General features: G+C 43.0%; 2 protein-coding genes across 4 annotated transcripts; both read left to right on the top strand.

Moving 5' to 3' along the window:
• Window positions 1-14983: 14983 nt before the first annotated feature.
• Window positions 14984-42590, top strand: LOC112070716 (endoplasmic reticulum membrane sensor NFE2L1). 2 transcript variants are annotated; one of them, XM_024138159.2, is made up of 5 exons: window positions 14984-15944; window positions 30447-30545; window positions 30781-30894; window positions 37222-37702; window positions 39920-42590. In XM_024138159.2, exons 1-5 carry the CDS (start codon window positions 15381-15383, stop codon window positions 40699-40701), a joined length of 2040 nt encoding a protein of 679 aa, XP_023993927.1. In that variant the 5' UTR covers window positions 14984-15380; the 3' UTR covers window positions 40702-42590. The 2 variants fall into 2 exon arrangements, with proteins under 2 accessions (XP_023993927.1, XP_070295188.1); XM_070439087.1 differs by lacking the exon at window positions 30447-30545.
• Window positions 42591-45509: 2919 nt separating this feature from the next.
• LOC112070715 (chromobox protein homolog 3) lies at window positions 45510-54061 on the top strand. 2 transcript variants are annotated; one of them, XM_024138158.2, is made up of 5 exons: window positions 45510-45629; window positions 52160-52308; window positions 52591-52759; window positions 53192-53286; window positions 53575-54061. In XM_024138158.2, the coding sequence occupies exons 2-5, from the start codon at window positions 52166-52168 to the stop codon at window positions 53699-53701; spliced, it is 534 nt and encodes a 177-aa protein (XP_023993926.1). In that variant the 5' UTR covers window positions 45510-45629; window positions 52160-52165; the 3' UTR covers window positions 53702-54061. The 2 variants fall into 2 exon arrangements, with proteins under 2 accessions (XP_023993926.1, XP_023993925.1); XM_024138157.2 differs by having other exon boundaries at window positions 52130-52308.
• The last annotated feature ends 14772 nt before the right edge of the window (window positions 54062-68833 follow it).

Below are 68833 nucleotides of genomic sequence, written 5' to 3'. Positions count from 1 at the left end.
CGGCCTTTCTTGAACAAAAGTTGGGCCAGAGAGTGACTGACAGGGGAGGCTAGTGCTTTGGGTGATTTGGGTGTTGGGGCTGCAGAAAAGACGGACGTTGCAGGTCTGTTCCCCATGGCTGACGGGTGGGGGAGGGGGTACATTTTGGAGGGTTATGGAATTACCCCTCACCAGCCACCCCACACCCCACAGCGCAGCCGAACAACCCACACACGATAAACACATAACATCCCACAACATACTTACAGAACCACAACATGTACACAAGACATACACAAACACACACTACACCCCCTATCTCACCTGCTTCCCCCAATCATAGAAGTTGCCGTCATGCCCCTGGTTGAACATCTGTCAGCCCATGGTACAGACTCTTACCCCGTGTCCCTGCCCCTTTCTCGTTATTGCTCTGCCCAATCCGCTCCTCTCTTCCCCTCTCCTATTGACGTCCCAGGTCCAAATTCAGCCTTGCCTTTGACGCTCCAGACAGAGAAAAAATTGCAACCTTCTGGTTTTTTTGAAAGACCTAATTACTGAGTGGCTTATATGATTTCTAACTAAGTAGCTCAAGAACAATAGTTGAATATTCATTGATTCGACCAATATATATATTTATCTGGGAGATAACGGTTGTCATATGTGACACCACACCAGAGACACTGGGCCATCTGGAACTGGACCTTGCCTTCAGATTTGGCACGCTACACACACACACACACAACACACAACACACACACACACACACCACACACACACACACACACACACCACACCACCACACCACACACACACACACACACACACACACACACACACTGCACACACACAACACTATACAACACCACTTCCCATCCACTTGGTTGTTTTGTGCCCCAGCCCTCCCTTCTCACCCATACACCCCCAGCCCTGCCCCTTCTCCCCATTACCCCCAAGCGCTCCCCTTGCTCCCCCTACCCCCCAGGCCTTGCCCTCCATTCACACATCCAATTTACCCCGATCTCCTCCACAGCCCCACCCCCTCCGCTTCCCCGATTGCCACGTCGCCCTCTTCTGACCCCAGGTCGCGTGAGTTTCATGGAGGTCACAGGCGGTCAGAGGTCATTGCCTCCACAGACACCCAGGCATCCCTCAGAAGTGTTCCGCGCTCAGTTGGTTACTTTGGACATCTCTCTCCAGTCGTGCGCTCTCACGTGTGCTAGCTGTAGAAGCCTCGCGTTGGTGCCTGGAGGGAGAGATGCCGTGGTGGGTACTGTGTGCGCCTCGTATCCCCCATGCTCTGTGGTTCAGAACCACCACTTCTGACTGGCTCTTTTCACACTAGACGGATTCCAGGAGTGTTACCTCTGGAGCACTCTCGTAAACCCGCTACAGGCTCAACTCGCGAGGTGTGAGAAAAATGCTGGCCAAATCTCTCCTACTGAATGTCTCTCTTCTGGGTTATTCCCTATATAGTGCACTACTTTTAACCAGGGCCGGCACCCCATTCCCTATATAGTGCACTACCTTTAACCAGGGCTGGCACCCCATTCCCTATATAGTGCACTACCTTTGGGCAGATCCCTTTGGGGCCCTGGTGAAAAGTTCAGCACTATAAAGGGATTAGGGTGTCATCTGGGATGCCATCCACATTTCTAAATGAGCTTCTGTTTGTTTGTGTTTATGATTCACACAGGAATTCAGGGATTAAAAGGTGTGTAAACTGAATCCCTTCTCGCTCCGTGGTTTGACTTCCTGTTAGTCCTGGAGGGGGGGGAACAGATCTATGCGCCAGACTCTTTCTCTCAACCAAGTCTGTTTTCTCTCAGCCGAGCGTGGCAAATCAAGGGTCATCAGCATTAATATGCCTGTTTGCTAAAATCCCGTTCCCCCTCGACGACATGGAAATACCCAGAAGTCTCATGTTGACATTGTGATGATTTCTTAAAAGGTAACAATTTACTTGAAGGGAGTATATGTAATAGATTCATAACACTTTTATGAAACCACTTATCGCACCTTCATGAACGTTGCAGTATCATTTATAACAACATTCATAACACGTTTTTTTCAACATGCATTAGGGGTTTATGTAAAACGGCAATACTTCAATGTTTTATTTGGAAATGGAGGTTATAATTCCAGTACGTCATTATGTCAATCCACTGCCTGATTTGGGTAAATAGGAAAGAGAGGCAGTGATGATTGGGAATTTCAAAAAGACTACAAAGGGAAACCATTGAGGTGAGTAGGAATGTATTATTTTCAGTTTGACAGATGGAAAAAAAAGAAAGTTTAACACTCTATATATGTTCCCAATGTTAATGGGTAATAAAGCACCAACATTCAGGCACAGAGTGCCTCTGTGCCTTTTTCGGGGTTGATTGATGGACCAACTGAGACCCATAAGCCTATTCCTATAGCACGGTTGATGTAGAGGGGAATCAGATGAGAAAGTTCTTCATTCACAAGCCAAGTATTGTAACTGTGACATCGTTTCTAAAGAATGTTGCTGTAAAAACTCTGACAACCTGGTTAAAATATATTTATTTATTCACTTTTCCTGTTCGAGGTATATCTTTTAAAATATTCACATCGGGAAGCTTTGCATTATGGATAGAATCATCCACTTCTCTGAACAGTGAATCGCTATTCTTATTTGGGCAGGGCATGTACATGTGCCATGCGTGTGGACAGGGACAGAAGCCTCTATTGTGGTTATTCAGAACCTTGTGGATTACTGTGATGTGTGGACAGACAAGGACTGAGAGGCACTGAGTGATGGTCAATTCACAACACACACCAACTCTTCCAGGTACAACTCTCTAAGAATAACAGCTTAGGCACAATCCACCACTGGGCCGGGTTTACGGAGCTCAGAGGAATCCTGGAATCCTGTCTGTGTGAAAGAGCCCAGGTCAGAGTGGTGGTTCTGACCAGAGCCTGGGGATACGAGGGCCCACCACAGTACCACGGGCCCTGGGCCCCCGAGCTAGCTAGACCTGCGCCTTCTGAACAAAGTTGGGCCAGAGAGACTGACAGGGGAGGCTAGTGTTGGGTGATTTGGGTGTTTGGGCTGCAGAAAAGAGGGGACGTGCACAGGTCTGTCCCCATGGCTGACGGGTGGGGAAGGGGGTACTTTTGTGGAGGGTTATGATTACCCTCACAAGCCACCCACACACCCACACCACACCCCACAACATAAAAAAACACATAAACATCCACACACATACAAAACCACACATTACACAAGACATACACAAACACAACAACCACACACTATCTCAACCTTCTACCCCAATCATAGAAGTGGCCGGTCATTGCCCCTGTAGAACATCTGTCAGCCGCATACAGACTCTCCCCGTGTCCCCTCCCCCTATCTCGGTTTTCTCTACCGCAAGGTAACAATGATGATAACATGGTGTATGTCATATGTGCACACCGACCAGGACTGGGGCCATGGAAACTGGACCTTCCTTCATTTGAGGCACCACACACACACACAACACACACACACACACACACACACCACACCACACACCACAACACACACCACACACACACACACACACACACACACACACACACACACACACACCACACCACACACATCATTATACACACACCACTCCCATCACTGGTGTTTGTGCCCCAGCCCCCTCCCCTCTCACCCATACCCCCAGCCCTCCCCTTCTCCCCAATTACCCCCAAGCCCCCTTCTTCCCCCATACCCCCAGGCCTCCCTCCATCACCCCATCAATTACTCCCTCTCCTCTACTCCCACCCCACCTCCCCCAACACCACACCCTCTCTGACCCCAGGTCAGGAGGTCACAGAGATTAAAGGTCATCCTACAAAGACACCCTAGGCATCCCTCAGAAGTTTCCGGCTCTTGGTCTTGGACCCTTTGGTTCCCGTAGTGTGACACCCCTTGTGTAGGGGAGATGGTGGTAACACCTTCCTACAGGTCAACAATGGAATAATACTGACTGAAGCTAGAATGCAATCGAATGCGCCCTAGCAATGTTTACAACGTTCCCTACTATCTTTACAGTGCACTGCTGTAGACCAGACATTCTCCATCTGTATCTGGAAATTCAAACCATTCTGTCTGTGCTGATATAGATTCACTGTGTAATACTGTAGCCTTGTCTTATAACTTGGCTCTGTCAATGCCAGACACATTAGTCTAGTGTGAGAGAGCAGACCTGGGGGGGGGGGGGCTATCTGTATTGATTAGGAAGAAGAAGGAGAGCACCCATCCCACCCCTGTTACCCTCATCCCTTACATAGGGTGCGTGTATCAAATGGCACCCTATTCCCTATGTACTGCACGATTTTTGAACTGGGCCCATAGGGCTCCGGTCAAGAGTAGTGCACTATATAGGGAATATGATGCCATTTGGGATGCAGCCAGGGGGTAATGAGGACCACTCTCCCACTGTCCCATATCCCCTCCCCTCTTCTCTCTCTGGCTGGAAACCCTTTTAATCAGATCCCATGGGAGTACATGGATATGATAAGAGGGGCTAGGGTGTGTGGTGGGGGGGCTTAGGAGGGTCCATTAGTGGAACAAACACAGTAGCTAAACACATCACAGACATAGACAGTCATTCCATATAGGCACTGTTACATCAATAAACACACATTTTAAACAGACATGCATTAAACATGTACTATTCAGGTCCTGGGGAGGAAAGGCTCCTTGTGCTTCCAGAACACTCTGAGGTGTCTGATGTTCTGTATTCTAATTCACTCTGCAGTGTTATGTTCTGTATTCAAATTCACTCTGAGGTGTTTGATGTTCTGTATTCTAGATCACTCTGAGGTGTCTGATGTTCTGTATCTAATTCACTCTGAGGTGTTTATGTTCTGTATTCAATTCACTCTGAGTGGTTTGATGTTCTGTATTCTAGATCACTCTGAGGTGTCTGATGTTCTGTATTCTAATTCACTCTGAGGTGTTTGATGTTCTGTATTTCTAATTCACTCTGAGGTGTTTGATGTTCTGTATTCTAGATCACTCTGAGGTGGTCTGATGTTCTGTATTCTAATTCACTCTGAGGTGTTTGATGTTCTGTATTCTAATCACTCTAGGTGTTTGATGTTCTATTTCTAGATCACTCTGAGGTGTCTGATGTTCTGTATTCTAATCACTCATGAGTGTTAAGTGTTACTGTATTCAAATTCACTCTGAGGTGTTTGATGTTCTGTATTCTAGATCACTCTGAGGTGTCTGATGTTCTGTATTCTAGAACACTCTGAGGTGTCTGATGTTCTGTATTCTAGAAGCATATGATAGTGATACAGCTGGCATCTGCTTCACTGACCCTTCACCTAAATCTAGCGCGTGCGTGTGTGTAAATGTCTGTGATTTACGTACAGTGCCAGTCAAAAGTTTTTATTTTTAATTRATTGTTACTATTTTCTACATTAATAGTGAATAATAGTGAAGACATGAAAACGATGAAATAACACACATGGAATCATGTAGTAACCAAAAAAGTGTTAAACAAATCAAAATATATTTTAGATTCTTCAAAGTATCTTTTGCCTTGATGACAGCTTGCACACTCTTGGCATTCTCTCAACCAGCTTCACTTGGAATGCTTTTCCAACAGTCTTGAAGGAGTTCCCACATATGCTGAGKACTTGTTGGCTGCTTTTCCTTCACTCTGCTGTCCAACTCACCCCAAACCATCTCAACTGGGTTGAGGTCGGGTGATTGTGGAGGCCAGGTCATCTGATGCAGCACACCATAACTCTTCTTCTTGGTCAAATAGCCCTAACACAGCCTGGAGGTGTGTTGGGTCATTGTTCTGTTAAAAAAGAAATGATGGTGTATCGCTACCGAATGCTGTGGTAGCCATGCTGGTCAAGAGTGCCTTGAATTCTAAATAAATCCCTCACAGTGTCACCAGCAAAGCACCTCCACACCATCACACCTCCTCCTCCATGCTTCACTATGGGAACCACACATCTGGAGATCATCCTTTCACCTACTCTGCGTCTCACAAAGACACTGCAGTTGGAACCAAACATCTCAAATTGGGACTCAGACCAAAGGACATATTTCCACCGGTCTAATGTCCATTGCTCGTGTTTCTTGGCCCAAGCAAGTCTCTTCTTCTTGTTGGTGTCCTTTAGTAGTGGTTTCTTTGCAGCAATTCGATCATGCAGGCCTGATTCAGGCAGTCTCCTCTGAACAGTTGATGTTGAGATGTGTCTTACTTGAACTCTGTGAAGCATTTATTTGGCTGCAATCTGAGGTGCAGTTAACTCTAATGAACTTATCCTCTGCAGCACAGGTTACTCTGGGTCTTCATTTCCTGTGGCGGTCCTCATGAGAGCCAGTTTCATCATAGCGCTCAAAGGTTTTTGAGACTGGACAGTAATGATGGACAGACATTTCTCTTTGCTTATTTGAGCGGTTCTTGCCATAATATGGACTTTGTCTTTTACCAAATAGGGCTATCTTCTGTATGCAACCCCTACCTTGTCACAACACAAAAAAGTGGCTCAAACGCATTGAGAACAAAAGAAATTCTACAAATTAACAAGGCACACCTGTTAATTGAAATGCATTCCAGGTGAATACCTCAAGCAGCTCCCGGGTGGCACAGCGGTCTAAGGAACTGCATCTCAGTGCTAGAGGTGTCACTACAGACACCCTGGTTCGAMTCCAGGCTGTATCACAACCGGCCGTGATTGGGAGTCCAATAGGGCGGCGCACAATTGGCCCAGCGTCGTCTGGGTTTGGCCGATGTAGGCCATCATTGTAAATAAGAATTTGTTCTTAAGTGACTTGCCTAGTTAAATAAATAAAAGTATTAAAACAAGTCTAAGCTGGCTGAGAGAATGCAAAGGTGGCTACTTTGAAAAATATATTTTTATTTATTTAACACTTTTTTGGTTACTACATGACTCCATATGTGTTACTTCATAGTTTTGATGTCTTCACTATTATCCTACAATGTAGAAAATAGTAAAAATAAAGAAAAACCCTAGAATGAGTAGGTGTGTCCAAACTTTTGACTGGTAAAGTATATAGCTGATATAATTCCGCAGCACCACAGGTCACGTCACATAGGGCTGTTTTCCTGCGTGGCTAGGACATTTTCTGCTGTTTGCATAAGAGGTTTTTGTTTTCTTTTCCAGGGAGAAAGCTGCCAATCTCTGTGAGCCAAGCAAGCTTTATCAAGGCAGCCATCTCACGGTCCCACATCTAATCCGCAGCTGCTGCCCAGGCTGAGAAACCTTCTGTTAACGCCTGGCCTTAGTTCTGGCCTCCACAACTTCTAGAGGCCCACAGGGAAGAGGAAGGGGGGAGAGGGGGGGGGGGGGGTTTAATGATGGATTCGACCAGTTTAGCTTTTTCATTCATTGCTGCACCTACAGGCCTATATAGGCCTTATTAATTGTGCAGTATTTCTCATTCTCTCAATTTTAACTCCATAGATACACTACAAGTACATCGATGCATAGTTTATTTGTTGAATGAATTCAAATAGTTGAATGTGGTTGGCAAAAGTGTGGTCATGCTTAGTTTTTGGGTCTATTATATGGGTTAGTAGCGGCCTCTTGTGGTATGATAAAGAATGCAACTGTTTGGAAAAAGGATGGGGCTCCACACAGTAGCTGCCTACAAGCATAATACCGCGTTAGATATTTGAATTAGTCGATATATAGCAAGCGTTAATCAAAAACCATGAGAGATAGGCTAATGAAAATGTAACCTCTATTTGCGTCAATGACTGCATCAAAAGTACCCTGGCATTATAGCAAAAGCACTGTATTTCTCTCCATTTTATCCTATCGAAAGAAACCAAAAACATGTTCAATCAATTTCCTCGAGACCGTGGGGAAATATTAAGTTAAAGAGGGCTGCTTCTTCCATCAACATAAAACAAAAACCCGTATTGAAAGGGAATGAAAAAAAAGAAAGAAAACTGCTGACCATTTAAATTTTTCTTTATTACTCATTCTGCAAAAAAGAACACCCCTTAAAAATGGACTATATCTGTCCACGGCGAGGCGCCAAATAGCTTGTCAGAAATGTGGCCTTGAAACTATGGTAATATACACTCTGTGGTTGGCTTAGTTCACCTCTGACGAATGAAATATTTGTCCAATAGAAAAACTGTATTTAAATCACAGTCATTTTATTGGATTGTGCTTGCTGTCAATCAAGCAGCAGTTGTGGTTCTTGAGGGAGAGAGACGCCAGTTGAATGTTTGAAGCGTTGGGCGACGGAGCTCTGAGTACTGCAGAGCAATGCGAGAACTTCTGTTGTATGGGATACAAATAACGTCAAGAATAGACTAGCTATGAATTTTTGTTTAATTATTGTTCATGAACCATATTTGAAGCTGCATGCATACACTTTAATTAACATTTAATAGGCACGGGTTGCTACTTATTAACATTTTATATTGATCTAAACTTAGTTAATTGATTAGTTAGAAAAAAATAAAATTACGCCAAATGATGACACGAATATTTACCACTGTCTATTTAAACTAAAATTATCACAATACGTAAAATCATGTCCATGAGAGAGAACTAGGCTATAGCCTAAAATCCATTGTTTTTACATATTGGGTTAAAATACAATCTGAAATAGATTTTGGAAACAGATTAAATAAATCACGATACTTATTCATATTTATTGAAATTAATGCAACCTATATGTAATTTAATACAACTATTTTAGTTTATGTTCTCATAAAATCATCACATTGTCATCACAATCAGCATAGGCTACATGATTTATTTAGTATAATAAGTTACTTTATTTGGGAAATGAGCTTAAATAATCAGTAGGCTATTATAAAGTGGTAAAATGTCTAAGTTTTGCTGTTTCACTTTTTATTTCACTTTTATATACTTTCCTAATAGTTTATAGCCTATTCATTATTTATGTTTCTCTCACTGTCATGGGTATTTGAGCATTCATTCTTCCCTCCAACTGAAATAAGCAAAGCAGTATTATAGAGCTAGCTATTGCCCTGTAAGAAAGGATGTATGAGCAAATCAAGACAGCCTCAGTCTATTATTACAGAATTTTACAAAAAGTGTATTTTTACAGCTCAGTGACCAACATTTGGTATAAAAACATTTTGGAAGTTCATTGAATAGCCGAAGAGAAGTGCAAAGGAGCAGCGAATTCTTCCACTCTACAATTTGTTACCCTTGAGATCCCACGATTCCTTGCGGCAATATACAACTTCTGCGCATTCTCTCTGGTATCATGTCACTCTTCAAMACGTCACTTGCTTGCCGACCAATCCCCTTCTCTCCACGAGCAGCTCACGCTGTGATTTAAGAGCTTTCCACAATAAATCTGTCCAGAATGTCTCAAAGTTGATTTAACTGTGTTTCACCTCGTTATGAAAATACTTGCGGATTAATCAAGCCGTGGATGCTGGCGTTAGATCAACGAGCTCGATCATTATTTATGGATATCAAAGCTAAACACCACAACTTGAGGACTTCATCGTTTGGGATTTGTCGCACCGTCACTAACCAGTGGATTTGAAAAGCTGGCATGTTCTCTATTGACAGATCTTAAATGCCACCCTGCTWTGCCAAACTGTTGTAGTTGAGTTATTATACCAGGGCAACTCATTGAAGTTGTTTGAGTCTAAAGAATTCGTTTTCTTCACTATCAAACTTAAAATGCTGAATGCATTCTTGTTTTATTTGTGTTGGTTGTCCAGTGGCCCTGAAGTCAATTCTAACAGATTAATCAAATTAAAGTGTTAATAAAAAAGTTACAAAATTGTTTACTTCGATTTGATTAATAGTCTTAGGACTAAAAGTAATTTAATTCCAGGTAATTCTTATAAAATAAGGTCAATTTAGGCCTATAGTTTGCGCTGCATGCTTTATTAAAATTGTAGGCCAACATTATATTTTAATCACTTTTACACTATGAAAATATTTTTAGTACCAGACATGCCCTAAAAAGGTGTAGTCTGTATTGTGTAGAAATTAATGTGTAATAATATTGCTAACAATGTATTGTACTCCACATTAATGCCAAGTTGAGTTAACGCGTTTTTTTACGCATGCATTTTTGCCTGAACATTTTTGGTATATACTTCTCCTATAAAAAATAGTCCAGTGTAGTATATGCCTAGGCTACAAAAACATCAGAAATAAATTGTAGACATTTTCACTAAAGGAAATTGTATTTGTACCTGCAACTAAATGTATTTAATATTGAGCAAACGAACGGAAATATGCGAATTAATGTGCTTTATGAATTCCTGGACATGATGACGCCAGCGTCGAAGAGGTTAAGTAGGAAACATAGTATTCAACAGCTGGGCGTTCCTAGTACACAGTTAAGCCAATCAGAGGGAGATGTGGGAGTGGTTTTAATAATATTCCCCCAACCCCTGGGCGAGGTCAGAACTAAATTGAACCAATGAAAAATCGAAGAAGCATACTGGGACGTGCTCTCCTTCCCTATTTGGTCACCTCTGCCTCAAATACGACAGTCATGAAAAAGGCATGTAATTTTTCTACATAACGTTAGTGATGTGAAGGAATGTCTTAGAATCTTTATGATCCTATGGTTTTATGCAAGAAACATATACAGATAATTATTGACAAGTTAATAATGTTATTTATATCTTTATATTGACCAATTACTTGAAATGATTAGTGATTATTCTAGAGACCGAAATTCATAATTTCAGATAAATGTTGAGAAGTGTTCTACAACGTGGCTCCAAATCAATAGCCAATCCAATTTCACTATATATGATTGCAAATTGATTACGAAATGCTTGAATAATAAGTTTTTATATGCCCCATAAAATAAGCAAAACGAGTTCAATCAAGTACAGTCTTAACTGAATGACAACAGAGACAGAATAGAACATGGAATTTTATTGAATAGTTTGGAGTAGGCCTCATCTCCAAGGAATGCTCCTCGGGGGCCAAATCAAATTGTATTCGTCATATGCTTAGTAAACAACAGGTGTAGACTAACAGTGAAYTGCTTACTTCTGGGCCCTTCCAAAGAGATAAATATATTATAGAGTAAGAAAAATCTTCCAATTTRGTTTTACAAACAATAAGTCAGGAATTAATAGAAAAATAATAACACAAGGAATAAATATACAATGAGTAACGATAGGTATTCACACCCCTTGACTTTTTCCACATTTTGTTGTGTTACAGCCTGAATTTAAAATGGAATAACAGACATTGAATATCCCTTTGAGCATGGTGAAGTTATTAATTACACTTTGGATGGTGTATCAATACACCCAGGCATTACAAAGATACAGGCGTCTTTCCTAACTTCGTTGCTGGAGAGGAAGGAAACTGCTCAGGGATTTCACCATGAGGCCAATGGTGATTTTAAAACAGTTACAGAGTTTAATGGCCGTGATAAAAATTGAGGATGGATCAACAACATTGTAGTTACTCCACAATACTAACCTAACTGACAGAATTAAAAGAAGGAAGCCTGTACAGAATAACAAATATCCCATAACATACATTCTGTCTGCAACAAGGCACTAAAGTAAAACTGCAAAACAATTGGTAAAGCAATTCACTTTTTGTTCTGAATACAAAGTGTTATGTTTGGGGCAAATTCAACACAACACATTACTGAGTAGCACTCTCCATATTTAGCATAGTGCTGGCTGCATCATGTTATGGGTATGCTTGTAATCGTTAACGACTGGGGACTTTTTCAGGATAAAAAATAAACYGAATGGAGCTAAGCACAGTCAAAATCTTAGAGGAAAACCTGGTTTAGAATGCTTTCCACCAGACACTAGTAGATGAATTCACCTTTCAGCAGGACAATAACCTAAAATACAATGCCAAATCTAAACTGGAGTTGCTTACCAAGAAGGCAGTGAACGTTCCTGAGTGGCCGAGTTACAGTTTTGACTTAAATCTATATGAAAATCTAGGGCAAGATCTGAAAGTGGTTGTTAGCAATGATCCACAACCAATTTGAGATCTTGAAGAATTTTGAAAAGAATAAATGGGAAAATGTTGCAAAATCCAGGTGTAGAAAGCTCTTATAGACTTACCCAGAAAGACTCACAGCTGTAATCGGCGCCAAAGGTTAACTTATGTAAATGAGATATTTCTGTATTTCATTTTTTTTAATTAGGTAAAATGTCAATAAACATGTTTTCACTTTGTCATTATGGGGTACTGTGTGTAGATGGGTGAGAGAAAAAAAGATTTAATCAATTTTGAATTCACGCTGTAACACAACAAATGTCAGAATAAGTCAAGGGGTATAAATACTTTCTGAAGGCACTGTACATGGGGTACCAGTACCAAGTTGATGAGCTGGGGTACAAGGTATATGAGGTAGATATGTACATATAGGTAGGGATAAAGTGACTAGGCAACCGGATAGATAAWAAACAGTAACAGCAGCAAATGTGATGAGTCAAAAGAGATTAGTGCAAAAAAAGGTCAATGCAGATATTCTGGGTAGTTATTGGTCAACTATTTAACTAACTATTTAGCAGTCTTATAGCTGTTCAGGGTCCTGTTGGTTCCAGACTTGGTGCATCGGTACCACTTGCCGTGTGGTAGCAGAGAGTGAGAACAGTCTATGACTTAGGTGGCTGGAGTCTTTGACCATTTTTAGGGCCTTCCTCTGACACCGCCTGGTATTAAGGTCCTGGATGGCAGGGAGCTCGGCTCCAGTAATGTACTGGGCCGTACACACTACCCTCTGTAGTGCCTTGCGGTCAGATGCCAAACAGATGCCATACTAAGCGGTGACGCAACCAGTCAAGATGCTCTCAATGGTGCAGCTGTAGAACTTTTGGAGGATCTGAGGGTCCATGCCGAATCTTTACAGCCTCCTGAGGGGGAAGAGGCATCATGCCCTCTTCACGACTTGTGTTGATGTGTGTGGACCATGATAGTTCCAGACAGATGCTGATGACAGATTGCCCTATGCTACCATATAAATACCTGCTCTGCTAATGAGGTAACATTATAAAAGATACCATATGTACACCTGCTATGCCTGTGAGACAGGAAGTGAATTATATTGTGCTTACTAGATAAATGTAAAAGTGACGAGCAATTCAAAATGTAACTATCGTAAACTACATTAGCAAAGGAAAGCGTATTCTAAGGAGGACCAAACTGAAGAAGCTCATCCTAACGACTAAAGGGCGAAATATACCGTTGGAGCAATTAGTAAACAGCTACATTTCTCAATGGCACAAAATGAAATCAATGGAATCAAAAGAGGTGATAAACAGAGTAGGCCTGTAGACATACTTGCTGCACTGAATGGAAAAGTGGGGTATTTTTGTGAGGAAATAATGCTGTATCATAATGTGCTGCAAATAAGCATGTTGTTCACCTGTATACCTACAGTAGGTCATGGCTGGTCCACACTGAATGTGATGGCAAACCCCCATGCAAGGTCCTTCCAATGTCTGATTTCCATAGAATGTTCCATTAACCACCAGCAGGGGGTGTGTAGGAGCCATATTTGACCAAAAAGRCTACTGCTTTTTTTCTGAATCATTATCATGATCACCAGTACCACCATCCATCACCACCACCACATACCTCACACCCCACCACAGCGGATAGTTGGCTATTGTTTCATTGATAACTTATAACAAGCCTATGTCTAATCATCCAAACAACATTTTGTCCCAAGTCCTATATGGTTACAGAGTAGGTTATAGAGTAGGCCTACATTGCATGTGAAATTAGATAAAAGTGCACATTACAACTCACTGATTCATCATGATTTGAATGATGCTCTCTGGTCCAATACTGTAGTTAAGCTTCCTTTCCTTATTGTGTTCCTTCACAAGCATGAATCTAAAACTATTTGGAAAGTGATACCTAGTGGGAGTAAGTGTTGCCTGACACTGTTCTCTCCATCTGTGGTCATGGAGGAATGGAAAGGAAGTCAGTTATGTGTTCTGTGACACAAACATAGCCTGATAAATACTACATTAATCCCTTACAACATTCAGAATATGGTCATCGTTTTGCTGAAGTGGCATTTGTATACGCGCTTTGTTTCAACTATGCCTCTAGGGGGCGTTATGGTTTCCCAAAAGATCACAGAACATGCATCGCCATTTGATCATCTGTTGTCAGGGTCTGGCTGGCCAAGCAATACAGGATGGCAGTGTTGTACTGTCAAATRAAACATTTGATAATTCTACTTAGTTAGGCCCACTAGCTCTACCTCTACTGAAGAAAGTGTCATGCACTTGTTCAACATTTTATAGAAGTCTAATCATTTTTGTCTTTACATTTTTATTGTTCTAGGCATCAATATTTTTTATTGTATGAGAGAAAATACTAATCAAATGTACCAATATATATCATTATTGAGGGTGGGAGAAGGAGATGAAGGACTGTGTTCTGTCATGGAACACAATCTCCAGACAAGCAATAGATTGGCAACAGTAGCACTCTCTCGTGGAAGCCTTATGTTTCACATAGGTATGAAGAGGATTAAGTAACTATCATTCATAACTAAAGACTTTATTGAAACATGTTTGAATTAATTGCTGAGTTCCCAAGAACAACATGACCTGTTGGTACATGGTTGTGAACACTGTACTGTACATATCGTGTAGTGTTGAAAGCAGGTCAGTAGGCCAAACGTCAAAAAGAAAATGTCCCCGGAAGTACTGTCGAGGTCCCGCCCCTGACACTAAAGGGCAAAGTAACATTCCACAATAACGGTAATGTTCTTGTGATACACATTGTAAACCGTTTCAGATATTGCAAGATTAAATAAAATTACTTTCAAGCACATTGCTAAGTATAAATGTATGTTCATACGGCTGTGTTCGGGCCAGAAATCCAATGAAGGGGGCGTTTTTTTTTTTTTTAACTAAGAGCGGTGGGATGCTACAATTGGCTCACTACATGACAGAATACATTTTCAGCCAATCGGAGCCTGTTGCGATGAGCTATGGGCCCACATTGTGTAAATTATGCAAATCCTTCCCCAAGACTCCTCCACGCGGCCGGTAGGGAGTGAGAGAGCAATAAACATTAAACCCAGGAGAGAACCCATTCGGAATATATATTTTATATTATAATTAGATTAAAACAAGGCAGACAAATAAACAAGGGAGATTACAGTTAATTATAGTTTCATCTATGATTAAATTGTTAATTATATGTGGTCGTGGTACAGTTGTTCGTTTAAGAGCATGTTTCTGTCAGGAAGTTATCAGAAGCCGGTAGTGCAGTAGCTAGCTAACGTTTTCGCCGGGGACGGGCGGACCTCTTTGTCTGACAGGGGAAAGGAACTCGTGCTCTTTTGTTTTGCATTGTCTTTGTTTAGTGGGCTAAAGGGAACTCTAGGATCAGCGTTTCTCTTTATTGACGTTCTTCCCCACAAAAATAAAAAGATGCAAAACGTGAAGAAATACTTCACAGAGGGACTAATCCAGTTTACGATCTTACTCAGTTTGATCGGAGTTCGCGTGGATGTCGACAGTTACTGGAACGGCTACTACTCACCGCTAGAGATTAACGACGGTCCCAGCTCAGCCTTTATCCAGACACCGTTTCACAGTTTGAGGGACAATTGGGACGGGTACAGCGTGCACCCCAAATGTCCGGAGTTGGACTATTTCTTCGCCAGCCGTCGGCTTCTGGACGAGGTGAGGGCTCTTGGGTCGCCCGCCCGGTTCCCTACGCAGTTGAGCGCGTGGCTCGTGCACCAAGTACCTGACAGATCGGAATTCGGAGAGCCACCGAACAGCACGAGTAGCAGTAATGTTAACGCGGGGCTGTCGTCAGAGAGCACCGGGGAAGAGACCAACGACTCTGACCTTCTCGCCGAGGACGAGAACTGTTCTACTGTTAGCGCTAGGTTGAGAGGCCGGCAGGAGGAGTGCCAGACTGCCACCCAACTAAGCACTGAGCCGGGGCCTTATCCCAGCACCGGAGCCTGCGAGATACCCAAAGAGGCGAGTACTGCAGCCAACTAGCCAACTTTATCTGGCTTCAAACTTCATCTACTCTAACTAATGTGTCGCCCATGAAGTTATTGTGATGAAATGCGAACTAGGCCTTTAGCTACACTAAGTGTAGCTGACAATGGGACTGACAAGTGTATTGTGATAGCCAGCTAAACAGCTAACGTTAGGCCAATAACGTTACTAGCTAGCTAACTTGCTGTTATGACACCAACTGATAAGGTTCTATGCACATGGCATGCTGAACTTTTACATTCACTTTCACTTTGAATGTTATTTTTTTTAAAGCTAGATTACCTTTAGATTGGTATCTCCTGACTAAGCACAACGTAATAAATAAACGACAGAGGTCTCCTCCAACAGGTCGATAGCGAGCTATCAGCGCAGTTCACCAAACAATTCTGAAAGTACATGCAATTTAAGTGTTCCACCGCAAACAGCCATGAACAAATTTCACAAGTATCAGACACCGCAAGCTACTATCTAATCAACATTGACATTATCACACCCCTGGTTAGCCACTATTGGCTTACATAGTCAAACCTAACACTATCTGCCAATTCATTTCCAGCATTATTTCGTCTGTCTATTGTGCGTGTTTGTCTATCACTCCCGTGTGTGGCCAGTAATCATCMTACTTTCCCCAAACCCTTGTCAATTAAATGTTAACAGCAAAGTAGTCTAACCTGACAGAAGTATATAATTTGTATGTATTTGTTATTTTCAAACTTTTACATGAAATGAGCAGCAGCAGTGCACAAATTGCTGGACTGGCACATTCATCACGTGCTAGATGCGCCATTAAAGGGACAGGGCCCTGTTGCATAAAACAACCAGTTCATTTCCCCCTTATCTTTTCTTAACTTTAACATCATGACATTTTCGGGAAAAATTGGGTTAAAGACCCAAATGTTTGAGAAAGCCTGTTTCCCATCACTAGTAATGAATCTCCCAGGGTTGCAGTTTTTATGGTTGAGGAGGAGTGAGACAGAACAGCTGCTGGATCAATGGATGTGATTCCCTGAGGCTAGTTAGTTGTTGAATCTGTTATTTCTTCACACTTTACCCTTGTTCACCAGCTGTGGGCCAGGAGAATAGGTGGGGAAGTAAGGGCCTAGTACCTGCCCCCTCTTTGTAAAAGCATTTGTCCTCAAATACAGCAGGCCCAAGGCAACTCTATTTTAAGATGATTTGGATGCCATCAATTTACCTAGATTTTTTTTTGTCAGAGTTTAATTTACTACTAACCTTGTTCTAGGTTTCAGTTTTTCTGTTCAGAAGATCACGCACTACACTTTCCAAAGAAGGTGCAGGAAATTCTACATTCTTACAACAATGACAGTTGGATTTAGGCTACAAAACTTTGTTTCTTATCGTTGAAGAAGTTCCACTTTCACAATTTACAAGTCCAGACCGAGSTAGTCAGAAGAGGACTTGGATTAAGTTCAATTTTAGTCATCCCCTTTGCCTCTGGCATTAACGTATATGCAAACGCTGTACTCTTGCTGTATTCTCATCCGCCCCTGTGGTAAAACATGACGAACCCTGTTGTGTAAGTTGTGGGTTTGAATTACTTATTCTCTCCACCCATAGGGTTACACACTCTTTGGTCCTTGGGTGTGTGTTTTTGTAGGGACAAAGGCCCACACTCACTGTAGTGAAAAACACTGCTGTGGCTTGGGAGTGTCCAATGTCAAAGACCGGGTTATCTTATCCCCCACGACTTCACTTGCAGCTGTTAGGAGATTTGTATTGTGTAACCTAGGGCTGTGGCGGTCATGACATTTTGTCAGCCGGTTATTGTCATGCAAAAGCATGCTGGTGTCACGGTAATTGCCCGCTAATTAACATAAGCACGTTTAGCATTTCCATGCATACAAGCTACTGATGCCCGCCTTCGGAACATTTACATTTAAAAAGTAAAATAAATCAATTTAATATACTGTACATCACAATAAGTCCATTATTTATTTGAGTCGAGTCCTAAGAACAGAATGAGTTGGCCTGGCTATGCTCCATGTCATAGGCTGTAGGCTGGTTCATTTAGAAGACAAGATATGCTTAAGTCCCATGCCATTATTTTATATGATTTTATAGTATGAAGAATATAATTTAACCTTTGAATATAATTGACTAAAATAGAAAGGATATTTTTCCCTTTCCGGAGRGAGTGTGCCTAGTGAAGTGGCCATGTTGAGCGTTTGAAACAGGTCCTATATACTAGATTTAGAGGTGTTTGGCAACTTTAGTTGTGAATGATACAAACCTTAATGTCTTAGAAATTAGAACATATATGTCCTATATGATGTGACTAGAGCCTATTGATTTGAGAAAGTAGTAAAAAAAGCTTGTGCACTGTTCCTTCCCTCGGGATGCACAGCTGTTCTCTCATCAAGTATTTTCACACATCAGACTATTCAAAATGTAATCTTGTCTTTATATGTAAAATTAGTTTCAATTTAAATGGACCATTATCCAATGGGCAGGAATAGCAAATGGAGGCAGCACGCTTTCCTGCCAGTCCATTTTTCAATGATGCCTGGTAGACTACTTCGTTTTTACAGCGGAGCTGTACTTAATATGAGCAGCTGAGAAATAAGCATAAGAACACTTAGTTGGAAGTTTATATACACCTTAGCCAAATACATTTAAACTCAGTTTTTCACAACTCCTGGCATTTAATCTTAGTAAAAATGTCCTGTCTTAGGTCAGTTAAGATCACCACTTTTATTTTAAGAATGTGAAATGTCAGAATAATACACTGCTCAAAAAAATAACGGAACACTTAAAACAACACAACTGTAACTCCACAGTCAATCACACTTCTGTGAAATCAAACTGTCCACTTAGGAAGCAACACTGATTGACAATAAATTTCACTGCTGTTGTGCAAATGGAATAGACAACAGGTGGAAATTATAGGCAATTAGCAAGACACCCCCAATAAAGGAGTGTTCTGCAGGTGGTGACCACAGACCACTTCTCAGTTCCTATGCTTCCTGGCTGATGTTTTTGGTCACTTTTTGAATGCTGGCGTGCTTTCACTCTAGTGGTAGCATGAAGAGGGGTCTACAACCCACACAAGTGGCTCAGGTAGTGCAGCTCATCCAGGATGGCACATCAATGCGAGCTGTGGCAAGGTTTGCTGTGTCTGTCAGCGTAGTGTCCAGAGCATGGAGCGGCTACCAGGAGCGAGGCCAGTACATCAGGAGACGTGGGAGAGCTGTAGGAGGGCAACAACCCAGCAGCAGGACCGCTACCTCCGCCTTTGTGCAAGGAGGATCAGGAGAGCACTGCCAGAGCCCTGCAAAATGACCTCCAGCAGGCCACAAATGTCGATGTGTCTGCTCAAACGGTCAGGAGAACAGACTGCATGAGGGTGGTATGAGGGCCCGACGTCCACAGGTGAGGGTTGGCTTACAGCCCAACACCGTGCAGGATGTTTGGCATTTGCCAGAGAACCCAAGATTGGCAAATTCGCCACTGGCGCCCTGTGCTCTTCACAGATGAAAGCAGGTCACACTGAGCACGTGACAGACGTGACAGAGTCTGGAGACGCCGTGGAGAACGTTCTGCTGCCTGCAACATCCTCCAGCATGACCGGGTTTGGCGGTGGGTCAGTCATGGTGTGGGTGGCATTTCATTGGGGGCCGCACAGCCCCTCATGTGCTCGCCAGAGGTGGCCTGACTGCCATTAGGTACCGAGATGAGATCCTCAGACCCCTTGTGAGACCATATGCTGGTGCGGTTGGCCCTGGGTTCCTCCTAATGCAAGACAATGCTAGACCTCATGTGGCTGGAGTGTGTCAGCAGTTCCTGCAAGAGGAAGGCATTGATGCTATGGACTTGCCCGCCTGTTTCCCAGACCTTGAATCCAATTGAGCACATCTGGGACATCATGTCTCGCTCCATCCACCAACGCCACGTTGCACCCAGACTGTCCAGGAGTTGGCGGATGCTTTAGTCCAGGTCGGGAGGAGATCCCTCAGGAGACCATCCGCCACCTCATCAGGAGCATGCCCAGGCGTTGTAGGGAGGTCATACAGGCACGTGGAGGGCCACACACACTACTGAGCCTCATTTTGTACTTTGGTTTAAGGACAATATACATCAAAGTTGGATCAGCCTGTAGTGTGGTTTTCCACTTTAATTTTGAGTGTGACTCCAAATCCAGACCTCCATGGGTTGATAAATTTGATTTCCATTGATAATTTTTGTGTGATTTTGTTGTCAGCACATTCAACTATGTAAAGAAAAAAGTATTTAATAAGAATATTTCATTCATTCAGATCTAGGATGTGTTATTTTAGTGTTCCCTTTATTTTTTTGAGGAGTGTAGTAGAGAATTATTTATTTCAGCTTTTATTTCTGMGAATGCTCACATTCCCAATGGGACAGAAGTTTACATATACTCAATTAGTATTTGGTAGCATTGCCTTTTAAATTGTTTAATTTGGGTCAAACGTTTTGGGTAGCCTTCCACAAGCTTCCCACAATAAGTTGGGTGAATTTCGGACCATTCCTGCTGACATAGCTGGAGTTACTGAGTCAGGTTTGTAGGCCTCCTTGCTCGCCCACAAATTTTCTATGGGATTGAGGTCAGGGCTTTGTGATGGCCACTCCAATACCTTGACTTTGTTGTCCTTAAGCCTTTTCTACAACATTGGAAGTATGCTTGGGGTCATTGTCCATTTGGAAGACCCATTTGCAACCAATCTGTAACTTCCTGGCTGATGTCTTGATATGTTGCTTCAATATATCCACATAATTTTCCTTCCACATGATGCCATCTATTTTGTGAAGAGCACCAGTCCCCCCTGTAGCAAAGCACCCACACAACATGATGCTTCCACCCTCGTGCTTCAAGGTTGGGATGGTGTTCTTTGGCTTGCAAGCGTCCTCCTTTTTCCTCCAAACATAGCGATGGTCATTATGGCCAAACAGTTCTATTTTTGTTTCATCAGACCAGAGGACATTTCTCCAAAAAGTACGATCTTTGTCCCCATGTGCAGTTGCAAACCGTAGTCTGGCTTTTTATGGTGGTTTTGTAGCAGTGGCTTCTTCCTTGCTGAGCGGCCTTTCAGCTTATGTCAATATAGGACTCGTTTTACTGTGAATATAGATACTTTTGTACCTGTTTCCTCCAGCATCTTCACAAGGTCCTTTGCTGTTGTTCTGGGATTGATTTGCACTTTTCGCACCAAAGTACGTTCATCTCTAGGACACAGAACGAGTCTCCTTCCTGAGCGGTACGACGGCTGCGTGGTCCCATGGTGTTTATACTTGTGTACTATTGTTTGTACAGATTAACGTGGTACCTTCAGGCGTTTGGAAATGGCTCCCAAGGATGAACCAGACATGTGGAGGTCTACAAAAAAAACATTTCTGAGGTCTTGGCTGATTTCTTTTGATTTTCCCATGATGTCACGCAAAGAGGCACTGAGTTTGAAGGTAGGCCATGAAATACATCCACAGGTACACCTCCAATTGACTCAAATGATGTCAATTAGCCTATCAGAAGCTTCTAAAGCCATGACATTTTCTGGATTTTTCCAAGCTGTTTAAAGGCACAGTCAACTTAGTGTATTTAAACTTCTGACCCACTGGAATTGTGATACAGTGAAATAATCGGTCTGTAAACAGCTGTTTGGAAAAGTATTTGTTTCATGCACAAAGTAGATGTCCTAACCGACTTGCCAAAACTATAGTTTGTTAACTAGAAATTTGTGCAGTGGTTGAAAAACGAGTTTTAATGACTCCAACCTAAGTGTATGTAAACTTCCGACTTCAACTGTAGTTCACTACACGCATCAACCACTGTTTGAGGCGCATGCTCTCGCTGCGTGACGGGTGATATTCTCCCCAAACTCTGTATGCCATGGGCTCTCCAATCCTGTTCCTCTGCAGCTACCCAGTGCTTATTTTGGGAAAACAAGTGAAATCTGTTCGGTAACATCGATAATAACATCGCTAATAAATCTTCACGCTTTTTGATGTATTTCAGAACTGCAGTTTCRTCTGCTTGGAGCAACAGTGYAGTGGGCAGGGCAGTACGGATATCTTCTCTTACTTCTGCAAGCAGAGTCTGAACATCAGACAGGATGGCATTGTCTCCTCCAATCCGTGCAATGGCTACTGCTATAGGTTTCAGGCTGCTTACTACTCTCTCCCAAAATACATCATCCAGGAGGATCCTCTTGATGGGGCTGTCCATATCGGCAGACTGTGATATGGCCATTTTCTTGGAGAGACTCCTTCCCCTCCAGGAGACTGTCAAACATAATGACAACACCACCCCAGTGGGTGTTGCTGGGCAGCTTCAATGTGGTGCTTTTATTTTTCTCACTTTGCTTGGTGAAGTAGATTACTGTTATAACTTGATGACCCTTAACATACCTAACCATTTCCTTGACTCTCTTGTAGAGTGTATCCATTGTTTTCAGTGACATGATGTCCTTGAGCAGATTCAATGCATGAGCAGGACAGCCAATGGGGCTCCTCCACTTTAGACCAAGCAGCCTTCATGTTTGCAGCATTGCCACCAGTGAAAATAACTTCTGTGGTCTAAGGTCATTGACTGCCTTCAGCTCATCTGCAATGTAGAGACCAGTGTGTCTGTTGTCCKTTGTGTCTGTGCTCTTGTAGAATACTGGTTGAGGGGTGGAGATGATGTAGTTAATTATTCCTTGCCCACAAACATTCAACCACCCATCAGAGATGATTGCAATACAGTCTGCTTTCTCTATGATTTGCTTGACCTTCACTTGAATTCTGAACTCTGTTGAACTCTGCATCCAGCAAATGAGTAGATAAAGCATGTCTGGTTGGAGGGGTGTATGCTGGGTGTAGAACATTCAGAAATCTCTTCCAATACACATTGCCTGTGAGCATCAGAGTGAACCAGTTGCATACACAGCTCGAGCAAGACATTCATCAGCATTTCTCTGACTACGTTCCTCCATTGAGTCAAAAAAAACTTCTGATTTCAGGAGGACCATGAGCTGTTGCTATCGATAAGGTGTCTGGTTCATCATTTTCACCTCGAATAGAAGTAGAGGGACTTTTGTCAGAGGTTGCTTTTTGTGAGTGCTGAGGGAACTTTATGCACTTGGCCAGATGATTCTGCATCTTTGTTGCACATATGATTTGGCACAGTATTTGCAAATGTACACAGCTTTTCCTTCTACATTAGCTGCAGTGAAATGTCTCCACACATCACATGGTGTACGTGGCATTTTCCTGTAAAGATTAGGGGGGGAAACAAGTACTGTTAAGCAGTTAGATTAAACAACTCCTTTTGTAAGATAAATGTTTAAATGAAACATGTATGGAAACAGGTGCATTAACACTCCTCAGTTAGCAGGCTGAAGCAAGCTAAAACTATCAGAAACTGTTAACAAATTACGAATGATTTAAACACACTTTGCTGTAGGCGACTATTTACTAGTTAACAAAAAATCATGTATGTCATATAAAATACATTCACCCCAACCAGTATTGTAATAAAATCTTACCAGAAAGCATGCAGTCCTTGGCTCAGACAGTGTAGTAGTGTGGGCTCAATAGCATCTCATTAGATGGCAAAATCTTCAGAATCAGCTGTACTGTACATGTGATGGAAGAATGCACTGTGCATGCAGAGGGTTGCAATTCCATTGAATTGGGGTTAGTTTAATCAAAATATGCCACAAGACCTAGAATTGCCTTATGTGTATCCCACAAAAAAAAGGTTCACTGTTATAAGCGAACCTTTTTTGATGAATTTAAGCTAAATTCGCTAAATAACTTCCCATGGAAAATTTCTGGAAATTTCACGGACAGTTTCCGACCCTTTGCGACCCTAGTCGGGATTGAGGAAAAGCTGAATGGAGCAAAGTACAGAGAGATCCTTGGTGAAAACCTGCTCCAGAGTGCTCCGGACCTCAGACTGGGGGCGAAGGTTCACCTTCCAACAGGACAACGACACTAAGCACACAGCCAAGACAACGCAGAAGGGGCTTCGGGACAAGTCTCAATGTCCTTGAGTGGCCCATCCAGAGCCTGGACTTGAACCCGATCAAACATCTCTGGGGAGACCTGGAAATAGCTGTGCAGCGACACCCCCATCCAACCTGACAGAGCTTGAGAGGAACTGCAGAGAAGAATGGGAGAAACTCCCCAAATACTGGTATGCCAAGCTTGTAGCGTCCTACCCAAGAAGACTCAAGGCTGTAATTGCTGCCAAAGGTGCTTCAACAAAGTACTGAGTAAAGGGTCTGAATACTTATGTAAATGTGAAATTTCTATACCAGTTTTTGTTTTGCCATTATGGGGTATTGTGTGTAGATTGAAGGGGGGGGGGGACAATTTCATCCATTTTAGAATAAGGTTGTAACGTAACAAGATGTGGGAGAAGTCAAGGGGCCTGAATAGTTTCCCGAATGCATTGTCGGTAGGAGCTACCGAATGTCATATCCAAGCGAATGTGAACGAGACATTGTGCAAATGAACAACATTTGGACACATGCTTGTCTGAAGGAAGAACGGTACTGGCTCTGAAGCAGAGTATGTGAGTAGAGTTAGAGCGGAGCGTGCCCAATTTGACTGTCGCGTGGAGCGAGTTTCCCACGGGCTGGAGCTCCAGTACCGCTCACTTCACGATCTCGGGGCAGGCCTGGCCCAGCATGCATTATAGTCTACTTCTGTGCTGCCATAGCCACTTGATCTAGCTACTGTCATGGAGTTCAATAAATATTTTCATAAAGACACTGACAAAACACACAGGTGCAAAATCAAGGTGACTTACAAAGATGAGGAGCAAGAGAGGGAGTGCTGTGATGTCGTGTCCACAACTAATGAATCATTGTGGAATCTGAAAAGACACCTATCCTGAAAGTATGATGGTGTACTTACTACATCCTAAAAGAAAGGAATGAGTAGATAACTACGTGTGTCTTTGTAGCAAAGTATTTATAAACCCKAAAAATGTGATCTCTTAAATGTTTAGTTCATTTTTGTTCTATTATCTCTATACAATAGGCCATCATTGATTTTTGGCCAATAGGCCTGGTATATTCCCACATTCAAGAAGCATTCTGTTTTGATTGGGTTATTTTGCCTAAAAACCTTTTAGGCCTACATATATCTATAAAATCTCTGCCCAGCCTGGCAAGAATGGCCAAGTGTGTGTTTAGCATCCCCAGTGGCTCTGCCTGTGTGGAGAGGATATTCTCCGCTGCTGGCCGACTCTCCAGGCCCCGTCCCATGATCCTGAAGCCCCAGACTGGCCAGAAAATTAATTGAAGCACTGTCATTTTTTAAATTTAATTTGTATTTCATTCCAAGTAAGTCACAGCCTATATGCAAAATGTATAGACTAATGATTAATACAACAAAATATGTCCCTACAAGGCTATTGCGTCGCACTCGCAAATGCTTCACAAGGTATTTCTTTGTAGGCTATAGCCTGGAAATAATTGAAATAATATAGCCTAAATAACTCATTTGTTTTCCTTCTTAGGCTCCCTGTCTGGCTCCTGACCTATTCCGAGTGTTTATATGCTGTTTAATATGACATGTAGACTATTTGAAATTGTGCTATTTTTTACATTCACCTTTTTGTTTATTCAAATACTTTTCCTTCAAATCACATGGTTTGGTTTCAATACTTCAAAAGCAAATGGTAGGTCCAGGTAGTCACAGAAATAGATGTGTGTTGGTTAAATTGTGATTTTAATGAATGGAGTGAATTTGGAGCTGCTGTTTTTTTTTTGTCTTGTGAGCTCTGCGCGGTTTTTAGCTGAGCGGTTGGAAAGGAGAAGGCACTGCTCCATGAGCGATGAGGGATTTCCAACTGCTCAATTCCACTCACATACTCTGCTCTGAAGCAGCATATGTCTGGAGTTGCTAGGGCAACAGGCCTCCCTGCTCTGCTCAGAGAATTGGGGGAGAGCGGAAGGGCTGAGAAGCGGAAGGGCTGAGAGCAGAGAAGGGCTGAGAGCGGAGAGCGGAAGGGCTGAGAGCGGAGAGCGGAAGGGCGAGAGCGGAAGGCGAGAGCGGAAGGCGGAGAGCGAAGGGCTGAGAGCGGAAGGGCGGAGACGGAAGGGCGGAGAGCGGAAAGGGCGGAGAGGCGAAGGCGGAGAGCGGAAGGGCTGAGAGCGAGAGAGGGAAAAAAAACGCAAGGAAATCAAAAGATATCTGTACAGCTGCCACTGATAACTCATCCAAAGGGCTTTGACTTCTCAAACACGGCAGAACACTTACACAATATGATGCCCCGTTACCTTATCAATTCACTAACATACTTAGATAACTAGGAAGGTCAACTTCTTCATTTTTCATGCAGGAAAAAAGATCATGCCAAAGAAATATTTTCCTGCATTTTGTAAACGCAGATCCAAAATACTTCTTATTGTAKTTTCTGCTCAGCATTTTTTCGTTGCAGCCAGCCTACTTTTCTGTGGTAAAATGCAAGATTTAAGCAAAACCCTAGGAAATGTAGCTGGCTACATTCTTTCTATGCTAAACATTAGAAATATTATGGCCATGCATCGTTTTTACTTTGCCTTTTCGTTGTAGCTCATTTACTTGTGTGGCTGCCAGCCAAATAGCATTGCACATAAGTTATCATCTGATGAAAATGAAGCCATCTTCTTCTGAATGTGTTGCACTAATGTATTTTTTGTTAAGGAAAACCATATTTGCACGTCACTGATAAAACGCGACCCCTGTCAGTACACAGCTGTACTCACCTGCTCCCGCTTTCTCCCATTGTGCTATTTACAAACAAACTCATGACTGGCTCAAATGTTCTGGGGAACTACTGTAAGCTTCATAATGTGACCGGTGAAATGAAGTACGCAATCTGCTTTTTCTCCAAACATATTGCACAGTTGACTGCAGGCAGTAGCTACAAATAATATTTATTGCAAAATGTCAAAGAAATAGTTTAAACAGTATTGAAAAACRATCCCTGGCTATTTCCAAATACCCCGGTATACAGTGTACCATCGAAGACTAGCATCAACCTTGTAAATGACCGCAGTTGTCAACAGACTGATAAGTTGTGGTTAACAGCACTCTAGTAACAGTTAGGTAGGGCCTGCGTCATTTAACTTTGCTACTGGGGTTCATTGTAGCAGAAAACAGCGCCTCCTGTTATCAGTGGCGATTTGAACATGTCAATCTTGGTGGGGCAAACAACCATTTTTTTTTTTGATGCATGCCAGCGAAGCCACTACACAACTCTAAACAATACATTCAATTAACTATAATGTGGTTTCTGCTGACTCCTTGTGGATTTGTGTAACTGGATAAGAACCGCATTCTCCTTGAGTAAAAATTAAAGCAGAAATAGAGAGAAAATGTATCACTAACCTTTGATGATCTTCATCAGATGACACTCATAGGACTTCATGTTACACAATACATGTATGTTTTGTTCGGTAAAGTTCATATTTATATCAAAAAATCTGAGTTTAGGCGGGACGCTACTGTCTCACTTGGCAAAAAGACAGAGAAAATGCAGAGCGCCAAATTCAAATTAATTACTATAAAAATCAAACTATCATTAAATCACACATGAAAGATACCAAATTAAAGCTACACTGGTTGTGAATCCAGCCAACATGTCAGAATTCAAATAGGCTTTTCGGTGAAAGCAAACAATGCTATTATCTGAGGATAGCACCATTGTAAACAAAGAGAGGAGCATATTTCAACCCTGCAGGCGCAACACAAAACGCAGAAATAAAAATATAATTCATGCCTTACCTTTGACGAGCTTCTGTTGTTGGCACTCCAATATGTCCCATAAACATCACAAATGGTCCTTTTTGTTCGAATAATTCCGTCGATATATATCCAAAATGTCAATTTATTTGGTGCGTTTGATCCAGAAAAACACTGGTTCCAAATTGTGAAACGTGACTACAAAATATCTCAAAGGTTACCTGTAAACTTTGACAAAGAATTTCAAACTACTTTTGTAATACAACTTTAGGTATTTTTTAACGTAAATAATCGATCAAATTGAAGACGAGATGATCTGTTTTCAATACAGGATTAAAACCAACTGTGGCTAGCTTTCTGGTCATTCGCTTCTAACAAACAGGACACTTCGAGTGACCCTCCTTCAAGATGGCCGTACTTCTTCATTACACAAAGGAATAACCTCAACCAATTTCTAAAGACTGACATCCAGTGGAAGCGGTAGGAACTGCAAGATGGTCCCTTAGAAATCTGGTTTCCAATAAACTCATTGAGAAGAGTGACAACAACAAAGAATCTGAATGGTTTGTCCTCGGGGTTTCGCCTGCTAAATAAGTTCTGTTATACTCACAGACATGATTCAAACAGTTTTAGAAACTGAGTGTTTTCTATCCAAATCTACTAATAATATGCATATCTTATCTTCTGGGGATGAGTAGCTGGCAGTTTTAATTTGGGCATGCTTTTCATCCAAAATTCCAAATGCTGCCTCCTACCCAAGAGAAGTTAAGTACTGCAGCGCATCTCCTCCTCATGGACTGCACCAGATTTGCCAGTTCTTGCTGTGAGATGTTACCCCACTCTTCCACCAAGGCACCTGCAAGTTCCCGGACATTTCTGGGGGGAATGGCCCTAGCCCTCACCCTCCGATCCAACAGGTCCCAGACGTGCTCAATGGGATTGAGATCCGGGCTCTTTGCTGGCCATGGCAGAACACTGACATTCCTGTCTTGCAGGAAATCACGCACAGAATGAGCAGTTTGGCTGGTGGCATTGTCATGCTGGAGGGTCATGTCAGGATGAGCCTGCAGGAAGGGTACCACATGCGGGAGGAGGATGTCTTCCCTGTAACGCACAGCGTTGAGATTGCCTGCAATGACAACAAGCTCAGTCCGATGATGCACACCGCCCCAGACCACGACGGTCCCTCCACCTCAATTGATTCCGCTCCAGAGTACAGGCCTCGGTGTAACGCTCATTTCTTTGACGATAAACGCGAATCCGACCATCACCTCTGGTGAGACAAAACCACGACTCATCAGTGAAGAGCACTTTTTGCCAGTCCTGTCTGGTCCAGCGACAGTGGGTTTGTGCCCATAACGATGTTGCCGGTGATGTCTGATGAGGACCTGCCTTACAACAGGCCTACAAGCCCTCAGTCCAGCCTCTCTCAGCCTATTGCGGACAGTCTGAGCACTGGTGGAGGGATTGTGCATTCCTGGTGTAACTCGGGCAGTTGTTGTTGTTGTACCTGTCCCGCAGGTGTGATGTTCGGATGTAACGATCCTGTGCAGGTGTTGTTACACGTGGTCTGCCACTGCGAGGATGATCCGCTGTCCGTCCTGTTTCCCTGTAGTGCTGTCATAGGCGTCTCACAGTACGGACATTGCAATTTATTGCCCCGCAGTCCTCATGCCTCCTTGCAGCATGCCTAAGGCACGTTCACGCAGATGAGCAGGGACCCTGGGAATCTTTCTTTTGGTGTTTTTCAGAGTCAGTAGAAAAGCCTCTTTAGTGTCCTAAGTTTTCATAACTGTGACCTTAATTGCCTACCGTCTGTAAGCTGTTAGTCTTAACAACCGTTCCACAGGTGCATGTTCTTAAATTGTTTATGGTTCATTGCACAAGCATGGGAAACCGTGTTTAAACCCTTTACAATGAAGATCTGTGAAGTTATTTGAAAAGACAGGGTCCTGAAAAAGGGACGTTATTGAATTTTAGCAACCAGGAAATGGCGCAGTGATTCTGCATCTTAGTAGTGCATCTTAACTGTTTTGTATACTCAGTGTATGTTCATGTCAGTTAGTAGAATAACGACAACGTTACAATGGAAATGTCAACAACAAAAATATAAAGTGCCAAATATTTGGACATTTTGTAACTAAACCTCCCTTGCCTGCACTGCTTTGTAACATATTTTGCTTAGTTGTTTCGGTGGGCTGGCCCTCATCTGCTCAGTAATCAAAGTGTTCCCATAGTTTGCTTCCGCGGCCAGTTTTGTCAACAGCTGCGGGCGTGGAGTTATGTTTTCGTTAGAGAAAATGCAGACAGCATGGCTTCTTCTTTCTCGCTTGCTTCTCATAAGTGGCTCGCGCTGTGTCGGCTGCATGCGCAAGTGCAGTCTGCCTAGCTGCTGCCCCCTTGAGGAGATTGTCTAGTAATTTGTCAGACTCGATCCTCTCAATCCGTATGTGACGTAAGACACATTTGACAGAAGTACTGAAAGTAACCAATTCTAGTACCGAACCATTTTTCATGTTCTAACATCGGAATTGTACAGAAGTTTCGGTATATACCGTGCAACACTAATGGCTAACCAATGTCTATCTTTGTCCTGGTCTCCTTCTCCCACCTTCATCTTCTGTCTTTCTTTGTGCTGGTCTCCTTCTCCCACCTTCATCTTCTGTCCTCTTTCTTCCCTTTTTCCTCTGTACTCTCATTATCCACCCCACATCTTTCTCTCTACTTCTCACTTCCTCAATTTATTCTGGTTGTTCCTTTCCATCTTTCTTTTCCTGTTATCAGGAGGTTGAGTTACTGAATGGGCAGATTGATGGTGATGAAGCCAGAGAGGAACCGGTTTCCCTGACTCAGCTGGCTCTCAGTTCAGCACTAGAACAAGAGGTACATACAGCGACTAGACAGAATTCAAATAAATGTGTCTTGGAATGTAGGCTAGCTAGAGAACAGGTAGGCCTGTTTTCATTTATCATACTATTAGCTCAGTCTGTGATGACCCTCATGTTTTGTGTGTGCGATATGTGCTGTGCTTGCCTTGTCCCATGTTTTCGTTGTGTGCATGTAGCATGTTTTTCATCACAGATTTGACTGTGTTTGTTGACTGTGTTGTTGATTCCAGGGTTTGTTCACTAGCGGAGCGTCTCCCGCTTGTCCTGAGGACCCCCGCCCCCCTGCCATCGACATCCACCAGCACTGGAGCCACTTCCTGTCTCTACCCGTCTCTGAATTTGACGTAAGTGGTGTCCCTTGATGATGATGATGATGTCATTGTGATATTTGGAAATAGAGAAGGCGATTGGTAAGTTAGGTAATATGGTTCCCTTAGTCAGTTTTCGGTACATACTATGGGGGAGTCGTATTCTTACGACTTCGTTTTGAAGGATCTAGAATTATGCCTGACAAGGCCAATGAAATTTAAATTCGTGCCTCGCTGGAAGCCCCGCCTTCCACAGATGATAAGCGTGAGGCTTCGGAATAATTTCTTGAATTATTCTGCTCTTCACCTCGTGTGAACAGGAATGATTCACGCTACTAAAACAAACAATTGGAAAACGAGACTGTCTTGTGTTGCGCCAACTTAACTGTCCCGTAGTAGAGTGTGCTCACACCCTGGGAGTTGTGTGCGGAAGGTTGTAGTTATCAAATGTTTTCGAATCACAAACAATGAGTTATTCATTCATTTCCTGGCGCACTGAGTAAGATGGCTAAGAAAACGACTGAGACAACGATGGCTAAGCCGGGTTCTGGGTGGAGATCATCGCCCAGTCAGACGGTTATAGCATTTCTCTGAAAGATACTTACGCTCTATGTGTAGTTTGTCTCGGCTTAGAGCGCGCTTAGGCGGCCCTCGCTCGAAACAGTCCATGTGTGCGTTGTCACACACTGCGTGCAAACTCTCTGGAAACACATGTAGTCTTCTTGAGGAAGCTTGGAATTACTGATGGCGACTTTCCTTTCTTGGATGCCGGTACCTCGGCTGGGACCGAGGAGCAGGAAGCAGAAATGGATGGGGTGGTCAGAGCATATGCGGTGGCTGCCTGGGTATTGCGGTGGCTGCCTGGGTATTGCGGTGGCTGCCTGCGCCCAACCCAGCTCCTGGGCGCTCTGTCACCAGTTACGGGAGGCTACTCAAAGAGAGAGGCTGGCCAGGTTCGGTGATCCGGTCCTCCGTGGACTTTCGAGACCGGGCTAGCTAAACGAGCGCTGCGTAGCGTGCTAGCCAGGCTACGCAGCTGCGTAGCCTGATGAGCGGAGCGTGCCCAACTAGGTGAGCTAGCTACTGTATTACTATCTATTCCTGCCTCCCCACAGTAGAGTTGCACGTAGTGTTAAGTCACTTGGACATTCTAAATGGACCATGCTGCAGGCAGGCTCGTGAGCCTAGCTTATGCTAAAAAGTATCCTGGCAAGTGTCAGCTAGCATGCTTAACTTCTGGCAAGTGTAACTTACTTGCTTTCCCCCAGCGTTATGGCAACCACATTCCTATTTTCAGTTCCTGGAGTGAAGGAAATGGGGTTTGTGTGCACCTCAGATGAAGATGCAGCCCCCCGAGCGCTTAGCTGGGGTAACCCCCGGAGCGAGGGGCTTTGGCACGGGTCTGAGTAACCAGTGTGCCCCTCCATAAAAACATTACTGTGACAACCGTGCCCCCACGATTTACAAACTGGGTACTACGTCAGCAATTATCAGAGCCTCCTGAGCACTTAGAGTGGCCAGGCTTCATGCAGGCTATACAGTCTCACGGAAGCACAACGTATGTTGGAAGCTTGTCCATGTTTAATGCTGTCCCCTCTGTTACCCCGTGTTCCACGGTGTTCACAGGGTTCAAGGTCTATATCAATCTCCCCACTGAGTGACAAGTTGGGTCACCGTCCACAATGGGGCGCCCCTCCCCCATAATTGGCTCATTACTGTGATTCCTTGCTGATTCTTACATATAGCTCACTAGTTTTTATTTAGTAAAAAAAAATGTTAAATTTTATTTAACTAGGTGAGTCAGTAAAGAGCAAATTCTTATTTACAATGACAGCCTACCAGGGAACAGTGGGTTAACTGCCTTGTTCAGGGGCAGAACGACAGATTTTTGCCTTGTCGGCTTGGGGATTCGATCCAGCAACCTTTCGGTTACTGGTCCAGCGCTCTAACAACTAGGATACCTGCCGTCCCTATGAGTTGTCTAGGGATACAGTTTATGGGCTCTATAGTTGATTGGTTGTTTCTAGCGGAGTCGAGGGAATGAGAAGGGTTGGACACGCCCACGCTATTATCCCACGCTCCTAGGAATTAGATACAATTATGAATCACCCCTGTCTGTTACAACAGAAGGGGTCAGTTTTCTGAGCTGTCGGTCCCATTCCCAGCTAGGTTACGGCGCGCTTTGTGGCCAGTACCTATGACTGGTCTGTAGGGTAGCCTCCATGATAAAATACTTTTTCTTTGGGTTTATATTTAATGCGTGTGGTCCAGAGATGGGTGCCAGACAGTTACCAGACCGCATCTTACCGCCTAAACCGAGTGAGGCTCATTGTGACAACAGTACCCCCAGGTGGCAAGGCCAATCGGGGCACATCACTGATCGCCGGAGCCCGTGTACCCAGAGTGGGCCAGGCTTTAGGCAAATCTTGGCACATGTAGAGTTTTTTATTTATTTTTAAACCAAGTTCCACAGTGTTCACGGGTGTTAAGCGTTGTCTCCCGTATGCGAGTTCGATGAAGTGTTCCTTCTCTATGTTCAGATACACAGTTGTCAAGCGTGGTGGAAATGGATGAAGAACCAATCTTTCCCAGTCCACAAGGTCCCGCCCCTTCAGAGGGCACTTCACGGGAGTCTCGCTGTGTGCACCGACCAGAATATGTGAGTGATGAGCGGCGCAAGCCCAATTTGACTGTCGCGTGGAGAGAGTTTCCCAAAGGCTGGAGCTCCAGTACCGCTCACTTCACGATCTCGGGGCAGGCCTGGCCCAGCATGCATTATAGTCTACTTGTGTGCTGCTATAGCTCCTTGATTTTAACTACTGTCATAGATTCACTCAATATTTTTATAATGAAACTGATTTTAAAAAAGGTGCAAAATCAAGGTGACTAACGAAGATGAGGAGAACCAAGAGCAAGAGAGGGAGTGCTGTGATGTAGTGTCCAATCATTGTGGAATCTGAAAAGACACGTATCCCGAAAGCATAATGGTGTACTTACTAGTACCTGCACATGCTAACAGAAAGGAACAAGGAGGGTAGCTAGCTAAGTGTGTCATTGTAGCAACGTATCTATAAACTAAACATCAGATCTCTTAAAAGTTATTATCTATTCAATACGCTATAATTGATTTTGGCCCAATAGGCCTGACATATTACCTCTTTCAATGAGCTTTCCATTTTGATATTAATTTTGGTTAAAATGACCCTATCAAAATAACCCTAATAACATTTAGGCCTACCTATAGAAAAATGTTTAAAAAGCAACTCTGCATCCCTGCCCAGCCTGACGAGTGGCCTGAAGGCTGTTTAGCATCCACAGTGGCTCTGCAAGCGCTGAAAGGATATTCTCTGCTGCTGGCTGGCTCTCCAGGCACCATCGCACGAGCCTGAAGCCAGACTCTAGCCAAACTCCTGTTTCTAAAAATTCATTCAAAGGCACTGAATTTGTAATTTCATTTGTATTTCATATTAAGTAAGTCACAGCCTATATGCGCAATTTATAATGATTTAATACAACGACATGTTTAAATGCTGACCGCTTTATGTCCCTGCCAGCCTAGTGTCGAACTCGCAGATGCTTCACAATGTATTTCTTTGTAGGCTATAACCTTGAAATAATTTAGTTCTTGGAAATGTTCTGGATTGACTGACATTCATGTCTTAAATTAATGATGGACTGTCGTTTCTCTTTGCTTATTTGAGCTCCTCTTGACATAATATGGACGTGGTCATATTATAGCAGATGTTAATGCGAGGGTAGCGAAATGCTTGTGCTTCTAGTTCCGACAATGCAGTAATAACCAACGAGTAATCTAACCTGTCAATTTCACAACAACTACCTTATACACACAAGTGTAAAGGAATGGGGCTATTTTCTTTATACCACCCCTACCTTGTCATAACACAACTGATTGGCTCAAACACATAAGAAAATAAATTCCACAAATTAACTTTTATGTGCAAAGCTGTCATCAAGGCAAAGGGAGGCTACTTTGAAGTATCTCAATATTTTGATTTCTTTAACACTATTTGGTTATTACATAATTCCATGTGTTATTTCATAGTTTTGATGTCTTCACTATTATTGTCAAAAATAAAAAAATAAAGAAAAACCCTTGATTGAGTGGGTGTTCAGTCACAAGTCTGGTACTGTATATAAACTCAGGAAGTATATATATTTCCTGAGTTGTTAGTATCTCCTAGATATAGGACAGATAATTCAACCTTGTTTCTTTTTGCCGTGTGTGTTATTCTATTTGTTTCTATGGGCTTTAGTAGTAATGGTATGAACATCTTAAAACAATTCCATATGTCACATTAGCACCCCCTCTCCCCCAATGTCTTAGATTCTAAGGAATTAAGCACAATCCGTACAGCAAAATATATTTTTTCCCACTCCAACTATAAGAATAAAAATATTGGCAGATATGTTACCACTCTAAAATCAGAATAGGTATCGGATCCAAAAAAATATGGGTCGGACTCTAGACGAGATTGCACGTTGAGGGCCCCTCAGACCCTCCTTTCCACGTTTCCGCCAGTGGTTCTGATTCAGCCCACGTTGGAGAGGGTGCACAGCTAGGGCTTACCATTGAGTCTTGTGGCTCCCCATTGGCCCAGGCAGCTTTGGTTCGCGGAGATCATGCGCCTTTTAGGCGGGGATCTGTGGAAACTCTTGTTGTCCTAGGTGCACAGGCGAGGATCTGTGGAAACTCTTGTTGTCCTAGGTGCACAGGCGGGGATCTGTGGAAACTCTTGTTGTCCTAGGTGCACAGGCGGGGATCTGTGGAAACTCTTGTTGTCCTAGGTGCACAGGCAAGTTTGGCAATCGAGGCCAGAGATTTGGTTCCCATGGGTTTGGCCCCTGAGAGGGCTGATCTGATGGTTAGAGGTTTACCTCTGAAAGTTATTGCTACCATTGTCTGCAAGGGCTGTAGAGGGCTGTATGTGTAGAAGTGGCCAGCTTTGAGCTCTGGTCCCAAGATAATGGACTTTTCAGTGCTCTGTGAGGGACATCCTTATGTTCCTACAGGAGCTTTTCAAGCATTCTTCACTTGGGCTCCCGAGTGGCGCAGCGGTCTAAGGCACTGCATCTCAGTGCAAGAGGCATCACTGCGGCCCCTGGTTCGAACCCGGGCTGCATCACATCCGGCCGTGATTGGGAGTCCCATAGGGCGGCACACAATTGGACCAGCGTTGGCCCGGGTAGGCCGGCATTGTAAATAAGAATTTGTTCTTAACTGACTTGCCTAGTTAAAGGTTCAAATGAAAATAAAAAATGTAATGTAAAAGCGGTCTCAGCGTGTCATGTGGGAATTGACGGAGCCATAGCAGGGGCTCATCCCCTGGTGGTGCATTTTGTGAAAGGTGTACGTCATCTTAGACCGGTCTCTAAACCTTGGCACTGGTTTTGGAGGCACTGTGTGAGGCCCCCTTTTGAGGTTCTGGAGTCAGTGGATCACCATACACTTTTGGGAGGTTTTATTGCTTGGATGTTACTGCTCCCTGTATATAGTCACTGCTCTCAGTATTATGACTATAACTACTGTTCCCTAAAGGAGGGAAACCAGGTACAACACCTATTTGACTCCGTACCGCCTGTTCCTGGGCACGGTGAAGAGCGGTATTAAATCGAAGGAATGATTCCGAACCTCACGCTTATCACCTGTGGAAGGCCGGGCCTCCAGCGAGGTCTGATTTTATTGGCCTTGTCAGGCGGATCTACAATCCCTTCAACTGAAGTCGTGAGACTCACCCATAGTATGTTGTAAATAGTTTCCCTCCTTCAGGGAACTGTAGTTATAGTCATTACTGTTTCATACCCCAAATATGTTAGGTTTTACCTAGGAGTTGCTGTGATTTACCTGGGAGATGCTGTGATTTACCTGGGAGATGCTGTGATTTACCTGGGAGATGCTGTGATTTACCTGGGAGATGCTGGTGATTTACCTGGGGAGATGCTGTGATTTACCTGGGAGTTGCTGTGATTTACCTGGGAGTTGCTGTGATTTACCTGGGAGTTGCTGTGATTTACCTGGGAGTTGCTGTGATTACCTGGGAGTTGCTGTGATTTACCTGGGAGTTGCTGTGATTTACCTGGGAGTTGCTGTGATTTACCTGGTAGTTGCTGTGATTTACCTGGGAGATGCTGTGATTTACCTGGGAGATGCTGTGATTTACCTGGGAGATGCTGTGATTTACCTGGTAGTTGCTGTGATTTACCTGGGAGATGCTGTGACTAACCTGTTCTGGGAGCTACTGTGATTTACTTGTGTAATACTGTGTTCTGCTCTTTGTATTTCAGGCCCGTCAGGGTGTGTGTATGTCTGCGCTTTTTATAATATGTGTGTGTTGTGTTATCCAGGATTTAGACCCACTGGTTCCTCAGCAGCTGTCTGACCTCGACGCCGACATCTCCAGCGCCATCAGCCAGGACGTCAGTCTCCGCGACGCCATGGTAACAGGTTCCACCTACGATATGATCCCACCAAGGGGTGGAGTCAGGACCCTGGTTGCCCGGCAACCAAGAGGGCCCCTTTTCCAACTAGAGTCCACAAACTCCTCTGACTCGTCACCAGGGACGACCACAGGGCTGGCCGCACTACCATTTACCACAGTGGTCAACGGAACGAGTAACGGAACGTTGTCCCATGGTGCACTAGGTGGCTGTCTGGATGAGGCAGTGTTTGACCAGATCAACCTACTGGGGCTGGAGGGCTGCCTGGACAATATGGATGCCCAGCTGCTGGGGAATCTGCAAGGCATCGACCCTCGGGTCCTGGGGGACCTTGACTCAGACTCCGGCCTCTCTCTGGAGAGCAGCTCTCGAGGCCCGACCTCCCCAGGTGAGTTGGAAGACTTCTGGGGCTGCTTTAGAAAGGTGCAATGTTCAGATAGGGGACATGATGATCCTCTGATTTGCATGAGAAGGAATCTCCTCAACCGTAGCCTATAGATTACACACATACATTACCAGTCAAAAGTTTGGACTCATACCAGGGTTTTTCTTTAWTTTCACTATTTTCTACATTGTATAATAATAGTGAAGAAATCGAAACTGTGAAATAACACATATGGAATCATGTAGTAACCAAAAAAATGTTAAACAAATTAAAATATATTTTATATTCTTCAAAGTAGCCACCCTTTGCCTTGATGACAGATTTGCGCACTCTTGGCATTCTCTCAACCAGCTTCATGAGGTAGTCACCTGGAATGCATTTCAATTAACAGGTGTGCCTTGTTCAAAGTTAATTTGTGGGATTTCTTTCCTCAATGCGTTTGAGCCAATCAGTTGTGTTGTGACAAGGTAGAGGTGGTATACAGAAGATGGCCCTGTTTGGTAAAAGACCAAGTTGATATTATGGCAAGAACAGCTCAAATAAGCAAAGAGAAATGACAGTCCATCATTAATTCAAGATATGAAGGTCAGTCAATCTGGAAAATTTCAAGAACTGAGTTTCTTCAAGTGCAGTTGCAAAAACCATTAAGCGTTATGATGAAACTGGCTCTCATGAGGACCGCCACAGGAAATGAAGACCCAGAGTTACCTCTGCTGCAGAGGATAAGTTCATTAGTGTTACCAGCCTCAGAAATTGCAGCCCAAATAAATGCTCAAGTAACAAACATCTCAACATCAACTGTTCAGAGGAGACTGCGTGAATCAAGCCTTCATGGTCAAATTGCTGCAAAGAAACCACTACTAAAGGACACCAATAAGAAGAGACTTGCTTGGGCCAAGAAACACGAGCAATGGACACTTAGACAGGTGGAAATCTGTCCTTTGGTCTGAGTCCAAATTGTAGATTTTTGGTTCCAACCGTGTATTTGTGAGATGCAGAGTAGCTGAACGGATGATAGCTCCCGAGTGGCGCAGCGGTCTAAGGCATCTCAGTACTAGAGGCATCACTACAGACCCTTGTTTGATTCCAATCACTGGCCGTGATTGGGAGTCCCATAGGACGGCACACAATTGGCCCAGCATCATCCGGTTTAGGGTTTGGCCGGGGTAAGCCGTCATTGTAAATAAGAATTTGTTCTTAACTGACTTGCCTAGTTAAAGATTTTAACTAAAATCTTTGCATGTGTGGTTCCCACTGAAGCATGGAGGATGAGGTGTGGGGGTGCTTTGCTGGTCACGCTGTTGCTGATTATTTAGAATTCAAGGCACACTAAACTAGCATGGCTACCACAGCATTCTACAGTGATACGCCATCCCATCTGGTTTGCGCTTAGTGGGACTATCATTTGTTTTTCAACAGGACAATGACCCAAACATGCCTCCTGGCTGTCTATGGGATATTTGACCAATAAGGGGAGAGATGGAGTACTGCATAAGATGACCTGGCCTCCAAAATCACCCTACCTCAACCCAATTGAGATGGTTTGGGATGAGTTGGACCGCAGAGTGAAGGAAAAGCAGCCAACAAGTGTTCAGCATGTGTGTGAACTCCTTTAAGACTGTTGGAAAAGTATTCCAGGTGGAGCTGGATGAGAGAATTCCAAGAGTGTGAAAACTGCTATCAAGGTGAAGGGTGGCTACTTTTTAAGAATCTCAAATATATTTTGATTTGTTTAAAAGGATCCAAACATTTTTTTCTCTCCAATTTTCGTCTAAAATTACATACCCAAATCTAACTGCCTGTAACTCAGGACCTGAAGCAAAGATATGCATATTCTTGATATCATTTGAAAGGAAAAGCAGCCAACAAGTGTTCCGCCACATATGTGGGTACTCCTTCAAGACTGTTGGAAGAGCTAGTTGAGAGAATGCCAAGAGTGTGCAAAGCTGTCATCAAGGCAAATGGTAGCCACTTTGAAGAAATATATAATATATATTTTGATTTGTTTTACACTTTTTTTGGTTACTACGTGATTCCTTATTTGTTAATTCATAGTTTGTTTTCACTATTATTCTACAATGTAGAAAATAGTGTAAACTTTTGACTGGTACTGTATATCTGCAGCATTCTAAACACTGCACACTTCTGAATAGCTAGTTGAGCATACTACATCTCCATTCTAAAGTAGCTTACATATTCCTATGTACATTTGACTCCCAGGTGCGTCGGAGGTGTCGTCAGCGTCTTCCAGTTCGTTCTGTGAGGACGAGGGCGGAGCTACGGGCTACAGCAGCGAGGCGGACTCCCTCCCTTCAAAGGACATTGCCGACTACGACACATCATGGTCACCTGTGGACCTCAGTGAGAGTGTGTGGCATGACCACAGCTACTCCACCCCAGCCTTCTCCCACCCATCAGCCACCACATTCCCCCACAAAACCATCAAACAGGAGCCTTTCAGCGACGAAGACGATGACGGGGAGGATTACGAAGATCGAGAGCTTAGCCGCGACGAACTCCGCGCCCGGGCGTTGCACGTCCCGCTCTCGGCAACGGAGATCGTCAGCATGCCTGTGGAGGAATTCCTGGAGCTGCTGGAGGGGCGTGGCCTATCTGCAGCCCAGGTCACCCTCCTGAGGGATATCCGGAGGCGAGGGAAGAACAAGCTGGCGGCACAGAACTGCCGCAAGCGCAAGCTGGATGCCATCACAGGGCTCCAGGAGGAGGTGGAGAGGCTGCAGGCACAGAGGAACCGGCTGCTCAGGGAGAGGCAGCACACGGCCAAGGCTCTGGGAGCTGCAGGCCATCGCATGGAGCACCTCTCCAGGGACGTCCTTTCCAGGCTGAGGGACGACTCTGGACGACCCCTGACCCCAGAGAGATACACCCTGCAGTGTGGGGCCAATGGGAGGGTCGTGGTACAGCAGATCAGGCGGCCTGGTGTTGCCTCGACGACAGCTGGAGGTAAAACGGACAAGAGGAAGAAGGAGAAGAAGCCTTGATGCTGGGACTTGAAGTTTTAAGGATGTGCTATTGTTTTCTCTGAACTTATGGGCCAGATTCTGGTCATGTGACTGTGTTTCCGGATCTTTCTCTTCCTTCTTGTCCGGACTCTCCGACCTTGGGAGCCTGAAAGGACAGAAACGCAGAAAAAATTTAAACCCAAAAACGTGCATGTAAATACAAATATTATGGATTATGTGTGAATGATGGAGATTTTTTTTCTGGAAAAAGAAACGTAGCTCAAACACTGGACTCTAATGGTTTCTTGCTATATAAATGAAAGAGTTTTATCATTTAAAGCATTTCTTACAAGGAGAATTGTAATATTTCCAACTAAAATAAATTATAGGCTAGTTAAAAAGAAAGGGAATTCCAATTATATAGCTTAAAGGCTTAATGCAGACTTTTTTTTATATCAAAAAATTTCTGCGTGACAATGAAGTATCTTACTGTAATAGTTTTCCATTAAAATGCTGGCAAGAATTTTGCTTGGACTGTCTGGGTGTGGTCTGAGTGGGGGGGCACTGAAAACTAGCTGTTATTGGCAGAGCGGTTTGGAACTCAATTTGTTGGTCTATTAACTAATTTAACACCTGGTGATATCACCAGGCAAGTTGAAACTCCACCCATGCAAAACCTGCTGATGTCGAAGGTCCTGTGTAGATTTTCAACCAGCATCTATGAGAAAATAACACTGATCACATTTGTTCACACTTTTATAGTGTTGTTTCATCAGCTGTTGTACAATATGATACACAACACAGGAAAAACAGAATGTTGACTGCACTGGGCCTTTAACCTCAACTGGATATTGATAGTAGTTTTTTGGGCATCTATTGATAAAGATTTCTAACGTTCTAAAGACCAATGTTCCTCCATAGATCCTAGTTCTGGAGTTTTAAGTTGAAATTCTTTCAAAACTGAATCTAACTGGTGACATGTTTGACATGTCATTTGAAATATGACATTTGAGACTTTACATTTTCTTTTTAAAGTGATGCATAGATGTTGATATTGCTTTATGTATGATCACTTTTTATACATTTTTATTCCATTTTTTTTTTTTTTAAGCGCTGTATGCTTCCTCCCTCTGATATTTTGAAACGGGGCTTTGAGTTTGATGGTTTTCATTCTACCTCACAACTACAATGGATTTATATGGATGGTTTGGGCTGGTTTTGGGAGAGACCTTTTTTTTATTCCATGGGGAGATGGGTGGTTGGGGAACACAAGGGCAACTGACCTAACCCTCCTTAACTTCTTGAAACAATGCCTTCACCCACTTTTGTGTTCCGAAGTCAAGTGTGCTTGTTGTATGTGTTTATGTATTATTTGAGAAATGCTCTCATAGATTGAAGAAAATTTGTACTGAAAGATAAAACCAGAAAAAAGTATACTGTGCAGAGTTATACAAGAAAGTCGGAGGTAGGCTATATAGTACCTACATCAAGCAAGTGAAAACATTTGTGGTCTTTATTTCAATAAACATTGAAGATTTTCTTTACGTCTCAGAAGTTAGTTTTGCCTTGGATAAAACCAATCCGATTCCCAGGTTGAACAGATCTTTTCATTTTCGAATTGTATTTTAATTTTAATTTTTTGGCACTTTTTTTTTAGTTTTGTGTGTTTTCTGATTGCCATGTGTGTTCGAGTAAATGAGGCTGAATGAATTTTTACAAATCCATAAAATAAAAAAAGTTTTTTTCTTTATTGTTTTATATATAAACATGGCTTTGCTCGACTGGGATTGATTTGTGTTAAAGCTGTACGGGGCAGGATGTTAAACTGAGTTATGTGACTTAAATCTCCTTTTTCTAAGGGCACTAATGATGTTCTTGGTGATATGGTTATTTCCTAAGAAAAAAAATTAAATGTTTAAGAAAACTAAGTTGTCTGTGTTAGGTCTTTGGTCTGAACACTTCTATGTGGAATCCTATCGACGGCATGTTTAGCCCACCTCAAGACTCACTCTCAATATACACACAGGCTACTCTACTGGAGCAGGGCCTGGTTTCATGGTTCTATTGATGAACTTAACCTTAAATGAAAACTGCACCCAAAAACTATCTTTTGGTATTTGATTCATTACTCCAATGCTGACATAGTCCCAAATTGTTTTGCTTGTCAGCAATCAAGTTTAAAAGATATGTAACTTTCAAAATACAGAAATCATCTCTGTATGATACATTTTGCATCATATGATYGAAAATGCATCATAGGGGATGATTTTGAAAGTTACAAACCCAATGTCATGTAGTATGTGGACAATTGCTCGTCGAACATCTCATTCCAAAATCATGAGCAATCATGGGGACCCCTTTGCCGCTATAACAGCCTCCACTCTTCTGGTAATGCTTTCCAGTAGATGTTGGAACATTGATTCCACTCAGCCACGAGCATTCATGAGGTTGGGCACTGATGTTAGGTGATTAGGCCTGGCTCACAGCGTTCCAATTCCTCCCAAAGGTGTTCAATGGGGTTGAGGTCAGGGCTCTGTGCAGGCCAGTCAAGTTCTTCCACACAGATCTCGACAAACCACTTCTGTACAGACCTCGCTTTGTGCACGGGGGCATTTTCATGCTGAAACAGGAAAGGGCCTTACCAAAACTGTTGCCACAAAGTTGGAAGCAGAATCGTCTAGAATGTCATTGTATGCTGTTGCGTTAAGATTTCCCTTCACTGGAACTAAGGGGCCTAGCCCTAACCTTATAAAACAACCCCAGACCATTATTCCTCCTCCACTAAACTTTACAGTTGGCACTTCCATTGGGGCAGGTAGCGTTCTCCTGGCATCCGCCAAACCCAGATTCGTCCGTCAGACTGCCAGATGGTGAAAAGTGAATTATCACTCCAGAGAATGCGTTCCCACTGCTCCAGAGTCCAATGGCGGTGAGCTTTACACCACTCCAGTCGACGCGTGGCATTGCGCTTGGTGGTCTTAGGCTTGTGTGCGGCTGCTCGGCCCTGGAAACCCATTTCATGAAGCTTCCAACAAACAGTTCTTGTGTTGACGTTGCTTCCAGCGGCAGTTTGGAACTCGGTAGTGAGTGTTGCAACCGAGGACAGACAATTTTTACAAGCTATGCGCATCAGCACTTGGCGGTCCCATTCTGTGAGCTTGTGTGGACTACTTTTTTTTATTTAACCTTTATTTAACTAGGCAAGTCAGTTAAGAACAAATCCTTTTTTTACAATGACGGCCTACCCATGCCAAACCCAGCCCGGACGACTGGGCCAATTGTGCGCCGCCCTATGGGACTCCCGATCACGGTTGGTTGTGATACAGCCTGGAATCGAACCAGGGTCTGTAGTGACGCCTCTAGCACTGAGACGCAGTGCCTTAGACCGCTGCACAACTCTGGAAATTTGATGAACTGACTTGTTGGAAAGGTGGTATCCAATGACGGTGCCACATTGAAAGTCACTGAGCTCTTCAGTAAGGCCATTCTACTGCCAAATGTTTGACTATGGCAATTTCATGGCTGAATGCTTGATATTATACACCTGTCAGCAACGGGTGTGACTGAAAGAGCCGAATCCACTAATTTGAAAGGGTGACCACATACTTTTGTATATATACATTTCAATCAGAAAGTATTCAGATCCCTAACCTTTTTCCACATTTTGTGTTACAGCCTCATTTTAAAATTGATTTAATTATTTATTTTTACTCATCAATCTACACACACCCCATAATGACAAAGCGAAAACAGGTTTTTAGAAATGTGTAAAAAACATAACTTAAGTATAAGTAATCAGACCCTTTGCTATGAGACTTGAAATTGAGCTCAGGTGTATCCTGTTTCCATTGATCATCCTTGAGATGTTTCTTCAATTTGATTGGAGTCCAACTGTGGTAAATTCAAATGATTGGTCATGATTTGTAAGACTGAATGTCCTTGAGTGGCCCAACCAGAGCCTGGACTTGAATCCTATCTAACATCTCTGGAGAGACCTGAAAATAGTTGTGCAGCGACCCTCTCCATCCAACCTGACAGAGCTTGAGAGGATCTGCAGTGAAGAATGGGAGAAACTCCCCAAATACAGGTGTGCCACATCATACCCAAGAAGGCTGTAATCGCTGCAAAGGGAAAGTATTGAGTTAAGGGTCTGAGTAATTATGTAAATGTATTTCCATTTTATTTAATATATACATTTGCAAAAATTTATAAAAAACAGTTTTTAAGTTGTCATTTTGGGGGTATTGTGTGTATGATTAAATATTATATTTATTTACTAAATTTTAGAATGATTATTTAAAAAATGTATATATTTAACTAGTAAGGCTGTATGTATTGTAACAAAATGTGGCCAAAATAAAGGGGTCTGAATACTTTCCGAATGCACTGTAGTGTAGTTTGAAAACTTGATTGCTGACAAGTAAAACATTTTGGGACTATGTCAACAATGGAGTAATGAAACAAATACCAAAAGACAGTTTTTGGGTGGAGTTTTCTTTTTAAGGTGCTTTTGGGAAACCAGGTTCAGACCAAATTGTATTGTTGTGAAATTGTTAGATATTACTTTTTAGATATTACTGCACTGTTGGAGCTAGAAACACAAGCATTTCGCAACACAATAACATCTGCTAAACATGTGTATGTGACTAATAACATTTGATTGATTTATATTATTTGACTTAAAAGTAAAACGATTACGTTGTATCTCATTAGGTTTTCCGAGGGTGCATTTTACATAATGTGGATTTAAAGCTCTTTTCTGGCGTTTGGATTCATCCATGAACATTTATTTTGAAACAACCACATAAGGAAATTTAGTTACCCTTGCGGCACCCGTAGAAAAGGGAAGTTTATTTTTGGCGCGCGCGCAGCTGCAACATATATTCTGCACCGCACGCGGGTAAGAACGAAGCTGCTTGTCCTTTTTCCGTCGTACGTTCTGCATCAGCTTTTTCTTGATTTGCAAGGTGAGTCCCTCAAGATCCAACGTCAAATGTTTATGCAAAGTATAGGCTGTACACTTATAATTGCTGTGATACATATTTGTCGTCTTTATTTTGCTTTAGCGCACGGTCATGCTAGCCACCAGTAGCCAACTTGCTACAGTTTAGCTAGCTAGCTACACTGACAAAGTGATTCCATTGTGTTAGCTAGAACGCTTATGTAACTTGTGAGTTAGCTGCCATTTTAGGAAAGGAAGGTCTAATTCTCACTGACCAATCAACTAGGTAACTTAGTGTAGCTATGTTCAGGTTGTAGGTTTTGGGCCTTGCAATCACAATTTGTCCGGCCTTTGTTAACCTAACGTCTGATAAGCACCTGGAAGCTTGTTAGTGAACATAGTTCAATTCCACTTAACTAGCAAGCTAACGTTCCCACCATAACTGGATAACAGACGTTTATTTAGCTAGCTAATGTTGGCACACTACCTAGTTGGCTAAGCTCCCGCCGGTTGTTTCAAATCAAATCAAATTTGGTCACATGCGCTGGTGTAGAATTACGGTGAAATGCTTGCTTACGAGCCCTTCCCTACAATGCAAAATTGAATGGTAACACGAACAAAATACAAGAATGTATTACTGTATATACAGGAGTACCAGATCAATGTGCAGAGGTACGAGGTAGATATATATATGTGAAGGCATGGTAACGTGACTAGGCATCAGGATAGATCGTAATGAGTAAAATTAAGAGTTTAGACAATATGGTTTAGAAAGTAACGTTTATTTTCTAGTGAACGTTAGTTAAACATCCATATTAAATTGAGTAGCTACTTCGCTAACAAAATCAATACAGGCATTAGACTAGGCCTGAAAAAAAATGGCTTTGGGGGAGGGGGGCTCAACGGATTGTGCATAAAGTTAGATTATGTGCGCTTAAACGTCTAATTTAATATAGCTAGCAAACGTTACCGAGAATAAAATGACGACCTGTGTGCCCTTTGTTTAGCTAACAGTTATTTTGTTAGCGAGGATATTGGTGAAGTGCAAGYCGCACGAGCTCTGATTCCCTCCACTTTGAGCATTTTGATCGAATGATCTAATGTTGCTTGGCAACTACCGACTTGAAGAGAGAAACGTGTTAATAACTCGGTAAGGATAATAACAGAACGATGGGAAATGCTATATTTGGGACAGAGGTATCACTACTTTTAGCTTTAAAGTAACTGTCCAGTGTTTCCAGATTTCTATGGAATATTACCAATAATTATTTGCGGTATGAGTGAAATCGTTTTATTTCCAAAAGATGGTAATCGCGTAACCATGTTAAAAAGCAGCTTTTCTCTGTTGGAATGGTTTGGGAGTAACGTAAACTCGTACATCGCCTTGGTCCGTACAATTGCCCTTATTTTAGCGCCCATAAAACGTAATTCTTACAGATCAACTGTAATGTCAATACCATTGTAAAGCACAATTTCTCCCCTTTCCAACAAAATCGATTACATGACCTAAACACTCCCCGTTTCTGCATAATTCAAGCAGGCAATAAGCCATGTCGGGTCTTTTTAAAAATGGCGGGTGGGGAAGCAAAACTCATGCGTGGTAGTGAGAAGGACAGATGTCGTGTGGGAAAATTGCTTTTTTCACTCGATCTGTCCAACTTATCACCTCTAAAATGTAAATGAAACACTATTTGAAGGTTTGTGTCGAATTTGAATCGGTTTTTAGGGCGGTGCTGAAGTGATCTTAGAAGTAAACAGCGGCTTTGAGAAAGATGATAGCATGCAATGATGATGAAAAAAATGACTAGGTATCCCTCTTAATCCCGTCACTGTTAATTTCTTGTTTTTAAACGATGAGGGAAGTGCTACACCTGGTGGAGAGAGATTGTAAGACATAAATAGTTGCTTTATGCGTGCTGTACGTTACGACATGACAAGTCAAGATGTAACGGAGGGCCAGTTTTTTTCAACTTTTCTCCAATACTATAGAGCCATTACCATGTCGATCAACGCTTGAATAGAAACCTAGTTCACACCCCCAATTTTGACGTCTACGCAGTCGCTACACTCCCATTAGTTTTCTTTGTAGCCTCGTTTGAATGTCGCGGTTARGTACGTAATGGGGTGAGTTTACGTTACCCCAACAGAATGGTGTGGACCTGTACTGGTCATTTAAAATATTAATGTAAGTGCACAGCTTATTGGCCACCCCATCTTCCTCAGGAGGATAATGTCATCCTCTGGGGGAAATGACAAGCATATTTGAAACGTTTGAGGTAGTTTTTCTCCAATTTATGAGCAGGGGTGCAACTTTGGTTTTAGAAGGGGGGTAAATATATAGGCCAGGCAAAAGTTTGGGCACCTACTCATTCAAGGGTTCTTTATTTATACTATGTTCTATATTGTAGAATAATAGTGAAGAAATCAACTAAGAAATTACACATATGGAATCATGTAGTAACAAAGTGTTAAACAAATTAATATAGTTGAGATTATGTAGCCACCCTTTGGTCTTGACAGCTTTGCACACTCTTGGAATTCTCCCAACCAGCTTCATGCGTTAGTCACCTGGAATGCATTTCAATTAACAGGTGTGCCTTGTTAATTCGTGGAATTTGTTTCCTTAACTTCTCTGTGCACTTATCCCTTTTACGGGATCATTTTCCTAAACAACCGCTGAATTGCAGGGTGCAAAATATTACTAAAAATATTTATAGTCATGAAATCACAAGTGAAATATACCAAAACACAGCTTAGCTTGTTGTTAATCCACCTATCGTGTCAGATTTTGATAATATGCTTTGCAACGAAAGCAATCTAAGCTTTTGTGAGTATCAATCAATGCTAGAACAGTTAGCCTTATATTAGCTTGGTCACGAAAGTCAGAAAAGCAATAAAAAATAATCGCTTACCTTGGATAATCTTCGGATGTTTGCACTCACGAGACTCCCAGTTACACAACAAATTCTTTTTTTCCCGKTAAATATTACTTTTATAAGAAAAAACTGCCGTTTGGGTTGCGCGTTATGTTCAGAAAATCAAAAGCCTCGTTCCGTTTGAACATTTCAAAAAGTATCCGTAATTGTCGTAGAAACATGTCAAATGTTTTTTATAATCAATCCTCGGGTTGTTTTTAACAAACATAATCGATAATATTTCAACCGGACCGTAACCTATTCAATAAGAGAGGAAAAGAAAATGGAGCGCTCCCCTCTCGCGCGCTGGAACTATTCAGAGGACAGCTGACTACTTTTGAAAAATCTAGCTCATTTTTCAAAATTATAGCCTTAAACTATGTCTAAAGCCTGGTCACAGCCTGAGGAAGCCATTGGAAAAGGAATCTGGTTGATACCCCTTTAAATGGAAGAAAGACAGGCCAGGAAACACAGATTTAAAAATATATATATATACTGCTCAAAAAAATTAAGGGAACACTTAAACAACACAATGTAACTCCAAGTCAATCACATTTCTGTGAAATCAAACTGTCCACTTAGGAAGCAACACTGATTGACAATAAATTTCACATGCTGTTGTGCAAATGGAATAGACAACAGGTGGAAATTATAGGCAATTAGCAAGACACCCCCAATAAAGGAGTGGTTCTGCAGGTGGTGACCACTTCTCAGTTCCTATGCTRCCTGGCTGATGTTTTGGTCACTTTTGAATGCTGGCGGTGCTTTCACTCTAGTGGTAGCATGAGACGGAGTCTACAACCCACACAAGTGGCTCAGGTAGTGCAGCTCATCCAGGATGGCACATCAATGCGAGCTGTGGCAAGAAGGTTTGCTGTGTCCAGAGCATGGAGGCGCTACCAGGAGACAGGCCAGTACATCAGGAGACGTGGAGGAGGCCGTAGGAGGGCAACAACCCAGCAGCAGGACCGCTACCTCCTTATAGGCACTTTAGTATTGCCAGTAACAGTATAGCTTCCGTCCCTCTCCTCACCCCTACCTGGGCTCGAACAGCCACCCTCGAAGCATCGTTACCCATCGTTCCACAGAGCAAGGGGAACAAATACTCCAAGTCTCAGAGCGAGTGACGTTTGAAACGCTATTAGCGCGCACCCCGCTAACTACCTAGCCTATTCACATCGGTTACACCAGCCTAAACTCGGGAGTTGATAGGCTTGAAGTCATAAGCAGCGCAATGCTTGAAGCATGGTGAAGAGCTGCTGGCAAACGCACGAAAGTGCTGTTTGAATGAATGCGTACGAGCCTGCTGCTGCCTACCACCGTCAGACTGCTCTATCAAATCATAGACTTAATTATAACATAACACACAGAAATACGAGCCTTGGGTCATTAATATGGTAAAATCCGGAAACTATAATTTAGAAAATAAAACTTTTATTCTTTCAGTGAAATACGAAACCGTTCCGTATTTTATCTAACAGGTGGCATCCATAAGTCTAAATATTCCTGTTACATTGCACAACCTTCAATGTTATGTCATAATTTTGTACAATTCTGGCAAATTTGTTCGCAAACTAGCCAGGCGGCTCAAACTGTTGCATATACCCTGACTCTGCGTGCAATGAACGTAAGAGAAGTGAAACAATTTCCTTAGTTTAATATTGCCTGCTAACATGAATTTCTTAACTAAATATGCAGGTTTAAAAAATATATACTTCTGTGTATTGATTTTAAGGCATTGGTGTTTATGGTTAGGTACATTCGTGCAACGATTATGCTTTTMTTCTCTCGCAAATGCGCTTGATAAATCACCCGTTTGGCAAAGTAGGCTATGATTCAATGATAAATTAACAGGCACCGCATTGATTATATGCAACGCAGGACAGGCTAGATAAACTAGTAATATCATCAACCATGTGTAGTTAACTAGTGATTATGTTGAGATTGATTGTTTTTTATAAGATACGTATAACGCTAGCTAGCACCTTGGCTCCTTGCTGCACTCGCATAACAGGTAGTCAGCCTGCCACGCAGGCTCCTTGTGGAGTGCAATGTAATCGGCCATGATCGGTGTCCAAAAATGCCGATTACCGAATGTTATGAAAACTTGAAATTGGCCCTAATTAATCGTCCATTCCGATTAATCAGTCGACCTCTAATACAAAGAGCCCTATTTGGTAAAAGACCAAGTCCATATTATGGCAAGAACTAAAATAAGCGAAGACACGAAAGAGTTGCAAAGAAAAAGCCAAATCTCAGACTGGCCAATAAAAAGGAAAGATTAAGATGGGCAAAATAAATCACGCTGGACAGAGGAACTCTGCCTAGAAGGCCAGCATCCCGGAGTCACCTCTGTCTGCACTGTTGATGTTGAGACTGGTATCTTGCGGGTACTATTTAATGAAGCTGCCAGTTGAGGACTTGTGAGGTGTCTTTCTCAAACTAGACACTATAATGTACTTGTCCTCTTGCTCAGTTGTGCACCAGGGCCTCCCACTTTTTCTATTCTGGTTAGAGCCAGTTTGCACTGTTCTGTGAAGGGTGTAGTACACTGCGTTGTACGAGATCTTCAATTTCTTGCATTGAATAGCCTTAATTTTTCAGAACAAAGATCTTTGTTTCTGGCCATTTTGAGCCTGTGATCGAACCCGCTGATGCTCCAGATACCCAACTAGTCTAAACAAAGGCCAGTTTGATTGCTTATTTAATCAGGACAACAGTTTTCGGCTGCGCTAACATAATTGCAAACGGATTTTCTAATGACCAATTAGCCTTTTTAAAATGACAAACTTGGGCTAGGTAACACAACGTGCCATTGGAACACAGGAGTGATGGTTGCTGACAATGGGCCTCTGTACGCCTATGTAGATATTCCATTWAAAAAAATCAGCTGTTTCAGCTACAATAGTCATTTACAACATCAACGGTGTCTATACTGTATTTCTGATCAATTTGTTATTTTAATGAACAAAAAATGTGCTTTTCAAAAACGTATTGTCAACTTGGAATAATTGTACACAGGTTGGAATGGAAAATAAAGTGGTATTTAATTGGGTGGTGGAAAATGTACAGGTAATGTCTTTGGGTTTCTAAGTGACCCCAAACTTTTGAGCGCTAGTGTATGTATTATCCAGTTGGATAAACACTCAACAGCTGACTCGACCGCTCGGAGGGGTCTGCATGGTCTTAAAGCACACTCTTGCCTTATTTTGTATCACATTCCTATGATAAATTGAACCCCCCCCCCCCCCCCAGTTTTAACTTAGCGGTTTTCACTGGCCAGTTTATTGTGGGCGTACAGCAAACTACAAGTGTTTTAATTATTGTATTGATATTCTGGACCAGGGTTTCCCAAACACAGTCCTGGGGGTGGCCCCTGAGTGCACATTTTGGTTTTTGCCCCAGCACTACACAGCTGACTAAAATCAAAGCTTGAATGAGTTGGTTATTTGAATCAGCTGTGTAGTGCTAGAGGGTAAAACAAAGCATGCATGGGGACGGGGGGGGTGCAGGACTGAGTTTGGGGAACCCTGTTCTGGACAATAACCTGTGTAAACATTGTGTCAGGTGGTCTCATGTTATTAAAACCCAAATTCGTCTCTTTAAAAAGATGAAAACCTCCTCCCCTCTTGTTTCGCAGCCAAACATGGGTAAAAAGCAGAATGGCAAAGGCAAGAAGGAGGTCCTGGAGGCAGAGCCGCCGGAGGAGTATGTTGTGGAGAAGGTGATGGACCAGCGCATCGTCAATGGGAAGGTGGAATTTTTCCTCAAGTGGAAAGGATTTACAGAGTGAGTGCACAGTTTCCGGGGACCCAGGCCCACCGCCTTGATGGCCTGGAAGTGCTTCCCTGATATGGGGTCGTGCTTGTCTGTGGCATGCTTATCTTGCAGAACCTAGCTAGTTTAAATAATCTGAGTTGTGAATTGAATTTGACTGCCATTTTAGTTACAGGTATAGCTCACTTGAAAAATGTTAATAGTCTGCTGCATTTCTAGAGCATGTGTTACTCTTCTTACCAGCATGCTGATGGTCTTTTGTAGAAATATCCAGTGACTATTCTTTCCTTTCAGAGCGGATAACACTTGGGAGCCAGAGGATAACCTGGACTGTCCTGAGCTGATCTCGGCCTTCCTTGAAGCACAGAAGAACGTGGTAGAAAAGCCTGACTCCAACAAGAGGAAGTCCTCAACAGATGAGCCGGAGACAGAGGAAAACAAAGCCAAGAAGAAGAAGGATGTGGTGAGTGGTTAAAATCATTGTACATTTACATTTACATTTTAGTCATTTAGCAGACGCTCTTATCCAGAGCGACTTACAGTAGAGTGCATACATTTTATTACATTTTTTACATACTGAGACAAGGATATCCCTACCGGCCAAACCCTCCCTAACCCGGACGACGCTATGCCAATTGTGCGTCGCCCCACGGATCTCCCGGTTGCGGCCGGCTGCGACAGAGCCTGGGCGCGAACCCAGCCCAGCCTGGGCGTGAACCCAGAGACTCTGGGGCGCAGCTAGCACTGCGATGCAGTGCCCTAGACCACTGCGCCACCCTCATTGTAGGGTGGTGTTGTCGGCTAGTCTGTGTGCAATGGTTATCAGTATGTTCCGATTTGCCAGATGGGTTGCATGGAAGCTGTGGTTTATTTCTGTACTGTGTGTGTGTTTCAGAGTGACAAGCCACGGGGCTTTGCCAGGAGTCTGGACCCAGAGAGGATCATCGGCGCAACCGACAGTAGTGGAGAACTTATGTTCTTGATGAAGTGGTGAGTCTCAAATTGTAAAACATAACAGCCTAGCTTGTGCTGTTCCTCTTAAATATCACCCCCTTTTCATTGTTGCAGAGCCCAAGCCATTCCTCATGTAATATCTTCCCTGTTTTATAACGATATTCACCTCCTAAAATGACTGCCTTCGGGAACTTCACATTCTATTTTTATAATGTGCACCTGAACTTAATTATACTGAATAGTGCTACTAGCTGAATAGGTCAACCTTATTATTTGGATCAGTAGCCACTAGTAAACACCAACCACTGTCCCTTGGCTCGTCAGGAAAGACTCGGACGAGGCAGACCTAGTCCCGGCCCGGGAGGCCAACACCCGCTGCCCTCAGGTGGTCATCTCCTTCTACGAGGAGAGGCTGACCTGGCACTCCTGTCCTGAGGATGAAGCGCAGTAGCACCCCTTCCTTGCCCAGCTGATGTCCCCTGTGGCCCCCCCTGACCTTCGACCTCCATCCTGTCCCTGATCCTGCCTCAAGACTTTTCTCCATGTCTCTTCTCTCGCCCCTCTGTACTTTTTTGACATTTACAATGTTTAGCCATAGTTTTAGTGCAGAGCAGTCGGGTGAACGCCTGTGCTTTGGTACATATTTTAGTGATAGGACAACATTGTTTACTGGGAAAGGGACTGAGGAGGATGTGGCGAAATGGGTAGGATGTGGAAATAAGGGGATGGGTGATTTGTCTCTTCATGGACCTATTCCTCATCCAAAACTGTCAGGGACTAGTTCCTCAGTCGATATAGTTATGTTTGAAAATGAACACCGTGGATCATATGAAATCTTGATTTATTTCTCCCCCACCCATATAATCACTTGTCAGACATGTATTTTCAAGGTGGTGCATGGCTGTTCTGTTAACTGTCTAGCCCCCTTTCCCCTCTTCTCCCTCCCATGAAACTAGTTTCCCCCCAATGGTTGCATACTTGAATCCCTTGAACAGTATGTCTTGCTGTATATTCACTTTGTAAATATTTTTTTCAAGAAGCTGTTCAATAAAGGTTTATATGCTTCATTTTACCACCCCCTCTGCCTGGGCTGAGTTTTGTTACAAAGCGATGCACTAACACAGTTGTAACTGTTATGGCTCATGACTAGTAACCATAGACTACAACTCTGCCAGAAGATAACTGTTCTGGGGTTAAAGTTCTGTCAATGTGCCAGATTTCTGTCATTTTGATTCTGGAGAAGTTTGAGATCAGCGTAGATCTGCAATAGAAGTCTCCAGAGGGGAGGCTGGTTTTGAGATGACATGTACAGTTGAAGTTGCAAATTTACATACACTTCACTATCACAATTCCAGTGGGTCAGAAGTTTACGTACACTAAGTTGACTGTGCCTTTTTAAACAGCTTGGAAAATTCCAGAAAATGTCATGGCTTTCGAAGCTTCTGATAGGCTAATTGACGTCAATTGGAGGTGTGGATGTATTTCAAGGCCTACCTTCAAACTCAGTACATCTTTGCTTGACATCATGGGAAAATCTAAAATCAGCCAAAACCTCTGAAAAAATGTAGACCTCCAAGTCTGGTACATCCTTGGGAGCAATTTTCAGATGCCTGAAGGTACCATGTTCATCTGTACAAACAATAGTACGCAAGTATAAACACCGTGTCCTCTGGTCTGATGAAACAAATATAACTGTTTGGCCATAATGACCATCGTTATGTTTGGAAGAAAGGGGAGGCTTGCAAGCCAAAGAACACCAAGCACGGGAGTGGCAGCATCATGTTGTGGTGGTCCTTTGCTGCAGGAGGGACTGGTGCATTTCACAAAATAGATGTCATCATGAGGCAGGAAAATGTGGATATATTGAAGCAACATCTCAAGACATCAGTCAGGAAGTTATTAAAGCTTGGTCGCAAATGGGTCTTCCTAATGGACAGCGACCCCAAGCATACTTCCAAAGTTGTGGGAAATAGCTTAAGGACAACAAAGTCAAGGTATTGGAGTGGCCATCACAAAGCCCTGACGTCAACCCTATAGAACATTTGTGGGCAGAACTGAAAAAGTGTGTGCGAGCAAGGAGGCCTACAAACCTGACTCAGTTATACCAGCTCTGTCAGGAGAAATGGGCCAAAATTCACCCAACTTATTGTGGGAAGCTTTTGCAAGGTTACCCGAAACATTTGACCCAAATGAAAGAATTTAAAGGCAATACTACCAAATACTAATTGAGTATGTAAACTTCTGACCCACTGGGAATGTGATGAAAGAAATAAAAGCTAAAATAAATAATTCTCTACTTTTATGACATTTCACATTCTTAAAATAAAGTGATTTTACCTGACCTAAAACAGGGAATTTTTACTAGGATTAAATGTCAGGAATTGTGAAAAACTGAGTTTAAATGTGTTTGGCTAAGGTGTAAACTTCCGACTTCAACTGTATAAGGATTATTTGTGAGGATAACAAAGAGAGTAGCCTTTTCTGGGTGTTTGGAGTCGTACCTTGTGGGATTGGTAATCTGAGAAAGATTTAGGGAGTCCCATTGTTTTAGGACCTGGTCAGGTGGTCCCATGGTGTTTATACTTGCATACTATTGTTTGTACAGATGAACGTGGTACCTTCAGGCAATTTGAAATTGCTCCCAAGGATGAACCAGACTTGTGGAGGTCTACAATTTTTTTTCTGGGGTTTTGGCTGATTTCTTTAGATTTTCCCATGATGTCAAGCAAAGAGGCACTGAGTTTGAAGGTAGGCCTTGAAATACATCCACAGGTACACCTGAAATGGACTCAAATGATGTCAATTAGCCTATCAGAAGCTTCTAAAGCCATGACATCATTTTCTGGAATTTTCCAAGCTGTTTAAAGGCACAGTCAACTTAGTGTATGTAAACTTCTGACCCACTGGAATTGTGATACAGTGAATTATAAGTGAAATCATCTGTCTGTTAACAATTGTTGAAACATGACTTGTGTCATGCACAAAGTAGATGTCCTAACCGACTTGCCAAAACTATGGTTTGTAGCAAGAAATTTGTGGAGTGGTTGTAAAACGAGTTTTAATGACTCCAACCTAAGTGTATGTAAACTTCCGACTTCAACTGTTGGTATCAGTCTGGTGTTTTCTGTAATGACCTCACTGATCATTGTTTTACAGCCTGTGTTCGTAATGGCTGCACAGTGAAACGACCTGTCCTGATTTGTCATAGTCACTTGCTAAAAAACTTTAATGAGCATGCCTTCATGAACTGGACTCTGTAAAATGGTATAAAATCAGCTTGATCCCCTCTGTCGAAGACGCTTGGACCTTCTTTTTTGATATTTTCAGTGTTATTGTTAACAAACACGCCCCCATAAAGAAAATGAGAATTAAAAACAGATTTGACCGCGATCTTGCAGAGTTACTCCACCTCAATAATTGCATTTGGCGAAAGGCTCGGCACACTCACACTCAGGCTGACTGGCTCTCATTCAGGCAAATMAGAAATAAGTCCACTCAGGCTATCCGGAAGGCCAAATTAATTACTTTAAGCAGCAGTTCTCTCTCTGTGGGTCTAACCCCAAGAAGTTCTGGAAAATGGTTAAAGGCCTGGAGATTAAATCCTCACAGCTGCTCATGTCCCTTAATGTTGATGTGGTTGTTACTGACAAGAAGCACATGGCTGAGCTCTTTAATCACCACTTCATTAAGTCACGATTCCTATTTGACTCCATGTCGCCACATGACTCCATGTCGCCATGTCTCCTTACCCGTCCAACATTTCCTCATCTCCCACCCCTTCTAATGCAACTATCCCCAATGCTTCTCCCTCTTTTCCCCCTGCCCCGCTACAAAGTTTCTCCCTGCAGGCAGTCACTGAGTCCGAGGTGCTAAAGGAGGTCCTTAAACTTGACCCCAAAAAACATCTGGGTCAGATGGTTTAGACCCTTTCTTCTTTAATGTTGCTGCCCCTATCATCGCCAAGCCTATCTCTGACCTTTTTAACCTGTCTCTCCTCTCTGGGGAAGTTCTCATTGCTTGAAAGGCAGCCACGGTTGGTCCTTTATTTAGAGGGGGAGATCAAGCTGATCCTAACTGTTATAGGCCTATTTCTATTTTGCCCTGTTTATCAAAAGTGTTGGAAAAACTTGTCGATAATCAACTGACTGGCTTTCTTGATGCCTATAGTATTCTCTCTGGTATGCAATCTGGTTTCCGCTCAGGTTATGGATGTGTCACTGCAACCTTAAAGGTCCTCAATGATGTCACCATTGCCCTTGATTCTAAGCAATGTTGCGCTGCTATTTTTATTGACTTGGCCAAAGCATTTGATACAGTAGACCATTCCAGTATTGTGGGCCGGCTAAGGAGTATTGCTGTCTTTGGCCTGGTTTGCTAACTACCTCAGAAAATCAGAAAATCTGCTGTCTCAGCCACTGCTTGTCACCAAGGGAGTACCCCAAGGCTTCTCAATGTACATCAACAACATAGCTCAGGCAGTAGGAAGCTCTCTCATCCATTTATATACAGATGATACAGTCTTATACTCAACTGGCCCCTCCCCGGATTTTGTGTTAAATGCTCTACAACAAAGCTTTTTTAGTGTCCAACAAGCTTTCTCTTCCCTTAACCTTGTTCTGAACACCTCCCAAACAAAGGTCATGTGGTTTGGTAAGAAGAATGCCTCTCCCCGCAGGTGTGATTACTACCTCTGAGGGTTTAGAGCTTGAGGTAGTCACCTAATGCAAGTACTTGGGAGTATGGCTCGACGGTACACTGTCCTTCTCTCAGCACATATCAAAGCTGCAGCCTAAAGTTAAATCTAGACTTGGTTTCCTCTATTGTAATCGCGCCTCTTTCACCCCAGTTGCCAAACTAACCCTGATTCAGATGACCATCCTACCCATGCTAGATTACGGAGACATCATTTTGAGATCGACAGGTAAGGGTGCTCTCGAGCAGCTAGATGTTCTTTACCATTCGGCCTTCAGATTTGCCCTCAATGCTCCTTATAGGACACATCACTGCACTCTATACTCCTCTGTAAACTGGTCATCTCTGTATACCTGTCGCAAGACCCACTGGTTGATGCTTATTGATAAAACCCTCTTAGGCCTCACTCCCCCCAATCTGAGATATCTACAGCAGCCCTCATCCTCCACATCCGTTCTGTCAGTCACATTCTGTTAAAGCTGTTACAGGTTCCCAAAGCACACACATCCCTGGGTCGCTCCTCTTTTCAGTTCGCTGCAGCTAGCGACTGGAACGAGCTGCAACAAACACACAAACTGGACAGTTTTATCTCAATCATGGACACTTACTGACAGTTGTGGCCGCTTTGCGAGATGTATTGTTGTTTCTACCTTCTTGCCCTTTGTGCTGTTGTCTTTGCCCAATAATGTTTGTACCATGTTTTGTGCTGCTACCATGCTGTGTTGTTATATGTTCCTGCCTTGCTGTGTTGTTATCTTGGGTCTCTCTTTATGCAGTGTAGTGTTGTGTTGTCTCCCTTGTCGTGACGTGTGTTTTGTCTTAAATTTATATATATATAAAAAATTTGACCCAGCCCTCGTCCCCGCAGGAGACCTTTTGTCTTTTGGTAGCCCGTCATTGTAAATAAGATTTTGTTCTTAACTGACTTGCCTTGTTATATAAAGGTTAATTAAAAATAAAATACATGTGTTGGTGACACTCGGCTGTTCAGATGAAGGGAATTAAATAGTCTATAATACGCAGCACAGCAGCGCTCAACTCAGACGGCGGTGTTTAGGCTACTTCAGCTGCTGGCAAAATAATTCAAAGCCTGTACTTTACCACTCAGGATGTAACTTCCAAGTGTTATTAAAACAAACTCAGACAACCCCATAGTGGAATCATTTACATAGTCGGCTTGTTTGTTCTATGTGAGATAAATATTCCTCTCAGACGCATTCAAGTTGCAAGAGCCATTGGAGGTTAACAGTTAATGCACAACAATTCTTAATGCAGTCGCGGGAAAACACTTTTGAAAGCAGTTTTGATCTTTGTTAAAGATGGGGCTCCCAGTTTTACATTGTTAATACGTTTATTTCTCTACTCCTTCAGTTGCGCGTATGGCATCGTTTTACAACCTGAGCTTCAAGCTTGGTTTAGGAGCAGCTGCGCAACAGAGCTCTTAAAGTGGCAACATCGTCTTAAAAGGGCAATGACATACTTTTTAATAGAAACAAATTCAAATGTTTTGAATGAATAATACAGTGAAAAAATATATAAACGCAACATGTAAAGTGTCGGTCCCATGTTTCATGAGCAAAAAAAAATTATCCCAGGAATGTTCCATATGCACAAAAATATTATTTTTCTCACATTTTGTGCACAAATTAGTTTACATCCCTGTTAGTGGGCATTTCTCCTTTGCCAAGATAATACACCCCCCTGACACGTGTGGAATATTAAGAAGCTGATTAAACAGCATTCACAGGTGCACCTTGTAATGGGGACAATGAAAGGCCACTTTAAAAAGTGCAGTTTTGTCACACAACACAATCTCACAGATGTCTCAAGTTTTGAGGGAACGCCAATTGGCAAGCTGACTGCAGAGATGTCCACCAGAGCTGTTGCCAGATAATTTATTGTTAATTTCTCTACCATAAACTTCCTCCAACTTCGTTTTAGAGAATTTGGCAGAACGTCCAACCGGCCTCACAACAACAGAACACGTGACCCCGGACCAGTTTAATACATGTACAAAATGAACCTTTTCCCTAAAAGCATGATAGTCATGACTGTCTTACATAAAAGGGGAGGTTAACTTGACCCCAGACAATCAATTTGAGATCTTAAATTTCAGTCATAGGATTTTTTGTTGTTGCTATAAACCCCTGTCATTGTCTGAGCCATTGCCTCTGACATGAAAGAAGGCAGTGAATTGCTTATCTGTTTTGTGCATTGTAAAATTCTACCAGTAGGTGACGGCAGTCAGTCATTGTCACTAGGGAAGCTGATTTAGAAAATAGTGACCTCAAGTCTTTATTGTTGGATGGTGTTCACATAAAAATAGATGAGTCTGAATAGCAAAATTACAGAACACATGAAATTATGAATTACTGAGGTGATTTGTTGAAAGACTATTGACCTACCCAGACAATAGACTTATACATGTTGGTCCCTAATAGTGATGGTGTGCCAAATATCTCCAGTGTTTCCTATACCCCCATTTCCCATTGTATAAAAGCAGGTTATGAATTGTATCTATAATGTAGCCTACATGTGACAAAGGTGGCTTAGTGACATCCTGGAAACTATGAGCTATTTGAATGTTGACTAAAATTGGTGATCCTGTTATGTGATGTACCTCTCTGGAATGGGGAAATATGGTTGCTATTTTGTTTCTTCAGTTTGGCAAGGGCCAACATACCTTCGGCTCGTAGAGGGTGAGGACATTCCAGAATGTTTATCAAAACAATGTCTAATGATAAAACAATGGGCTCTCTGTTTATAACATTTCCATTTAACAGCAAATGTTTTAATCTCTCTTTTCATTGTTCTGTGGTGAATGTTACTGTTCTGTTTTGTTTGTTTGCTATCACATTCAAAACGCATGCAGTACACACTGGCTATCAGTCTTTAGACAGCAGCCACCATTTGGGGAAACAGTTGTACATTTAAGCAATAAGGCCCAAGTATATGGCCAATATACCACGGCTAAGGGCTGGACACAGCCCTTAGCCGTTGTCACGCCCTGACCTTAGAGATCCTTATTATTCTCTATGTTTGGTTAGGTCAGGGTGTGACTCGGGTGGGCAATTCTATGTTTTCTGTTTCTTTGTTTTTGGCCGAGTGTGGTTCCCAATCAGAGGCAGCAGTCTATCGTTGTCTCTGATTGGGTATCATACTTAGGAGGCCCTTTTTCCCCACCATTAGGTTGTGGGATCTTGTTTTCTGTTTAGTTACTGTTGCCTGACAGAACTGTGCATTTTTGTTTTTTATTTTGTTTGAGTGTTTTTTTGGAATTAAAATCATGAACACTTTCCACGCTGCGCCTTAGTCTAATCTTTCTACCACCAACGAGTCGTTGCAGCCGTGGTATGTTGGCCATATACCACAAACCCCCGAGGTGCCTTATTGCTATTATAAACTGGTTACCAATGTAATTAGAGCAGTAAAAATAGATGTTTTGTCATACCCGTTGTATATGGTCTGATATACCACAGCTGTCAGCCAATCAGCATTCAGGGCTCGAACCACCGAGTTTATAAATTGTAATAATAGCAGAAAACAGACCATAGTGTGAAATACAAGTGTGAAGTTAGTTTGTTCACMCACGTTCTCTCCCTTCTTGCCAACAGCTCCTTGTGGGCCCTTGATACCTCGACCACTCTGTAAGAAACATCATTATCTTCATCAACATCATCATCAGCACTGATATAACACAGCTGTCAGCCAATCCGCATTCAGGGCTTGAACCACCCAGTTTATAATACTGAATAGCTCACCTGCTCTAAGCACATGTTTTAGTCACATTTCTCAGATGGGCCAAACTTCTGACTATGCAACATTTTCCAGCCAGGTTGACTCTAATTTTCCTGAAATAAACAGGATTACTGATTGCATAACTGGTTAATCTCCTCAATTACTAGAGTTTAGATGTAACCTCAAGCTCCCAACTACAGATGTAGGATCAGCTTATCCTACACTAATTCAATCCTAGCCTAAAACCATTATATAAAAATTGATGTAAAAATGTCAACCTTAGATCAATGGTTTGGGACAACCACTAACCTGTAGCTGATAGGCGTTGAACTTTGACACTGGGAATAAACACTTTGACTAGACGGCTACTGAGGGTCACCTAAATGATGAGGTCAACCTTTACCTGAGAAAAAACACCTTTAAATTACCTTTACCTGCCTTTATTTTTTCAGCAAATTTCCCGCAATTCTACACATTTTGCCATAGAGTGGAGGCAAATGTTTGCTGTTTTTAATATGATAACTGAACAATGGGCCCCACCATGGTCAGTAATTCGACCATGCTTACTAAAAGTTTAGATAGCTGGTCACGAGACTAATTTACATTTACTAATTTTACAAATGTATGTCTAGCTGACATGGGCTAATTGAGTGACTGCTGATGCACAACCAAGTTTCAAAATTGTGTATTCTATTATTCTAACTCTCAACAGTAAGTTGAGACCCCAAAAAATTACAAAATAAATATATATATTATTAAATGTATGTCAAATCTGTCTGTGGACATACAGAAGGCAGGGCATATATCAATTTTCAATCAATTTTATTTTTATATAGCCCTTCGTACATCAGCTAATATCTCGAAGTGCTGTACAGACACCCAGCCTAAAACCCCAAACAGCTAGTAATGCAGGTGTAGAAGCACGGTGGCTAGGAAAAACTCCCTAGAAAAGCGCCAAAACCTAGGAGAAACCAGAGAGGAACCAGGCTATGAGGGGTGGCCAGTCCTCTTCTGGCTGTGCCGGGTGGAGATTATAACAGAACTATGCCAAGATGTTCAAAAATTTCATAAGTGACAAGCATGGTCAAATAATAATCATGAATAATTTTCAGTTGGCTTTTTCATAGGCCGATGCATCAAGAGTGAAAAACAACAGGTCTGGGACAGGTGGCGGTTCATAACCGCAGGCAGAACAGCTGAAACTGGAATAGCAGCAAGGCCAAGGCGGACTGGGGACAGCAAGGAGTCACCACGGGCGGCAGTCCCGACGCATGGTCCTAGGGCCAGGTCCTCCGAGAGAAAGAAAGAGAAGAAGGAGAAAATTAGAGAGAGCCAAGATTTTCAAATGTTCATAAATGACAAGCATGGTCAAATAATAATCAGGAATAAATCTCAGTTGGCTTTTTCATAAGCCGATCATTAAGAGTTGAAAACAGCAGGTCTGGGACAGGTAGGGGTTCCATAACCGCAGGCAGAACGTTGAAACTGGAATAGCAGCAAGGCCAGGCGGACTGGGGACGCAAGGAGTCACCACGGCCCGGTAGTCCCGACGTATGGTCCTAGGGCTCAGGTTCCTCCGAGAGAAAGAAAGAGAGAAGGAGAAAATTAGAGAGAGCCAAGATTTTCAAAATGTTCATAAATGACAAGCATGGTCAAATAATAATCAGGAATAAAATCTCAGTTGGCTTTTCATAGCCGATCATTAAGAGTTGAAAACAGCAGGTCTGGGACAGGTAAGGGTTCCGTAACCGCAGGCAGAACAGTTTGAAACTGGAATAGCAGCAAGGCCAGGCGGACTGGGGACAACAAGGTGTCATCATGCCCGGTAGTACCTGACGTATGGTCCTAGGGCTCAGGTTCTCAGAGAGAAAGAGAGAACGAGAGGAATTAGAGAGAGCATACTTAAATTCACACAGGACACTGGATAAGACAGGAGAAGTACTCCAGGTAACCAACTGACCCTAGCCCCCCGACACAAACTACTGCAGCATAAATACTGGAGGCTGAGACAGGAGCGGTCAGGAGACACTGTGGCCCCATCCGAAGAAACCCCGGACAGGGCCAAAAAGGAAGGATATAACCCCACCCACTTTGCCAAAGCACAGCCCCCGCACCACTAGAGGGAAATCCTCAACCACCAACTTACAATCCTGAGACAAGGCCGAGTATAGCCCACAAAGGTCTCCACCACAGCACAAACCAAGGGGGGGCGCCAACCCAGACAGGAAGATCACGTCAGTAACTCAACCCACTCAAGTGACGCACCCCTCCTAGGGACGGCATGAAAGAGCACCAGCAAGCCAGTGACTCAGCCCCTGTAACAGGGTTAGAGGCAGAGAATCCCAGTGGAGAGAGGGTGGATGTATCTGTTCAGACCCACTCCATTCTGTGGTTCATTGAACCTCATTATTTTGACTATCGATACTAAAATAAAAATGTAAACATCATGGGCCCACCATAATTCTTATTTACTCTTAGGAACGTTTAGTAGGGTCATCATAAATAAGGTTTAACATCTGTTTTGTGCTGTTGTATTCACTTTTATTCTGCATAATGCAATGCATTTGAGTCCTTGAATACACTGAATACACTGAATTAATCTGTAAAGGCCATGGAAGCTAGCCTACTCTTCACAGACTTTCTTAATAGTCTTCGGTGAGGGACAGCAGTCACTAATTCCCTGAAAGATGAGATCAGACAGATATGACAATTCATTGAACCCCAAAGTCAAATTAGATAGGGAAAGTCCCACACGAATGAAAGGCTGACCTCCCTTTCTGACCCCACTGATCACTAATGTTGATAATGTCACTATGACCTGATCCCAAAGGTCAGGAACCAGTTGTCTCTCTGGGAGGTATGGATCATAGAGTTTACAAAGTTTGTTCGAGTGGTTACCTCCATCAAATTATATTTTGGTATTTTGGAGGAGGCAACACAGGGAGGCTTTTTTTGCAGGAAATCCCATAATTATTTTGCTTAGCAGTCAGGATTTGGAAGAGGTAGAAAGCTGCCTTTAGACACTGGTCCTAGGTCTGTGTTTACAGACAACTTTGGTACAGTTTGGACAAAATAAATGGGACACTTAGGGTTACGTCTCTGCTGCCCAGCTGGCATGGATAGCATAGCAGCTGAGGGAACAGGGGTCCCATGACTGGCATTAGGGGGCCGGAGATGGACTTTAGACCTCAATGATACAATACAAGGAGTTTTCATAGCAACGTCCTCTGGCCTCTGGGATGTTTCCACGACGACAGCTCGTCAAAACTGTGGCTTCCCTCAGGCAACTGGCAACTTGGGCTCCTTAGTGGCGCAGCGGTCGAAGGTACTACATCTCAGTGCTAAAGGCGTCACTACAGACCCTGGTTTGATTCCAGGCTGTATCACAACCGGCCGTGATTGGGAGTCCCATAGGGCGGCGCACAATTGGTTCAGCATTGTCCGGGTTAGGGTTTGGCCGGGGTAGGCCATCGTTGTAAATGAGAATTTGTTCTTAACTGACTTTCCTAGTTAAATAAAGATAAAACAATAATTATTGCAAGCTCTGCTATTGCTAGAATTCGGGAATACTAGTACCGGTAGTCAGTTATCTACTCTACATACACAACCAAACAGCAATGAGATATATGAATGCATCTTGGGAATATGGACCTGTAAACAGAGAGATACAATAGGCTGAAATATCAATATGAATATTTATTATCTTGTCTGTCTGCCCTGGAGTTGCCGTACATGTTGAGTTGGTGACATTGTGGTATATGGGGAGGATGCAACTACAGATGATGACAAGCTCATAAGACAGGTGTTCACCACATTGAACCAACACACCTCTCTAATGTCAATGCCATCCTGAATCTCCCAGAACTGTCCTCGATAGGTCCACTCCACCATCAGTCCCCCACTGGACTGCCACATGTCCGGAGGCCATTCAACAGCTACAATCCCATCTGGAAACTGCTGGCGTGCATTGCCCTCATATGTACCTATTTTGCTACCACCCATGGCTGGCCAGCCCACGTGACACCTGAACTGCATGTGAAGAATGAGCTCTCATGCTGTGGGGACTAATGCAATGCGGGGCTCTATGCTGACATTTGTTTCAAGGAGCACATGTTCTTCTAAGGAGCATAATGAAAAATATTTAAGGTATAAATGATAAGAATTGCCAGCAATTACAATATACAGGATTCAGGAGCACCAGAAAAATGTGTTTGTAAGATTGGGATATAGCCTACATTCGGCCTATATCCATCTCTCAAAGAAGCTCTCCCTTTCTTTCTATGCCACCAAGTGTTGCGTGCATACTACTGGTCAAATTACAACAAAGATAATGATAACTATCATCCGTGGTTACCAGGTTGCGCTAGCTAATGCTGTAACATGACTGAACATGGTTAGCGGCTGGTGAGTAGTTTAAGAACGGCCCGCTACACGCTTTATGAACGTAAAACGCGGTCCTGCCAACCTGCGATAGGAAGAAAGAAACGTTGTGGTGGTATTGTGGGTCATACGATTTGAACGGTTTGGGCTAGAAAGAAGCCGTTTCGCTGTAGTAATGGTGAACGCATGACGTCACGAATTTGCGTGATTTTATTCCTTATGGCACTCAGAGGCTGTGGGACAGTGAAGTAATAATTACAACAATTATTATCTGGGTGATTTTTTTCTAGGCGTACTGGTGCTGCCACATTCAAATCTCAAGTCGCATAGCGTAATATTTAGGAGTATATGCGACCAAAATGCACTGTAGACCTTTGCATTGGGCTGGGAAACTGTAATCCAAATATCCCTATAATGACATAATGCCATCTACGGCCAACAAGAGGCCCTTATGCTGTATGACATACACAATACTATTAGAAATAGGAAAATCACTCACATCTGAGATAACCTGTGTGTGGTAATCATTTGCTAATAAATTGAAATAAAATAAAAGGTTGATATCAGTTTGTGGGTTTGTCTTTTTATTATACAGTTAATGAAGCAAACCATGTTGAAGGATTCCAGATCTGACTTCTACAGCTACATGCCGTCATGAAATGGATTAGTGCAAGCCCTACCCTTGTAACGAAGGTAGGCCTTAATGATGACATGCACAAGAGGGACATTATTAGCAAATAGCACTATCATGAGGGTGTGCTATTTTTTGTACTTTTACCCATTTTCTCTCCACAATTTGTAGTTACTGTCTTGTCTCCTCAGTGCAACTCCCCTACGGACTCGGGAGAGGAACGCATCCTCCGAAACACGACCCTGCCAAACCGCACTGCTTCTTGACAGACTGATCGCTTAACCCGGAAGCCAGCCACACCAATGTGTCAGAGAAAAAACCCTTCGGCTAGCGACCAGCCCAACACGAGGAGTTGCTAGAGATCCATGGGTCTCTCAGTCAGCTGTGACACAGCCTGGGATTGAACCCAGGTCTGTAGTGACACCTCAAGCACTGCAATGCAGTGCCTCAGACTGTTGTGCCACTCCAAAAGCCCTGCAGAATGTAGTCTTTGAAGGTTATTTGATTAAAAGTAATTAATTTAATTAAAAAATAAATAAATAATTTTTACAAATCTTGAAATTAAGTAGCAATTTGTTGCTTTGTTGCGTCAACTCACCATCGTTACAACCAGGAATATGACTTTCCCGAAGCGGATCCAGTGTTTTGCCTTCCACCCAATACAATGGATCTGATCCCAGCCGGCGACCCTAAGCGACGCCGTAAAAGGGGCAAACGAGGCGGTCTCCTGGTCAGGCTTCGGAGACGGGCACATCGCGCTCCACTCCCTAGCATACTACTCGCCAATGTCCAGTCTCTTGACAATAAGGTTGATGAAATCCGAGCAAGGGTAACAATCTGTTCAGGAGAGACCATCAGAGATTGTTAGACGTTACGCGTGCTTTCACGGAACATGGCTGACTCAAGAGACGCTAAACGGAGTCGGTGCAGCCAGCTGGTTTCTCACGCACGCGCCGACAGAAACAAACATCTTTTCTGGTAAGAAGAGGGGCGGGGGTGTATGCCTTATGATTAACGAGACGTGGTGTGATCATAACAACATACAGGAACTCAAGTCATTCTGTTCACCTGATCTAGAATTCCTCACAATCAAAATGTCTCGACCGCGTATTTACCCAAGGGAATTCTCTTGGATTATATACAAGCCGTATATGATTCCCCGGCAAGAAGACACATCGATGGCCCTGAACGAACTTTATCTGACTCTTTGGTAACTGGAAACAACACCCGCGGGGCATTGCATTCATCGTAGCTGGGGATTTTAACAAGGCTAATCTGAAAAAAACAAATGCTAAATTCTATCAGGCATATCGATGTGTCTACAGGGCTGGTAAAACCTTGGATCATTGTTATACTTAACTCGCGACCCACGCATATAAGGCCCTCCCCCGCCCTCCTTTCGAAAAGCTGACACGACTCCATTTTGTTGCTTCCGCCACAACAGAAACTAACAACAAGCTCCCTCGCTCAGGTCTGTTCACCGCTGGTCCGACAATCTGATTCCGCTTAAGACTGCTTTCCAGTGGTTGGGATAGTTGTCCGCATTGCGTCCAACAACAATATTGACGAATACGCTGATTCGGTGAGCGAGTTCATTAGAAAGTGCATTGACGATGTCGTACCAGCACAACGATTAAACATTCCCAAACAGAAACCGTGGATTGATGGCAGCATTCGCGTGAAATGAAAGCGCGAACCCATGCTTTTAACCAGGGCAAGGTGACCGGAAACATGACCGAATACAAACAGTGTAGCTATTCTCTCCGCAAGGCAATCAAAAAGCTAAGTCCCAGTATAGAGACGAAGTAGAGTCGCAATTCAACAGCTCAGACACAAGAGGTATGTGGCAGGGTCTACAGTCATCACGGATTACAAAAAAAGAAAACCAGCCCGTCGCGGACAGGTAGTTTGTCCCAGACAGGTAAATAATTTTTTGCTCGCTTTGAGGCAATACAGTGCCACTGACACAGCGCTGACCAAAACCTGCGGGCTCTCCTTCACTGCAGCCGAGGTGAGTAAAACATTTAACGTGTTAACCTCGCAAGGCTGCAGGCCCAGACGGCATTCCAAGCCGCGTCTCAGAGCATGCGCAGACCAGCTGGCTGGTGTGTTTACAGACATATACAATCAAATTCCTATCCC

This window comes from Salvelinus sp. IW2-2015, unplaced genomic scaffold, assembly GCF_002910315.2.
Source record: "Salvelinus sp. IW2-2015 unplaced genomic scaffold, ASM291031v2 Un_scaffold1402, whole genome shotgun sequence".
In the NCBI taxonomy this organism is placed as follows: domain Eukaryota; kingdom Metazoa; phylum Chordata; class Actinopteri; order Salmoniformes; family Salmonidae; genus Salvelinus; species Salvelinus sp. IW2-2015.
The sequence above is the reverse complement of the archived record's forward strand: the minus strand, read 5'-3'. Positions and strand labels throughout refer to the sequence as shown.

Excerpts from the sequence above, each read along its gene's own strand:
- LOC112070716 (XM_024138159.2), top strand. The coding sequence starts at position 15,381 with ATGCAAAACGTGAAGAAATACTTCACAGAGGGACTAATCCAGTTTACG. Across the intron at positions 15,945-30,446 it reads CCTGCGAGATACCCAAAGAG|GAGGTTGAGTTACTGAATGG; the intron begins GCGAGTACTGCA and ends TCCTGTTATCAG. Across the intron at positions 30,895-37,221 it reads TACCCGTCTCTGAATTTGAC|GATTTAGACCCACTGGTTCC; the intron begins GTAAGTGGTGTC and ends TGTGTTATCCAG.
- LOC112070715 (XM_024138157.2), top strand. The coding sequence starts at position 52,130 with ATGAAAACCTCCTCCCCTCTTGTTTCGCAGCCAAACATGGGTAAAAAG. Across the intron at positions 52,309-52,590 it reads AAGTGGAAAGGATTTACAGA|AGCGGATAACACTTGGGAGC; the intron begins GTGAGTGCACAG and ends CTTTCCTTTCAG. Across the intron at positions 53,287-53,574 it reads CTTATGTTCTTGATGAAGTG|GAAAGACTCGGACGAGGCAG; the intron begins GTGAGTCTCAAA and ends TTGGCTCGTCAG.